At 37.4% G+C, this 62,641-nt stretch overlaps 8 protein-coding genes and 2 long non-coding RNA genes across 11 annotated transcripts in view; 8 read left to right on the forward strand and 2 right to left on the reverse strand.

Moving 5' to 3' along the window:
• LOC21392589 (ATP-citrate synthase beta chain protein 2) overlaps positions 1-2,371 on the forward strand; it is a 6,195-nt gene extending 3,824 nt beyond the window's left edge. The window contains exons 10-17 of the mRNA XM_010111663.2: positions 1-121; positions 287-419; positions 506-633; positions 763-868; positions 995-1,071; positions 1,177-1,247; positions 1,375-1,659; positions 2,041-2,371. The exon at positions 1-121 is cut by the window's left edge and continues 8 nt beyond it. Of these exons, the coding sequence (XP_010109965.1) occupies positions 1-121; positions 287-419; positions 506-633; positions 763-868; positions 995-1,071; positions 1,177-1,247; positions 1,375-1,659; positions 2,041-2,116 (997 nt within the window). The 3' untranslated portion in view covers positions 2,117-2,371. The remainder of the gene's footprint in view (positions 122-286; positions 420-505; positions 634-762; positions 869-994; positions 1,072-1,176; positions 1,248-1,374; positions 1,660-2,040) is intronic.
• A 2,427-nt stretch (positions 2,372-4,798) lies between these two features.
• On the forward strand, positions 4,799-11,573 carry LOC21392590 (ATP-citrate synthase beta chain protein 2). The gene is made up of 17 exons (XM_010111664.2): positions 4,799-4,851; positions 5,110-5,212; positions 5,350-5,452; positions 5,694-5,759; positions 6,727-6,850; positions 7,331-7,465; positions 7,589-7,649; positions 8,042-8,118; positions 8,478-8,633; positions 8,723-8,851; positions 9,261-9,393; positions 9,480-9,607; positions 9,749-9,854; positions 9,952-10,028; positions 10,122-10,192; positions 10,282-10,566; positions 11,289-11,573. Exons 2-17 carry the CDS (start codon positions 5,113-5,115, stop codon positions 11,362-11,364), a joined length of 1,827 nt encoding a protein of 608 aa, XP_010109966.2. The 5' UTR covers positions 4,799-4,851; positions 5,110-5,112; the 3' UTR covers positions 11,365-11,573.
• Positions 11,574-13,710: 2,137 nt separating this feature from the next.
• On the forward strand, positions 13,711-19,928 carry LOC21392591 (phytochrome B). Its single transcript, XM_024174472.1, has 5 exons — positions 13,711-15,200; positions 16,288-17,195; positions 17,521-18,328; positions 18,573-18,863; positions 19,079-19,928. Exons 1-5 carry the CDS (start codon positions 13,933-13,935, stop codon positions 19,305-19,307), a joined length of 3,504 nt encoding a protein of 1,167 aa, XP_024030240.1. The 5' UTR covers positions 13,711-13,932; the 3' UTR covers positions 19,308-19,928.
• A 5,109-nt stretch (positions 19,929-25,037) lies between these two features.
• LOC21392592 (RGS domain-containing serine/threonine-protein kinase A) lies at positions 25,038-31,520 on the forward strand. Its single transcript, XM_010111666.2, has 13 exons — positions 25,038-25,838; positions 26,447-26,852; positions 26,930-27,587; positions 27,870-27,910; positions 28,038-28,106; positions 28,706-28,806; positions 29,193-29,271; positions 29,881-29,979; positions 30,069-30,137; positions 30,258-30,307; positions 30,410-30,491; positions 30,720-30,814; positions 30,930-31,520. The coding sequence occupies exons 1-13, from the start codon at positions 25,432-25,434 to the stop codon at positions 31,054-31,056; spliced, it is 2,283 nt and encodes a 760-aa protein (XP_010109968.1). The 5' UTR covers positions 25,038-25,431; the 3' UTR covers positions 31,057-31,520.
• A 3,908-nt stretch (positions 31,521-35,428) lies between these two features.
• On the forward strand, positions 35,429-36,364 carry LOC112094184. Its single transcript, XR_002903404.1, has 3 exons — positions 35,429-35,907; positions 36,076-36,159; positions 36,325-36,364. It is a non-coding gene; the product is annotated as an uncharacterized LOC112094184 (long non-coding RNA).
• Positions 36,365-36,763: 399 nt separating this feature from the next.
• On the forward strand, positions 36,764-37,684 carry LOC112094183. The gene is made up of 3 exons (XR_002903403.1): positions 36,764-36,843; positions 37,022-37,115; positions 37,223-37,684. It is a non-coding gene; the product is annotated as an uncharacterized LOC112094183 (long non-coding RNA).
• Positions 37,685-38,235: 551 nt separating this feature from the next.
• On the reverse strand, positions 38,236-40,400 carry LOC112094181 (huntingtin-interacting protein K). Its single transcript, XM_024174483.1, has 4 exons — positions 40,124-40,400; positions 39,981-40,036; positions 38,718-38,784; positions 38,236-38,468 (listed from the first exon to the last, which is right to left on the reverse strand). Exons 1-4 carry the CDS (start codon positions 40,268-40,270, stop codon positions 38,388-38,390), a joined length of 351 nt encoding a protein of 116 aa, XP_024030251.1. The 5' UTR covers positions 40,271-40,400; the 3' UTR covers positions 38,236-38,387.
• A 1,795-nt stretch (positions 40,401-42,195) lies between these two features.
• LOC21410955 (glycine-rich cell wall structural protein) lies at positions 42,196-43,161 on the forward strand. Its single transcript, XM_024174466.1, has one exon. The coding sequence runs from the start codon at positions 42,196-42,198 to the stop codon at positions 43,159-43,161; it is 966 nt and encodes a 321-aa protein (XP_024030234.1).
• A 626-nt stretch (positions 43,162-43,787) lies between these two features.
• LOC112094182 (probable pectinesterase 67) lies at positions 43,788-46,650 on the reverse strand. The gene is made up of 5 exons (XM_024174485.1): positions 46,352-46,650; positions 46,079-46,241; positions 44,999-45,205; positions 44,258-44,505; positions 43,788-43,984 (listed from the first exon to the last, which is right to left on the reverse strand). The coding sequence occupies exons 1-5, from the start codon at positions 46,612-46,614 to the stop codon at positions 43,813-43,815; spliced, it is 1,053 nt and encodes a 350-aa protein (XP_024030253.1). The 5' UTR covers positions 46,615-46,650; the 3' UTR covers positions 43,788-43,812.
• Positions 46,651-52,953: 6,303 nt separating this feature from the next.
• LOC21392593 (GDSL esterase/lipase At4g16230) lies at positions 52,954-60,164 on the forward strand. Of its 2 annotated transcripts, XR_002903402.1 has the most exons (6): positions 52,954-53,264; positions 53,347-53,477; positions 53,593-53,838; positions 54,175-54,430; positions 54,574-55,055; positions 60,103-60,164. XR_002903402.1 is itself a non-coding variant. In XM_024174478.1 (5 exons), the coding sequence occupies exons 1-5, from the start codon at positions 53,018-53,020 to the stop codon at positions 54,795-54,797; spliced, it is 1,104 nt and encodes a 367-aa protein (XP_024030246.1). In that variant the 5' UTR covers positions 52,954-53,017; the 3' UTR covers positions 54,798-55,407. The 2 variants fall into 2 exon arrangements, 1 of the variants encoding a protein (XP_024030246.1); XM_024174478.1 differs by lacking the exon at positions 60,103-60,164 and having other exon boundaries at positions 54,574-55,407.
• The last annotated feature ends 2,477 nt before the right edge of the window (positions 60,165-62,641 follow it).

The following is a 62,641-nucleotide window of genomic DNA, read 5'->3' on the forward strand; positions in this document are numbered from 1 at the left end:
AAGTGGTGGTGAACTAGAGTCTGCACAAGCAAAGAATCAAGCACTAAGGGATGCAGGGGCTGTTGTTCCTACTTCTTATGAAGCCCTTGAAACCGCGATTAAGGAATCGTTTGAGAAACTGGTTAGTTCAGTCAGCATGCGTTGAGCTTTCAAATGCCTATATGTAAACCTGCTTCCCTTTCCCTAACCCCTGAAAAAATGATCAAGTAGAATGAGTAACTCTCCAATAAAGTTCCACCTATGCTCCTTGACTTCTGAAGGTTAAATTTTTGAATGACGTTCTTAGGTTGAAGAGGGAAAGATTGCACCAGTGAAGGAATTCACTCCTCCACAAATTCCTGAAGATTTAAACACTGCCATTAAGAGTGGAAAAGTTCGGGCTCCAACCCATATTATTTCCACCATCTCTGACGACAGAGGTATTAACTGAATCTTTTATGTTCTTGTCTTCTTGTTGGATGTATGTCAAAAGTCACCTTAAATTCTACTTTTAAACAATTTGCAGGTGAGGAGCCATGCTATGGTGGTGTACCTATGTCTTCCATTGTTGAGCAGGGTTATGGTGTCGGTGATGTTATCTCTTTGTTATGGTTCAAGCGCAGCCTTCCCCGTTACTGTACCCATTTTATTGAGGTGGACTGCTCAATTGTATAAAGCTTTTATATTTTATCTTTTGTTTCTCTGTCATGCAAAATTTTGTTACTGGTTCTCAAAGGGAAGCGTTTATTCTGGCTATTGACAAATACATTTATCACTGGCTAGATATGCATTATGTTGTGTGCCGATCATGGTCCCTGCGTTTCCGGTGCTCACAACACTATAGTAACAGCTAGGGCTGGAAAGGATCTTGTTTCGAGCCTTGTGTCAGGTATATTGTAGCCGCTGAATGGTTTTTTTGCCGCTGAATGGTTTATTTAGCTAACATTCCAAATCACTGGGGCATCCTCGGTGATATATGTGTAATGAAGCAATGAGAGATGATTTTCTGAAACAGGTTTGCTTACTATTGGTCCTCGATTTGGTGGTGCCATTGACGATGCTGCTCGATACTTCAAGGATGCATATGACAGGGTAAGAAGCAATGATGACCTCTATGGGTGACCAGTTAAAACTTGTGCCTTACTACTATAATGTTTTGTGCTCTAAAGCAAGCTAACTTTTAGTTGTCTTTTTCAGAATCTTACACCATATGAGTTCGTTGAAAGTATGAAGAAGAAGGGCATTCGTGTGCCAGGAATTGGGCACAGGTATTGAGCTTCACATGTATCGGTTCATGTTTAGAATATGGATGACTGGAGACTGGTTTGTTTTTCTTCACACTTTGAAATACCATAATGCAAATCTAAGTTCTTGAAATATTTTATTTGCCAAAAGGATCAAGAGAGCTGACAACAGAGACAAAAGAGTAGAGCTTCTCCAAAGTTTTGCGCGCACGCATTTCCCCTCTGTCAAGTACATGGAATATGCAGAGCAAGTCGAAACCTATACCCTTTCTAAGGCAAACAACCTGGTCCTTAACGTGGATGGTGCAATTGGGTCCCTCTTCTTGGATCTTCTTGCTGGCAGTGGAATGTTCACCAAACAAGAAATTGATGAGATTATCGAGATTGGCTATCTGAACGGGCTATTCGTCTTGGCACGTTCCATTGGTCTGATTGGGTGAGTTTCTTACTTCCAAAATTTTTTTATGCAGATCGTTTGGGCTGTTTATTTATGTTGCCCCTTCGTAAACACACAAATCCTTGACAAACAACAGTCAAGATTTTGACCTTAACTAATCTTTCTATCCCCAAGGGAGATGTGCTTAAATTTTTATGTGGTCGATATCTTTCTATCCCCAACGTATGACCTTGACTAATTTTTATGCATGTGTCAAAATTGCACAGTTCTGTAAATTAAAATTACTGTAATACTGTTTTGTCACAGCTTTATTACATCTAAAATGTTATATTTTGTTTTCATACGTTTCATTTTCTCCTTTCCATAATGGTTGTTATAGTTGGTTCCTTCTGACTAATTGTTCTCACTCGGCAAAATCAGGCACACCTTTGACCAGAAGAGATTGAAGCAGCCACTCTACCGCCACCCATGGGAGGACGTTCTTTACACCAAGTGAGAACTTCTGATCAGCAGCAATCGCAAATGCTACGCATACGACCACCTGCTTTACCCGAGCATCGTTTTTCAGTTTTTTCGAGTCTCCAATTCATTGAGATGATTGTTTCCCCTGTTAGATTAGTGTTTGTACTGCAATGGCAGAGCCAAGTACCGTTATCTGTAAACAAGGAAAGAAAGAAAAAAAAGTTCACTAGGACAAAATCCTCCCATTTTTATAGAACAAAGTCGTCTTCTTCTGCGGGAAGAGTTCTTAGATCTTTGCTTTCAAAAGAGGGAACAAACGTAAACGTTGACTGATGCAATTGTGTAAAATTGTAGCATCATGTTGCGTGTGATGTCCTTTTTTTTTAAATTTATATATATATATATTTTTGAGAAATAGTAGAAAATAGGTCAATATGAAAAGCTTAAGAAAGTATATAGGTCAATTTTTAGTTATAGAAATTAATAGGTAATAACTTGTTAAGTTATGGTTCATAACCAGATAAGTTATGGACAAACTTGTCAAGTTATGGTTTATAACCAGACAAGTTATAGACAAAAATCGTGAATAACTTGTCAAGTTATGGTTCATAACCAGACAAGTCATGGATGAAAACAGTAATTTAGCCTATTTATTAATTTATGTAAACTATTGACCTATTAATTTTAATTTATCTCAAGTTTTAGTCTATTTCTCTCTTTCTCCGTATATTTTTTTAAGTCTTATTCCACGGCTATAGTTACCGAAAACTTTAAAAATGTGCCACGATCAAAACGAAGGTCTTTAATTGAGCTTAACCCCTTGAGGCTAGAATGTTGGAAGTTCAATCTTCGGTAAATTCTCATTTTTCGAGCTTTGGTAAACCACCAGAATACGAACCTGGGATCACACGCTCACGTTACTTATGCATCTATTTAAAGTGGCCATTTGTCAATAATTGGGCCTCAAAGAAAAGTGAAAAAATTCTGATGCTATTTCCTTTGTCAATAATAAATTATGATAAAGAGATGCTTTTCTTTTGTCTTTTTTCCCCCCTCTTTTATTTATTTATATTGCAGGTGTACCTAAAGCAAAATAATAGAGTAAAGCTAGACAGTAGTCAAAGCAAGAGTGGTCTGACCAACATCTCTCCTTTATGTTTTGAAATAAATAAATAATTGATAAGATCGACAACGGTATTGTTCAATATCGTTTTTTATTAGATAGTGCAATCCACATGTTACGTGATATTAACATCGATATTATGCTCTTCTAAATAAAAAAATAAATAAACATAAATATGCTTAACTACTTGTCGATACAATCTATTTGGAATCGTATTGGTTCATAACACACATCTTAAAAGAGAGCTAAAAATTCCTATTGCAACGTGGGGAATAATAATAATTATAATAATTATTTTCTTTTGGTGAATAACTTGGGGAATAATTATTAAAAATTGATTGGATACGTCTTCTAAGCTTTTCTTTGCAATCATTGAAAATAAGAGTGTTTGGTAGAAGAAAACCTGTGATATTGGTTCTCATCGTCAGGGTTATTTACTGAAATTAAAAAGAAGAGAAAATAGGGTAATATAGCTTTTTTGGCCACTTTTCCTTTTTAAGGTCGAACTTTTATTATTATTTTTTTTTTTGAGAAAATGCTCGTTTTTTCTACAATAGGTAATCAGTAATAAGTCATGACAACCAATGATAAACGAGTAAATCAGCAAAAATAAAGTAAACAAAAAATGTTAATTTTCTTAACTATCGAAAACTTCGGCCGTTTACTACAAAACACCTTAAAAAACAGCCATTTACTCCCAAATCCCATAGAAGAAACGCAAAAGAAACGGGCTGATTCAATTCCTATATAACTCACACATAAATGAAATAAAATGAAATCTTTTCACAACAAAAAAAAGAAATGAAATATTAATGTTTTGAACTAATAGACAAATTTAGAATTTTTTTTTTCTCTTTTCTAACTGAAGAGAGATGACCATTGGCATTAAAACAGACTAGTATTTATACGTGTGTTCGAAATAATATTTAAGCCATTGTTTGTGCTACTTTTTTTTTTTTTTTTTAAAACGTGTATTAATGCAACATTTTCCTCCGCATATTGCTATTATAATTTTCTAATAGATAACGCTAAGATAGCTTCCACAACACTATTAAGGTTCACAAAAATCACCTCATTCCTAAAATTTTTTTCTTTTCTAATTGAACAATATTATAGGACACCAGACAATAATGGAAACATAAGTCACGTAAAATGGGGCCATAGATAAGATCCAATGTTCACCTCGTTCATCTTATGATAATCTTAATAAATACCTTTTTAAAATGTACGAGTAAGAATTTTTACTCTTTACTATTGATTTATAATTTTTTTAGTCAAATAATTACACTAGTAAAAGAGCATTTATCAAGAGTAAGAAGTAAATATATACTCATACACTCTTAATGTTAAATTTTTCATTTTTTTCTTCAGCCTAAGTGCCCCTGAGACCTTTTTTTTTTTTTTTTTTTTTTGAATGGCTAGATCATCAGTACTCACATGCGCTAATTAAGTCAATCAAATAAAGTGTTGTGGTTACTGGTTCCCCCCCTTTTTTATTGATAAATAATGTGAGGTAATTAGTAATTGACCTAACTCTCTCCATATAAATGTATCCCCTTGGCTTCTCTTCCTCCATTCCAGCATTCACTTCTCATTCCCTCTCTCTCTCTCTCTCTAGTTCGGCTGATTACATTTCCATTGCTCAGGTAATTAGTCAATCAAATAGTTGTAACTAGAAACTGTAGAATTATGTCTTATATATACATCGAAAATAGGTTTGGTTCTGTTGAATGGTCGCGGTCTTATGAAATTTGACATCAAGTATAGCTTATGTTATATTTAATATAAAAAAATAGCATTGCGGTGGAGAGTAATTTTTTTTTTTTTTTTTTTTTTTTTTACTTAAATGCTAAAATTTAATATTGGCACGCTAACTTGGCTATGCAAGTTCTGTTCGGTCGTAGGCTATGGCCACCGGGCAGCTATTCTCGCGCACTACGCAGGCATTGTTCTACAACTGCAAGCAGCTGCCCATCCAACGGATGCTTGACTTTGATTTCCTTTGTGGTATGTATAAGATTAGTTTCCACCACAAACCCGTCTTTACATTTGTTTTCTTAGATAGTCCCTGATTAGTTTATTGGCTTTGTTGGATTCTTTCAGCAGAAAATGTAACACAAATGTTAACGTTGATGTGACTGCAGGGAGGGAAACACCTTCAGTTGCTGGGATCATTGACCCGGGTTCGGAAGGATTTCAGAAGCTGTTTTTCGGGCAAGAGGAGATCGCCATCCCGGTGCATTCGACGTATGTCATGAGTCTCCTATTCTGTTCCTGTAATCCATTCATACTTGCACAACTTTGTTTGGTGAATAGAATTTCAGGAGACAAACTAAAATGCTGTACATAATAACAATCACACAAACAGAAGAAGTGTCTTTTTTCCTTCCTTCCATGTTGAAGATTCTATAGATTTTGTAGATGTTGGGGAAACAATGTTTCTGATTTTAAGATTGCCTAATCTTTCATATTGATTAACTTTTTGCAGCATTGAAGCAGCTTGTACTGCACATCCCACGGCTGATGTCTTTATCAACTTCGCTTCATTTAGAAGGTAACTACCTAAATGGGACGGACATGTATAGGATTCAGTAGGGGTACGTGCCCCCACTGAAAAAGTCATCGTTGTTTTTGTGTCTCTCGTTATTACGAAAACCCTAAAAAAAAAAAAAAATTATTTATGTACAAGGACGAATTTATATAAGCATGTACACCCGCTGAAAATCCATCTATATCACTCAAATTATTTATGATAAACCGTCAAGAATCTCAATGCTCCTTCGCTTAAGTCTTTATATTTTTCCTTAGATAGTCTAAAGTTGGTTAATTATTCTTTCTTTTATTTGTTTCCTTTTTAAAAAAACTTTTAGGAGTATTAAAAGGCGTCGTAAAATTTTTAGTGTTTTTCTTTCCTTTTTTTCTTTGACTTTTTAATCCTTTTATAAATCTAGCAATTATAATAGCTTTTGCAGTCTTCTGTTTTTTCTTTTTTTCTGTTTTCTTTTCTGTTTTTTTTTTTCCTTTATGATAAAGTCTAATACTTACTGTTTTTATTATCTGAATCAAGCATTATTTTTGAAATTAAAAAGGAAAAAAAAAAAACCCTGCAATCCATTAGATTGCTTCCTTCTTTCTCACCTTAACGCCTCACTCTTTTGCTTCTCCACATAATTTTTGCAAACTATTTACTTCCTTCACCAACTTAAAATTTGAACGTTAATCTTATATTATTCGATGAAATGTAACAGAAAATTGTAATCATGTATAATTTTGGGGAAACGTTATTATTATGTAATAATCGATCATTTATATATTTATTTTTCTTTGAAAATTAGTTTTGATGTTTATTTGTATTTTAGCCTAAGTTCATATCTTGGTTTTAGTTTATAATTATTTATGCCTCCACTGAAATAAAATCTGGATCCGTCACTGACCTAATGCTGATAGTATTAGGCTTCTAATTTTTTTTTTTTTTTTCCCCACAAGTTCCTTTTCAACCAATATATGTTGCGTCTTTCCAGTGCTGCTGCTTCTTCCATGGCTGCACTGAAGCAACCAACCATTCGAGTTGTGGCTATCATTGCCGAAGGTGTACCGGAGTCGAACACTAAGAAATTGATAGGTTATGCACAATCAAACAATAAGGTGAGGATTGATGCAGATGTTATCCTCAATGCACAAACAGTGACGGAGCCACCTTAAGCGTAGTTGGGGCCTACCCCAACTCTTGTGTACTATCTGACGTGATATGTGAGTTGTCATTTTTATATTAGTAGGTGTTTAAAACATTGCTACATCAGTTAATGATAAGAGATTGCATCTACTAATAAAAAGATGACAACACATATGACGCATCAGTTGGTACACAGGAGTTAAAATTGGAATTGATACCTCTAGCATTATTCATAAATCAATAATTAATGCGGCAATACTATATAAGTTCACATGCAAATCTTGAAAAGTGAATTAAACTCAATGACAAGATTGATTCGTTTATATTACATAAGTATAAAAATAGTAAAATCACAATAATTGTACTATTATTTGAACACGCCCCAGCGAAAAAATTTCCTAACTAAGCAAAATGACCCAAGCAGTACTAATCTGATGCTGATGGCGTTTCAGGTTGTCATTGGCCCAGCTACTGTTGGTGGCATTCAAGCTGGTGCCTTTAAGATTGGTGACACGGCTGGAACTATTGATAACATAATTCACTGCAAGTTGTACAGACCTGGATCTGTTGGTTTTGTCTCTAAATCTGTTAAGTAGAAATTCCAATTCAACACTTTAGTTAATTTTTATGATGCTCGAGTGTTGTCTACTATATTTAGGAAGTCATGTTTGAATATTGTTCTGGAAGATAATGATTCGTGGCCATTGCAGGGTGGGATGTCTAATGAACTGTACAATACAATAGCCCGTGTGACAGATGGAATCTATGAAGGTATTTACCATGTTCTTGGTTTTGTTCGATACTAAAAGTCGCACGTGAAAATAAGTCCCCGTTCATTTTACCGATTCGAGTTTAAAATTCGAGTTTTGCTACAGTAAAAAGCTTTCAGAAATAGTCACATCTAACTTTTTTACTACAGTAAAAAGCTCTCACCTAAAATCATATCTCAACTCGAATCAGCGAACTAAACAGGCCCTAAATGCAAGATAATTAGCTAGTGGGTTTATAAGCTCTTGGGTCCCCTCCTCTTGCAAGCCAGTTTTGTAAGGGTGAATTATGCCTAATGAGTTTGTAACAGGTTTGCTTTATGATTTTACGTTCGTTTTGCGTACCGCGTGCAGACTTGGGATGTAACAAACTATGGCCATGTTGGATCTTTGTAGGTATTGCTATCGGAGGAGATGTGTTTCCAGGATCCACCCTTTCTGATCATGTTTTGCGGTTTAACAATATTCCACAAGTATGTTATTTCTCACGTGCCTCGGATTTTCCTTTCTGTTTGTTTCGTTTTCGAAGTACTTAGAGCCCAGAGAGGGCCATCCAAACCACATATGTACTAATGTTGCATGATAATTATGAATAAATGTGTGCATACATATATAAATTTTATAGAAAGATATGTAGACATATGTTTCTGCTTATCTGGTGCAAAGTGATGTTTCTCAGTTGACGACAATGCTAGTATTTTCATTTCTGGTGAAAATAATCCTAGTTCTGACTTTGAATTGCATGATTAAAGAAGATTGTCTCATGCTGGACCTTGTTCTTCTGTTTTGTTCATTGTCCATTCTCTAATCCGATTTTCAAAATCTGGCTCAGGTTAAGATGATGGTTGTACTCGGGGAGCTTGGCGGACGAGATGAGTATTCCCTGGTTGAAGCTCTCAAACAAGGGAAGGTGAACAAACCTGTGGTTGCTTGGGTTAGTGGAACTTGTGCACGGCTTTTCAAATCCGAAGTGCAATTCGGTCATGCTGTAAGTTCCAACTCTACTTCCCTTGCGCAATCTTTCGTTGACGGTTGAAAGTTTACCGTGCTTGATCTTTGTCATGTTATGCAATCCAGGGTGCTAAAAGTGGTGGTGAAATGGAGTCCGCACAAGCAAAGAATCAAGCACTAAGGGATGCAGGAGCCGTTGTTCCTACTTCTTATGAAGCCCTTGAAACCGCAATCAAGGAAACGTTTGAGAAATTGGTTAGTTCAGTGTGCATTGAGCTTTCACATGCCTGTATGTGTTGTTGCAGTTTCTCTAACCTGCAAAAGGATTGAGCCTCCGTTAGTTTCACCAGTTCAACTTACTCCGAATGGTGAGCAAAGCTTGAACTGGCATTTGGCCAGTTCAAACTGAGTTGAACTGCCTAATTTAGAGTTGACTTCTCTCCCTAACACAAATTTAGAGTTGATTCCTTGTTCAGACTTACACTTTCATAGCACATCCAAACACCAACTTGGATTGCAATTCAAAGCACACAGTTCAAATCAACATTAATTTGAACCAGCTAACTAAACACGGTGAATGTAGACAACTCAGTAAATTTTCAAACTAGAGTTGCACGTACACTCCTACACTTCTAAAGTATACACATTTGAATGAATTTCTTAGGTTGAAGAGGGAAAGATTACACCTGTGAAGGAAGTGAAGCCTCCACAAATTCCTGAAGATCTAAGCACTGCTATTAAGAGTGGAAAAGTTCGCGCTCCAACCCACATTGTTTGCACAATCTCCGACGTCAGAGGTATTAAGTAAATCTGTTATGTTCTTCCCTTCTTGTAGGATGTTTGTCAAACATAACATTGTGTTCTACTTCTGAACAATTTGCAGGTGAGGAGCCTTGCTATGCTGGTGTACCTATGTCTTCCATTGTTGAGCAGGGCTACGGCGTCGGTGATGTTATCTCTCTATTATGGTTCAAGCGCAGCCTTCCTCGTTACTGTACTCATTTTATTGAGGTAGACTGCTTAATTGTATGAAGGCTTTATTTACATTTTTTCCCTCATGCAAAATTTTGTTCATTTAATGTTTAGCTTCTGGTTCTCAAAGGGAAGTTGTTTATTCTAGCTATTGAACTAATACATCATATGACTGCATAGATATGCATTGTGTTATGCGCCGACCATGGTCCCTGCATCTCGGGTGCTCACAACACTATAGTAACAGCTAGGGCTGGAAAGGATCTTGTTTCGAGCCTTGTGTCAGGTACATTTAAGCCGTTGAAACGGTTCATTGACCCGGAATTCTAAAACACTGGTGATGTTAGTGTAATGGAGCAATGAAAGATGATTTTCTGAAACAGGTTTGCTCACTATTGGTCCTCGATTCGGTGGTGCCATTGACGATTCTGCTAGATACTTCAAGGATGCATGTGACAAGGTAAGAAGCTATGATGAACTCTATGATTACCCTCAGTTTAAACTTGTGCCTTACCACTTTAATAGTGTGTTTACGCTCACTGTCTTTTTCCAGAATCTTACGCCATATGAATTCGCTGAAAGTATGAAGAAGAAGGGTATTCGCGTGCCAGGAATCGGGAACAGGTAACAGGTCGTGTTAAGAATATGAATAACTAAAAATTTATTTGTCACACTACAAATTTGAGTTTTTGGAATATTTTGTTTGGCAAAAGGACCAAGAAAGGTGGCAACAAAGACAAGAGAGTAGAGCTTCTCCAAAGGTTCGCGCGCACGCATTTCCCCTCCGTCAAGTACATGGAATACGCAATGCAAGTTGAAGCCTACACCCTCTCAAAGGCAAACAACCTGGTCCTTAACGTGGATGGTGCAATCGGGACCCTCTTCTTGGATCTCCTTGCTGGCAGTGGAATGTTCACCAAACAAGAAATCGATGAGATCGTCGAGATTGGCTATCTGAACGGGCTATTCGTCTTGGCACGTTCCATTGGTCTTATTGGGTGAGTTTCTTACTTCTAAAAAAAAAATTCTTATCCAGATTGTTTGCATTGTTCCTTATGTTGTATCAACAGACAAGATTACGACCTTAACTCGCCTTTTTTATCCCCAAAGGAATACGTGCTTAAATTTTTTTTTTTTTTTTTTTGTGGTCCATAACAGATTAGATGGTCCTATTTCATTGAAACATGACTTGATAGTGACAAAAGAAGTCAGTTTCAACTTTTGGGGATTTTTACCGTTTTAGATACCTGGCTGTGGCATTTCTTTATCGTTTTTAAGGGGGAAGGGGATGTATGGGGAAAAGAAAACAGACAAGCATTGGCCCATTACTGGGCCAGATTGCTAAGCATAGAACAAACAATCTTCTGTTTAATTTCTCATTCATTTTCTGTAAGTGCTATGATATCTATGATGAAAAATCACATATGCATATATGTCAAATTTCTGCAGTTCAGTAAAATTGAAGTTACCGTTACAAAACTTTTTTTTTTAACCTCTAATAACACTTTAGTTTCATGTTTCATAGTTGTATAATGAAATATTCATGTATGCATATGTGTCAAATTCCGCAATTATGTGAAACCGAAATTACTAATTTGTCACAGTTTTTATTTTTACCACTAATAAGTTATATTTTAATTTCATGTGTACCATTTTCCTTTTCATAACGGTTCCTATACTTGGTTCCTTGTTACTAATTGCTCTCACTTGGCAAAATCAGGCACACCTTTGACCAGAAGAGATTGAAGCAGCTGCTCTACCACCACCCGTGGGAGGACGTTCTCTACGCCAAGTGAGAACTTCCGGTCATCGTCAATCGCGCGTGCTACGCATACGCCCTCCTACTTTACCCGAGCATTGTTTTTTCGGATTTTTTGAGTCTCCAATTCATTGAGGTGATTACTTCTCTTGTTAGGTTAGTGTTTGTGCTGCTAATGGCAGAGCCTAGTAATGTTATCTGTAAGTTTACAACAAAATAAATAAATAAACGAACAAATAAGTTCACAAGGACAAAATCCTCTCAAAGCAAACCCATTTGCCCATGTTTCTTTCTTTCTCTCTCCTTTAAAATAAACTAATATTAAGAAAATATATTTTGGCAGATCAAAAATATATTTTGGCTTAAAGTTGTCCCAAAGGGACTTAGCATGGTGCCTAAAAATTGAAATCTAGCAAACCTTAAAAAAAAAAAAAGTTGCTACATTCTGGCTTAAAAAGTATTGTAGGAATATATATTTTGTTATACACATTAAGCCCACATTACCACTGTTTGTATCAAGTACTTGGGAAGTAGGAATATTCAATTTTCATTTTAAAAGAATATTTCACGTTTTTTTTTTTATTAAATATTTCACAAAATGGGTGAGGAGATCTCAATTAAAAAAATCTCCCCCTTGAATAAGAAAATACACGAATTTCTAATGTGCTACAGAGAAAAATTCGCGACACAAATATTAGAAAGTAAAAATACATAATCTTAAATGTAAATGTAAAAGTGATGATAAAATATGTGGAGTCTATTGACGTGAATCGAAGAGAAAAACATAAAGTCTCATTTATTTCACCGATTCGAGTTTTCAGTTTTATATTTTACAGTAAAAAGCTCTCAGAAAATATCACATTTAACTTTTTCTGCTACAGTGTAAAGCTCTCAGAAAATGTCACATCTCAGCTCGAAGTACTTGGGAAGTAGGAATATTCAATTTTCATTTTAAAAGAATATTTCACGTTTTTTTTTTTAAATATTTCACAAAATGGGTGAGGAGATCTCAATTAAAAAAAATCTCCCCCTTGAATAAGAAAATACAAGAATTTCTAATGTGCTACGAGAAAAATTCGCGACACAAATATTAGAAAGTAAAAATACATAATCTTAGATGTAAATGTAAAAGTGACGATAAAATATGTGGAGTCTACTGACGTGAATTGAAGAGAAAAACATAAAGTCTCGTTCATTTCACCGATTTGAGTTTTCAGTTTTATATTTCTACAGTAAAAAATTTTCAGAAAATATCACATTTAACTTTTTCTGCTACAGTGAAAAGCTCTCAAAAAATGTCACATTTCAGCTCGAATTAAAAACTCAAATCCGCGAAGTGACCGAGGTTAACATAAGAAAATGATCCTAAAATAGTACTAAAAATCATATTACGAGACATTAGAGTTTCTTCCTTCCCCTTTTGCTAAAACACAAAAGAATTTGAATGTGACTCTTTTGGTCAAAAGCTGAAGAAGGGAATGACCCTTTTATTTATTATATTATATTATCATTTTGTTTGTTTGTTTTTTTGTTTTTTGGGTTATATTATGCTTACTAGTTACTAAAAATCGAAAACCAAATGCGGCGCCAGATAGACTAGTAGTTCTATAAATAGAAAACAGGAAAGACCCAATTACAATACCTTTTTTGGGGGTCTGCTCAGAAGTATGATATCATATTGTTGAACATGTTTTTGCCCTTTTTGAAATCACTATTATATAAGACACATGATCAGCTAAATCCTATAATAATCTTAAGATATGTACTAATATTTTACTTAATTTACTTTTAACTACTTTGGCATCTGAAGAAACTGAAACTCACTTATAGAAGTTAGTGAGATTTAAATGTTGGGAAGGCAAAAATGGCAATTTGACAAAGAAGATAAAATAAAAATAAAATAAAATAAAATAAAGAGAAAAAAAAAATCTGTAGTGTCAATATGTATTTGTCCTTGCATGGCCCAAGACTATGCAGGACCACCAATCAAAATGTCCTTCCTTGATATTCCCTTCACCATTGCTCTGTTTTTGCCCACAAGTAAATTCCTCTTTTCTTTCTTTTTTTTTTCATTTTTTATCCCAAAAAAAAAAAAAACACAAAAGAGGAGAGATCAAAAACAAAGAAAGAAAATATCTTTTAAAAAAAAAAAAAAGGGGCTGAAAAAAAAAAGTGTCACTTCATTCACCTCCTAGTTCCCTCTTCTCAGTTAAAGAGAGAAAAAGGAGAAAGAAGGCGAAACCAAATTAACTTTTCTTGTTCATATGCTCCATCCTACTCCACAAAAAGCCATTAAATTCAAAAAACAAATAAAAAATAAAAAATAAATAAAAAATAAAAAATAAAAAATAAAAAACCTCCCCCCAAAGAACAACAACAACCCTCCAATCAAAGACACGCTCTCTTCTTCTTCTTCTTCTTTTTCTGATCTAGTACAGAAAGAATCTGAAGAAAATAAACCCAAGAAAAAATTAATAAAACTAATAAAACCCCAAAACTATGCTGTCAAAAACCAAACATCCTAAGATCCAACCCCATTAAATTCAAAACCCAAAAAAAAAAAAAAAATCCAACAAAAAAAAAAAAACTCAAAAAACAAACAACAATGGCATCAGGAAGCAGAGCAGCTCATTCCCAGTCCTCCTCACCTCCCAACACCCGAATTTCTTCCCATCATCATCAACATCATCAACACCATCAACACCATCATCATCAGCAGCAGCAGCAGCAGCAGCCGACCGAGTCCGTGAACATGTCGAAAGCAGTAGCCCAGTACACTCTGGACGCCCGACTGCACGCAGTTTTCGAGCAGTCGGGCGAGTCCGGTCGGTCGTTCAACTACTCGCAGTCAATAATAAAGACCTCCACGACCACCCCTGACGAGCAAGAGATCACCGGTTACCTCTCCAAAATCCAGCGCGGCGGCCACATCCAGCCCTTCGGCTGCACCCTCGCCGTCCACGAGCCCACTTTCCGCCTCATCGCCTTCTCCGAAAACACAGCCGACATGCTCGGCCTCAACCACAACAGCAACTCCCCTTCGTACTCCATAACTGTCCCCAACTTATCAGAAAAACCGACCGAAACCGACCGTTTATTAACCATTGGCACTGACGTACGGACACTCTTCACGCCTTCCAGTTCCATCCTCCTCGAAAAGGCCTTCGCCGCCCGCGAAATCACTCTCCTCAACCCGGTTTGGATTCACTCCAAGAGTTCAGGAAAGCCTTTTTACGCAATTCTCCATAGAGTGGACGTTGGTGTGGTTATAGATTTGGAGCCCGCGAGGACGGAGGATCCCGCTCTATCCATCGCCGGGGCGGTCCAGTCGCAGAAGCTCGCCGTGCGGGCGATATCCAATTTGCAGTCTCTCCCCGGCGGGGACATCAAATTGTTGTGCGACACTGTTGTGGAGAGTGTTAGGGAGCTTACCGGGTATGATAGAGTGATGGTGTACAAGTTTCATGAGGATGAGCACGGTGAGGTTGTGGCTGAGAGCAAACGAGCTGATTTACAGCCCTACATTGGGCTTCACTATCCCTCGACCGATATCCCGCAGGCGTCACGGTTCTTGTTCAAGCAGAACAGGGTGAGGATGATTGTGGATTGCCATGCTTCTTTGGTCAGGGTTGTGCAAGATGAGGGGCTAATGCAACCTCTTTGTCTTGTGGGGTCTACACTTAGAGCTCCTCATGGTTGTCACACTCAGTATATGGCTAATATGGGGTCTATTGCTTCTTTGGTTTTGGCGGTTATTATGAATGGGAGTGAAGAGGAAGCTGCTTCATCCATTGGTGGGAGGAATTCCATGAAGTTGTGGGGGTTGGTCGTTTGTCATCATACTTCAGCTAGGTGTATTCCTTTCCCTTTGAGGTAATGGTTAGGAATTTAGGATTGTTGAGGTTTGGTTAAGTTTATTGTCTTGTTATTATGTTAAGATGGATGAGTGGCCATACGAGAATGGATTGTATAAGGAATGAAGTTATTCGTAATAAAGTAGGTGTAGCACCAATAGAAGATAAGGTGCGCGAAGGCCGCTTGAGGTGGTTCGGGCATGTCCAACGTAGACCGCTAGAAGCACCAGTTCGTGCTTGGGAGGACATTCTTATACCTAATACTAGGAGAGTGAGGGGTAGGCCAAGAATTACGTGGACCGAAGTCGTTAGGAAAGACATTCTAGATCTAGGCCTTCAGGAAAGTATAATTTCGAACAGAGCCGTGTGGAAAAGTGAAATCCATATAGCCGACTCCAATTAAGTTGGGATTAAGGTTTGTTTGTTTGTTGTTGTTGTTGTATTATTAGGTTTGATTGATGAATGAATGATTCATTCATCAATGGATTTTTAGATTCCCTCCTTTTGAATTCTGACTTTTATAGTATTATTAGGTTGGATTGATGAATGATTGAATTATTGGATTTTTAGATTCCCTCCTTTTGAATTTTTTCCCTGAGTGTAGATTGAGGTTGCCATTGGTGGAAGGAACAATATGAATTTCTGGGGTTTGGTTGTTTGCCACCATATTTCTGCTTAAGTGTATTCGTTTCCCTTTGAGGTAATGACGCTTTATAAAATATTTTTGATAAAATACACGAAAACAGAACAAATAAAACTCATGCACAGATCGATCACAAGAGTCTTCAGGAGGAGGTAACAACCACGTTTAATAAGTGGACCTCACTAAGTGAAACTATCCAGACACTCTATAAGGTATAAATAATAAGGAATTCAACATTATGTTTATTCGTCCGAATTATTTAGGTTTGGTCAAGTTTATGTCATTATTTATATAGGCTTAGTAATTGTACTTTGAATCCGGACTTGGTTGGTGAATGAATGTTATCAATATTTTCAGATTCCCTCCTCTTTGAGTTCTTATTCTCCGTATAATTGCTATCTGATCTCTGTTGATTCTGTTTATCTATCTCCATTATGTATCTTTTCTCTTAATTCTGCATCAGGTATGCTTGTGAGTTTTTGATGCAGGCTTTTGGGCTGCAACTGAACATGGAGTTGCAATTGGCATCCCAAATGTCCGAAAAACATGTTTTGAGGACTCAAACTTTGTTGTGTGATATGCTTCTAAGGGATTCTCCAACTGGGATTGTTACTCAGAGTCCTAGTATTATGGACTTGGTGAAGTGTGATGGGGCTGCGCTTTACTACCAAGGGAAGTACTACCCTCTTGGGGTGACCCCGACGGAGGCGCAGATTAAGGACATTGTGGAGTGGCTGCTGGCTTTTCATGGGGATTCGACGGGACTGAGCACAGACAGCTTGGCCGATGCTGGATATCCCGGTGCAGCCACGCTAGGAGATGCGGTTTGTGGCATGGCTGTGGCTTACATCACCAAGAAGGATTTTCTGTTCTGGTTTCGGTCCCACACTGCAAAGGAGATCAAATGGGGTGGTGCAAAGCATCACCCCCAGGACAAGGATGATGGCCAGAGGATGCACCCTCGATCCTCATTCAAGGCCTTCCTGGAGGTGGTGAAGAGCCGAAGCCTACCATGGGAGAACGCAGAGATGGACGCAATACATTCTTTGCAACTCATTCTGCGTGACTCATTTAGGGATGCTAAGGAGAGTAATTCGAAGGCTGTTGTTAATGCTCAGCTCGGGGACCTGGAGCTGCAAGGGATGGATGAGCTGAGCTCAGTTGCGAGGGAAATGGTGAGGTTGATAGAGACAGCGACTGTGCCGATATTTGCTGTGGATGTCGAGGGGCGCATAAACGGTTGGAATGCAAAGGTTGCAGAGTTGACGGGGCTCTCTATTGAGGAAGCAATGGGGAAGTCCTTGGTCTATGATCTTGTTTATAAAGAATCTAGCGAAACTGTTGAAGAACTCCTTTACCGGGCTTTAAGGGGTATTTCTTATATACCGATCATCTTTTCTTTTTTTTTTTTCCCTCAATTCCAGAACTTTATCTATAAACCATCCATGAGAGTTGGGCCATTTGGAAGAAAAAAATGAAGTATTTTCTTTTTATTATTTTTTTTGGAAAAAAATTGCAATATTTACAATGATCCTTCTTCAGAGGAAGTCATGTTTAATGGACAAATTCATTAAACTTGGAGGTGAAGTGACTGAAATTTGACAGAAATTTTGTTAGTAAATTTGAAAATAGCTGGTTTAAGAGCTTATTAAGTAACACGGTGAACAATTCGTCACTTTAAAGTTTTATAATGCAGGGGAAGAGGATAAGAACATAGAGATAAAGATGAGGAGATTTGGCGCGGAACACCATAACAAACCTGTTTTTGTTGTGGTCAATGCTTGTTCTAGCCGGGATTACACAGACAATATAGTTGGAGTTTGCTTTGTTGGGCAGGATGTGACTGGCCAAAAAGTGGTAATGGACAAATTCATTAACATACAAGGCGATTACAAGGCCATTGTTCATAGCCCCAATCCTCTTATACCTCCCATATTTGCATCAGATGACAACACATGTTGTTCAGAGTGGAACACTGCGATGGAGAAACTCACCGGATGGTCTAAAGAGGAGATCATCGGGAAGATGTTGGTCGGAGAGATTTTCGGTAGTTGTTGCCGGCTAAAGGGTCCAGATGCTTTGACAAAATTCATGATTGTTTTGCACAATGCCATTGAAGGGCAGGACACAGACAAGTTTCCCTTCTCGTTCTTTGACCAGGATGGGAAATACGTGCAGGTTCTCTTGACGGCGAACAAGAGGGTTAACATGGAGGGACAGGTCATTGGGGCCTTCTGCTTCTTGCAAATCGCGAGTGCTGAGCTACAGCAGGCCATCAAAGTTCAGAGGCAACAAGAGAAGAGAAGTTTCTCTAGGATGAAAGAGTTGGCCTACATTTGCCAGGAAATAAAGAACCCTCTGAATGGTATAAGGTTTACTAACTCACTCTTGGAGGCAACTGAATTAACAGAAGATCAGAAGCAGTTTCTTGAGACGAGCGCCGCTTGTGAGAAGCAAATGTTGAAGATCATAAGGGATGTTGATTTGGATAGTATTGAAGATGGGTAAGTTTCTATTCAAAACTAACCTTTTATTTTTGGATTATTGGAGGGAATAAAATCATTAAATAAATCAATGGTGTTGTGAACTAGTCTTTTTATTTCCAATTTCGCTGGTGACGCCACACTATTTCCCGACAAAAGAGGAAAAACTCTTTGCTAAATTTGTTAATTTATTTTTACAAAGCTTCCACAATGAATGAAGACATTAAGTTAAACTCTTTATTTTTTTCCCCTCATTTTGAATTAGTTCGTTGGAGCTTGAGAAGGCAGAGTTCCTGCTTGGTAGTGTTATAAACGCTGTTGTTAGCCAAGTAACGACATTGCTGAGGGAAAGGAATCTGCAGCTGATTCGGGACATCCCCGAAGAGATTAAAACATTGGCAGTTTATGGTGATCAAGTAAGAATTCAACAGGTTCTGGCTGAATTCCTCTTGAATATGGTGCGTTACGCTCCGTCTCCTGAAGGTTGGGTTGAGATTCTCGTTCGTCCAAGCTTAAAAGTTCATGATGGTCACACTCTGCTTCACACTGAATTCAGGCAAGTTTGTGGGGGGTTAGACTTATTCAAAAGGAAATATAATCAATAACAACCACTTATACGCTTTATGTTGAACTCTTTGTCTTCTTATCTGCATATGGTATTCTTGTTCATGCTAGTTTATGTAGTAATCAATTGTGATTTCTACATCAAGTAAACAATAAGATTTTATTGTTTTCAATGAATTTTAAGCTGGCATGTTGTTTGTGGTGAAGGATGGTATGCCCCGGCGAAGGCCTTCCTCCCGAGTTGGTTCAAGATATGTTCCACAGCAGCCGATGGATGACTCAGGAAGGTCTCGGGCTGAGCATGTGCAGGAAGATCTTGAAGCTCATGGATGGCGATGTTCAGTATATCAGAGAGTCAGAAAGATGTTACTTCTTGATTATTCTTGAACTTCCCATTCGACGAAGAGGCTCAAAGAGTATTATTACTCATGACTAAGTTGATTGACACCCAAAATTCACCTAAGCTTCTCTCCTAATATCAGCCCTAAAAGAATATATGCTTCTTCTAATGTCTACTCTACCATGAGCATGGTTTGAATTTTGATAACTAGTTATAGATCAAACCTGAACCGAGGCAAAAGCGATTCGGTTCAAGGGGCTTTCAATAAAAATCACTCCCACCCCATTTTGGCCCTGCTATTTTCCCTCACGCTATGACCAAATCACCAACCTTTCTACTCAATGTAACATAGTAAAAAAAAAAAAAATTTCTAGGCCAAGTTAAGTCTTGAGAGACTATATGTTCATAAATGATATACAGTATGCTAATTTGGAGGTGTAATGCCATTTGTTTTTCCTTTCCATCATTAAGGATCAAGTGGTGGTCATCTGAGATTGTTGTTGAAGCTTCGAAGATCAAAAGCATGTCGCGATTTTGGACGCGAGATTCTCATAATCCTTTTTGTACAAAAATTGTACTCTCTATCTAAATAAATTGTGCTTCACTTCCTCAAGAGTGCTCATAACAGTTGGTGTACTGTAGCCTGCTCCTGAGTTGGTCCCTCCTTTCCCTCTTTTTGTACATTTCATCTTACTGTGGAATAATAAAACATCAATATTCTGTGCATTATTATATGTGACATAAATGACTGACAACTGATATTAACATATGCTTCTCTAGTTATAGGAGGCGAAACTTCTACGGTGGAGATTAGTAATAGGAATTTCAAGTGCCCTGAAAGGAGTGAGTCTCCGCAGGTCATTTCTACTATGAGGCTACTATGCATTTTCAACCCCCGGATCATATCAGACTTATAAAGAATATATAAATTTAATAGTTAAATTTGAATTTTTACGAGAGAAAACATAGTAATAAAAACTTGAGTTGTGATTTAAACTAACGAAACAAACGGAGTTTTAGATATTCTTGTCAGTGTGTTTATGTCTATTCCTGAATTTGAATTTTCACGAGAGAAAACATAGTAATAAAAACTTGAGTTGTGATTTAAACTAACAAACAAACGGAGTTTTAGATATTCTTGTCAGTGTGTTTATGTCTATTCCTTTTAAGCAGCTCAGGCTTGTTTGATCCTGTGGCAAGAGAGGGATTACTTCATACTGCCATGTTTTGTATTTGGATTTTTGATATTGGTGGCTTCTTTAGGCAGGTGGGTAGCCAATGAAATTTGCCATTCAACTTTTTTTTTCTAATAACTTTAATGTTCACTTTCTCTGGGAAACGTGCATTAGAATTCATAGTATTGAGCAGTTGACTGATGATGGGGAAAGGATGGATGTGGATAACGGTTACTTTTACACTCCTTGCTTTTTTTTCTTCAGATAAAACAAAATACTCCATGCTTTTTTAATTGCCTTACAAAATTTTTTTTAAAAAAAAAGAGGCAATGGATATTCTTGAAGCAAAAAAAAAAAAGAATTTTTTAAAAAAAAAAAAAAAAAAAAAAAAAAAAAAAGAGGTAATGGATATTCAAGAATTTGACTGTTGAATACTTCAATTAAACGAATTCGTCAATATCTGTTCTTGGAAATGCCTATATTAGTCTCCAAATGTTTTTCAAGAGTGTTGGTTAATAAGAGTTTTTGTTTTTGTGTCTGTTTTGTTTTTGTTTTTTTGTGTTTTTGGATAAGGTTAATGAGAGAGGGTTTTCAACTTCCTTGGGATTCATGGGCATGGCCATAAAATAAAATAAAATAAGATAAAGAAGGCAAAGGGGAAGGATACAAAACCAGTAGATGATAAAAAATATTTTCAATTACAATTTTGATGAAGTAAGCATTGCATATTTAAATCCAAAACGAGTAGATATTGATAGATGACTTAATGATAAAGAAATCACATATATTGTATATTTAAATTGAGGAGGCATAGTTTATGAAGTAGATATTATTTGCATATGTGACTTAATTAAATCAGAGGAAACCAATGAACTTAGATGGGCAATGAGTTTTGGAGGTCAACTTTTGCCAGTTCAGAATGAGCTTTAAAAGTGGTGGGTGCATGGAATGGAAAAGAGGATAAAAGATTGGTTCTAATTCAGAACATGAAACCTTCTAATTAAAAAAAAAAAAAAAAAGTCTTCTAATTGGGTCTCCTACCAGTAGTATATTTTTTAATGTTAAATATGGTCAAAATCAAATTAAGCTGAAAATATATGTAAAATAAATAATTTTTAATCAAGATATGACGGATAAAAATAGTGTACTACCGACAATTTTTTTTAACTGTTTAATACGATCAAAATCACATAAAATTGAAAAATATGCAGAATGAGTAATTTTTAATCAAGACATGACGGTTAAAAATAGAGTACTACAAATACTTTATTTTCTCAAGTTTTACCGTAGAAATCTCTAAAACTAAAAAAAAAAAAAAAAAAAAAAAAAAAAAAAGAAAAGAGAGAGCATTAGGGCTCTTATATATTTTATGGTAAAGTTTTAGCGGTAATGGCCCTAATGGAAGTGTCACTTGTTTCCCTTATTAAGTGATGATAATATTATCCCTTGATTGTGGAAAGAGGACAATGAGTTTTTTGTTTTGTTTCTCTTGTCTCTTTCACGTCTCAAACATTTGTGTATTTGTGTGCTTGCGCGTTTATCATGCTGTGCACGCAAACGAAAAAGTTATAGTGAGAGAAACAAAAAAGTTTTGTGGTTAGAGAGAGAAAGGGGGGGAGTTTACAAATTGTTGTTGCTTCCAAATGAGAAACTATATTATTGGAAAATGGAAAATTAATTGGCAATTAAGAGTATGAACATAGAAGAAAGAAAGAAGAGTAAAAAAGAAGGCCAAGGGATACATACAAAGACCAAAGAAGAAAAACAAAAAGTCAAACACTCAAATGAGTTACCTAAATTTGTGATTAAGATTTTAGCCAAGGGAGAGTAGTAACATTTATGGGTAATAACTCCTCCTTAGATTTACTTGGCACCAAAAAAAAAGAGAAAAAAAAGGTAAATCCAACTATGATGAATTAGACAGCTTTTAGAGCACACAATTTGCATTTTTTTTGCACTTATTTTCTTTTGTGAACCTTAATTAGCCCACATAACTTGACCCTAATTGGACATCCACTAAAAGGGATTTTCCACAAAATGAGATCTTTTTTTGTACCAAAAATCCATGAGAGAGAGTTGGGGGCAAAAAAGGAAAACTCATTCTAGGTCATGCACGTGGCCCATATATTCATCCAAATGAAATTGCATAATTGCAAATTAAGTAATCTAAGCCTGAAGTTAACACAATACATAATTAAACACTAATAAATACATTGAAATTCATATTAAAGTCCCTATTAAAAAGGACATTTTTCTTCCATCTTTAAATGCCAAACTAAAATTAGGTCAAGTTCGGAAATCAGAACAAAATTTATGAGCATTTAGGGTTCGTTCATTTGTACTCAAACTCAAAAAAATTTTAAACTCAAGTTACAACTTTATTCAAATTTATATTTTTTTTTATAAAGTTTAAGTTTGAACTTGAGTTTAAACTTGAGTTTTATCTTGAGTTTGAGGCTAAAATCTGAGTTTAATTTTTCCTTCCAACCCAAGTTCATAAACTCAAACTCAAGTTAATGAACAATATTTTTTATATTCTTAAAAACGTCATAATTTTTTTGTTTTAATTTCGATTGAGATGATTTTTTTTCTATGCGTTCACAACGAAGAGACAAATAAAACTTTACCCATATACCCTATTAAAATTTTCCATCACCATTGAGTTTTTATTAAAATACTATATAAATACAAATTCAAGTTTTGACCCACCCAAACACAAACTCAAATAGATTCTCAATTCAAACTATAACTTAAAATGTGCACATCCAAACACAAACTTAAATTAAAGTCTCAACAAAAATTATATTCAAATACACTCTAACCGGGCTTGTTCTTTTGAAGTAAAACTCAAAAAAAGTTTGAACTCAAGTTATAACTTTATTCAAGTTCATGTTCGTTTGTAAAATTTGAGTTTGAACTTGAGTTCGGGGCTAAAATTTGAGTTCAAGTTTCCCCTTCAACTTAAGTTCTTAAACTCAAATTCAAGTTAATAAACAATATTTTTTCTATTCTTAAAAACGTCATAACTTTTTCATTTTAATTCCGATTGAGATGATTTTTTCTATGCGTTCACAACGAAAAGATGAATAAAACCACACCATATACCCTATTAAAATTTTCATCACCATTGAGTTTTTATTAAAATAATATGTAAATACAAATTCAAATTTTGACCCACTCAAACACAAACTCAAATAGATTCTCAATTTAAATCATAACTCAAATGTGCACATCCAAACACAAACTCGAGTTACAACTTCAACTTAAATTCAATTTAAGATCTACACTCAAGTCACTATTGTAAGTTGACGTTTGGTTCATGGATTCAGAACTATTCTCGTTTTACGTGTATTTTTTTTTGTGAGAGAGCACTACTGTAAAGAACCATGGGCGCGTTTGAAACTCGTTCCAAAATGATTTTATTTTTTATATGAAAATGAAAATGAAAACGTTTTCAATCTCAGACATAAATTATTTTTAAAAATGCATTTGATAATTTTATCAAGAGATTATTTTTAATATAAAAAAACCTATTAACGTCTCTCTCTTTCTCCTTGCTCGAGAGAGTAAAAAATGAAAAAAAAAGGACTAAAAGTCATTTTTTATTTCTTTCATTTTACACTAAATTAAAAAATCACTTTCATTTATGTTTTTTATCTTTATTGCGTCAAACGCCGTTTTAGAAATATTTTTTTATTTTTTATTTTTTAAAAAATATAAAAAATAAAAATAGGATCAATTCTAAACACGGCTCATGAATTATGCTTTAGAATCAGAGAAGAAAACAAACATCATCTCACTTATTTTAAAGATAAAAACTATTTTTGCATGGACAATTCCAAAAGGCGCAACAAGTCGCGTACAATAAACGCGCTCTTCTACTGGATTGCTCGGCGGTCAATGCCCAACAACGACAGGCTATAAAAGACCACGCTCAAGTTTATTGCGTGGAAAAGGCTTTAATATCATAATAATAATATATAATAATAATTTTCTGGTCAGAATGGTTAGATTTGAGATGAGGACGATGCATTTTTGGGGGATTGAGAGAAAACCAAATTCCCAAAAATAAGAGAGAGAAGGAATAGCCTAACAAAAACCTTTATCAATTAGTTGATGAAGAAAACAAAAACCTTAGTTAGCCGACAAAGAAAAAAACAGCTAAAAATAATAATAATAACAAAAAGAATTAGTATATGAAAAATATCCCGTATGTATTTATTTTATTTTAAACCATGGGATCGTCTTATACTTCTGTTATAATTAAAAATAAAAACTCTATACTATCTTATGAATATTGCATGTTTTCAACATAAACATAATTAAAATCACATTTAGATGAAAAATTATGCAAAACTCATAGACTAATGGTTTATAGATTTAACGGTTTAGGTTTAGAATTGTCCATTTTTATGAAATTTTTTTTTTTTTTTTGCGATTAACATTAACATTTAGAACTATGTATTTTTTAAATTTATTTTATACGTCTTTATTTTATAGATAGAGGAAAGAAAAATAGAGAAAAAAAAGAGTTTTATTTCTTTACGTATTGACCTCTCAAAACAAAAAAAATAATAAATAATAATAATAAGTTAATAAACAAATAGATAAAGAAATAAATAAATCCATCTATATTCAATCGGATTCAGCAATTGACTGCACACACTTTTAGTTAAAAACTCTTATAAGCAAACTTCTTCCTTCCTTCCAATTTAAAGATAGATAGAGATAGAAACTGAAAAAAAAAAAAAAAAGAAAGAAAGAAGAGGAGAGAGAAAGCGAAGAATAACATCAACAACACCGCCACCAAGTCAGAACTCAGATAGACCAAATAGAAAGATAAACAGATTCAATCGATTTCAGAATATTATCAACTCTCTCTCTCCTCCTTCTATCTTCTCATTTCTAGAGAGAGAAACTCCCCTTCTTCTTCTTCTTCTTCTTCTTCTTGTTCTTCTTCTTCTTGTGCTTCATGTTTGTTCGTAATTTCGAGAAGTTGTTCCCAATCGGCGATTCTGGTTCGAGAGCTAACGATAGGAGCAACAATGGAGACGCCGCCGGCGGAGGAGCTTCTGAAGAAGATCCAGGAGCTGGAGGCAGGCCACGCGCACCTCAAGAATGAGATGTCCAAGCTATTGCAATCCACCGATGCCGCCGCCAGGTCCGATCACCACCGCCGCCCGCACCAGAGGTCCCACTCCATCTCGCCGCAGCGCTCCAGGCTCGGCTCCCCCCCCCCCCCCCGAGCCGGACTCGAAGGCTCCGCGTCGTTCCGGCATTCGTCTCCGCTGCAGAGGGAGAGCCGGAGCCGCGATCCTTGCGATGGTGGAGGTGGAGGAGGGGGTGTGGGACCCTCGGCTGTCAATTTCACCGATAGGCAGTATCTGAATATCTTGCAGTCCATGGGGCAATCTGTTCATATATTTGATCTCACTGGTCGTATAATTTACTGGTAAGCCACTTCCATTCAGTAAAGTTTCTTTATATTTGATCTCACTGGTCGTATAATTTACTGGTAAGCCACTTCCATTCAGTAAAGTTTCTTTCTTTCTTATTATTATTGTAAATTTGTTTAGGTTAGTAAGTTTTTTGTTGGGCTTCTTTTCCCCTTTTTTTTTTTTTTTTTTTTTGGTTCATTGCATACTGGATTTGGTGGTGTTTTCGGAGTTGATAATTTCACTCTACGGATTATGGGTCTAGTAAATTCTCTAACTTGAAGTTATTATTTCATGCATTAAATCACCTTTTTGGTGAAAGATGTTACTTTTGCTTAAAGGTCTTTGCTTTTAGGTTGTGATGGATATATGGTTGGTTTGGTTTTTTTTTTCACTGTTCATTGGAAACTGTAGATTAATTGGTGTTGTTGGGATTGACAATTGAATATGGGGGATTGACAATTGAATATGGGGGATTGTGATTCTAATGAACTCCTAAAAGTTCGAATAGTGAGGCATTTAATTTGTTAGTTGTAAAAGATGCTAGTTTGTCTTGCTCGTGATTGTTGTTCTTCTCATGGTTTTTTTTTGCACTTGATCCATTTGGGAATTTTCAATATTTCAGGAACAGGACTGCTGAGAAACTATATGGTTACTCTGCGGCAGAGGCCTTAGGTCGAGATGCCATTGAGCTTTTGGTGGATTCCCATGACTTTGTTGTGGCAAATAATATAGTCGAACGTGTTTCCTTGGGACAGAGCTGGACCGGACAGTTCCCCATCAAGAATAAGATGGGGGACAGGTTTGTGATTGTAGCGACCAATACTCCATTCTATGACGATGATGGCTCTTTGATTGGGATCATCTGCGTATCAAGTGATTCCAGGCCCTTCAGAGATATGGGGATTGTGCAGGCTGATGCAGGGCAATGCGAGAGCTCGCGTCGGCCCCGAAATGTTGTATCGACTAAACTTGGACTTGATCCTGAGCAACCTTTGCAAGCTGCTATTGCATCAAAGATAACAAATTTGGTTAGTTTTGGATTTTTCATCTTGCTCTAAATTATTGTAGTGTTGGCATGTCTTGATTGTTAGAACCAACGAAACAGGCATCCAAGGTGAGCAACAAAGTCAAATCAAAAATTCGGGTGCCGGAGAACAACATGGATCGTGAAGGTGGGAGCGGAGATAGTCATTATTCTGATCATGGACATTCTGATGCTGTTAACTCTGACCACCGGGAGGATGCTGCTTCAAGTGGAGCTAGCACACCCAGAGGAGAGGTTTCTGCAACCATTGGTGTATCTTCCCATATTGATGAGAAGTCCCCAGGAAAGCCCTCCAGGGATTCTGGTGATGAGAGTGAAGGAAAAAATGCAATCCACAAGATTATAACCTCAAAGGCAGAAGCATGGATGAATAAAAAAGGATTATCTTGGCCATGGAAAGGCAATGAGCGAGAAGCATCAGAAGCTAGGGCTTCCCGCTTTGTTTGGCCTTGGTTACATAATGATCAAGAGAATGATTCGGCTCATCAGAGGAATCATAGTGGTAAACTAGAAAGCCATGGAAATGAAAGCAACCGGCCTGCAAATAACGAGGCTTCAGGCTCCTGGTCATCCTCATTTAATGTCAACAGCACAAGCAGTGTCAGCAGCTGTGGAAGTACCAGCAGTAGCGCTATGAATAAGGTGGACATGGATACTGACTGCCTGGATTACGAAATATTATGGGAGGACTTGACAATTGGAGAGCAGATCGGACAAGGTAGGCATTTTTCCATGCAGCGGTGTACTTATAAATTACTTAACACTGTTCATTTTGGTTCAATTACTAATCTAGTGTAACTGGATCCTAGAGGATCTGATGGTATCCTGAACATTCCTCTAATATCCTTTGTAAGAAGCTTCCAAATGGTCATTGCTTGTCAACCCTCATTCTCTACGTCGTATGTTGTTAATACTTATCTGCCGTGAAACATGCTTGATGCTTTGCATAGTTCACATAACGTTTCATTCGTACATAATTGCTGTTTTCTTTCCCCTGCAGGTTCATGTGGAACTGTATATCATGGCCTGTGGTACGGATCAGTATGTTCTTTTTCCCTATCCCTGTTTTAATTCTCCAGTTTAGATGGAAGTGGCAACAAGGTCAAAAGATATTGTCTTTGTGATCTTTAGGTTTGGTTGAATAATAGTCTTCCATAATCTTTGGCAGGATGTCGCGGTCAAGGTGTTCTCCAAGCAAGAATATTCGGAGGATGTGATACTTTCCTTCAGACAAGAGGTATGCTTCCTGGTTCATTATTCTCAGTTGCTCATGTAAATCCAAATTCAGTTGCAAACCTGGAATCTTGAAACTCTTGTTAGACCTGTATGTATGTGGAAAAAGAGTTCCTCTCACTAACTTCCGGTTAACTTAGTCCATTAATTTCTAATTTGACTTAGTTGTAACTTTGAGAGGGTTGGGATTTGTTAGCCTAAGAGATTATAATGCACATGTAGAAGATGACTAGCAAAACAAGGAAAGAAATTGTTAGGTGCAATAAATTATTGCATAGTCATATGTAGTAAACAAAGAAAAAAGAATATAGAAATTTCAAAGACATGGGCTGCTAGCCCTTTTCTTTTACTCGCTTTGAAAAGTATGCTTCAAATGTACGAGTACTTTGAACCTTTTTTATTTATTTTTTTTTATTTTAAATCTGAACTCACTCTTTGGCCAGTTTTGACTTGCAAATTACTGTCTCCGGTGTTTATTGTGTATAATTATCTTATTTCTGTATGGTTTCTCTCTCTCGTGCTGTTTTTATGCCATTTCCCCCCTTAATTTCCCCCCTCTTATACGTGTTTCATGTTAAATTTCATATTTTCTTTGTTATGAAGGTATCTCTTATGAAAAGACTTCGACATCCAAATGTGCTGCTCTTTATGGGAGCTGTGACTTCACCTCAGCGTCTTTGCATTGTGACAGAGTTCCTTCCACGGTGCGTCTAAACCTCCACTCTTATACTATGATACATTCTTTATTTTAGCCATTCTTCATGTATCTCAGAAAAATTCAAGTATTTGAATTGGAAATAAACAACAACGAAGGTCGAAACTGACAGAAAAAAAGGACGTTGAACTTTTTAGAACCAAGTTGCCTCTGATACTAATACTAATATTGAACAATCAGAACATACAACATTATATACAGGAGATTAGTGGTTAATGCACCTACCAACAACTACTTTACAAGCTAGAAATAGGATACACCAAATAATACAGCTATATATAGTAATGAAGTTATTATGAAGGTAAAGACTCTAGATTCTTCCAACAACTTGTTTAAGAGTGTCATTTACTTACTCGTAATCTGTTCTTAATGCAGTGGAAGTTTGTTTCGCTTGCTTCAGAGGAACATGGCAAAATTGGATTGGAGAAGGCGGGTTCATATGGCCCTGGATATTGTGAGTGTTACGAATGTCTCTCGTGTCTCTTAAGCATTTCAACTTGTTGCTATTTTTATTCATTCAGCTTTGTTAGAAGCAACTTGTCATGCAGTCACAAAATGTATGTTAGGAACCTGATAATTTCCTCAACCAAACAGCCAAACACTCACACACACAAGCAGCCAACACCAGATTTGATGCAAACAGAGGAGTTTTATTGAATTTTACTTCAACACCAGCTCATACAAACCAAAACCAGCTGGAGAAAATTAAAGAAAGCAAAATGGATGGAAAGGAGAATTCGAGTACTCCGGGGACTCCTAATTTGGTGGTATTCGAGAGACCACCACTCTCCCTAATCTCAGTTTCCTAAAACTCTCAAAATCACAGCATAACAAACTCTGCCCCTTCCCACTATTTTTATACCTTTCCTCTAATCCTAGCCAAAACCAAGACAAATCAGCACTAACATAATTTCTGAGAAATTGTGTCCAAACCCAACTAATACCTTTCTCCTCACTTATCCCCTCTTAGCCATTAACTTCCTAAGAACTAGTGTCTAACAATGTATTATCACATCCCTTGGAATATGTGTCCACACTTTAATCACTATTACTATTTCCACAGGCACGGGGTGTCAATTATCTTCATCATTTCAACCCACCTATCATCCATCGAGACTTGAAGTCTTCAAATCTTCTTGTTGATAAGAATTGGACTGTCAAAGTATGCTTCCCACTTTCTTGATAAATAATTTTTTCCTTGTTTTTAGGGTCTTTTGGGTAGTCAAAATTCATTAATTTTTGCCTGAACAGGTCGGTGATTTTGGTCTTTCACGTCTTAAGCATGAAACCTATCTCACAACTAAGACTGGGAAGGGAACGGTACTTTAACTAGCACACATGATGTCCTCTTCCTTTTTCATTTTATCTTATGCTGCTTCTCAGAAGTTGAGTTCTCACGTTATAATATTTATCTCTACCATTTTTTTCCCTTTTTTCTAGCCTCAATGGATGGCACCAGAAGTTCTTCGCAATGAACCATCAGATGAGAAGTATGTTATTGTCTTAGTCAAGGATAGCATTAATTATCTTGTATTTCCCTTGTTAACCGGGGGTAAACTTCTTATGTTTTTGTTTCTCCTGGAAACATTTAGGTCTGATGTATACAGCTTTGGAGTGATACTATGGGAGCTCGCTACAGAGAAGATTCCTTGGGATAATCTCAACTCAATGCAGGTGCTTTTCTGTCAAACTACGTCGTGATATTATATTCAAGAAAGAATATGAGATTTAATAGTTTGTATTTATCAAATGATGAGTTGCTTTGTTTTCATTTAGTAGTAGATACACACATTGCTGGAAACAAGTCAAATAAGTGTAGAATACTCCTCGTGGATGATATATTTCTACTACACGGCGTGAATTTTGACTTCATACATGAATATCAATCTGTTTTGAATGCAGGTAATCGGTGCCGTGGGGTTCATGAACCAAAGACTGGAGATTCCAAAAGACGTGGATCCTCAGTGGGCTTCTATAATTGAGAGCTGTTGGCATAGGTATTAACCTCTTTTCCTCTTATGTTTCGAGTCCACGATGAACTTGTACAAATGTATTTTTCTTTAAACACCACACTGTCTTATGTTTTCAATTGGTAAAATGGCATTAAACCAGTGATCCAGCACTCCGCCCAACATTCCAAGAGCTGCTCGAAAGGTTCAGGGAGTTGCAGAGACATTATACCCTTCAGTTACAGGCAGCACGCTCTACTGCTGGCGATAACACCGCCAAGGAAATGTAGACCTGCCTCGGCATTTATTGCGATTTGGGGTTTACTCTTTTTGCTTCATTCGCATCATTGCTAGCCGAAGCATCCATTTTTGGTAGATATCCAAGCCGACCGAACCAACACCATTTCTGGTAAGGACATAGTAGACACCACAAAATGGCTTGTGGTTGGTATTTGGAACCAAGTTGGAACTCAGATTTTGGCCGACTGTTTGGCAGACAAGAAAAAGGGAAAAGAAAAGCGGAAAAGGGGAAAGTGGTTGTCATTCATGTGAGCTGCCTAACTATGACGGTGATTGGGGTTGGGTTGGGGGTTAGTTGGTCTGTGTGATGGTTTGTGTTTTTTTGCACTGACATCATCAAGAATTCTTTCAAAGTTGGTCACTGGTGTTCTGCGGTTGAGAACCATGTTGGTTGGATCACATGTCACCTTTTCTGTGATTTTGTATTGGTGAGGAATTGTCAGGACCACTTTAAGGGAAAAAAACAAAAAGGTTGCACAGAGAAAGAAAAGAAAAGGTAGTAGACGATCTTAAGATTATTAGGCTTATGAAGTGGAGAATTCCTTGATGAATTCGTCAGGAGTAATTTTGATTGAAATTGTCAATCTAGATGGAATATTCTCCTTCTCTTTCTTTGGATTGGTGCTTGGTCCATTTCCACCACTCAAAAAAGGCAATTTGCATGTGTATGTATGTCAGCCAATGGCTTTTGCTAATATCAATTTGTTGCACTCAATCTTATAAAATATGAAGTCTTTGAGTGCGTTCATCATCTTAATACTTAGTGGCCAGTTGATATAAATAGTCGTTTATGTTTTGATTGTCGTTTCTTCTAGCTTTCTAATTTAATTTAATTTTGCTATTAGTTTGTCGTTTGTTTTAGTGGTTATTTTGTTATCGTTTTGATGTGTGAGCCATTAATAGCTACATTACCTATTATAATAGGAGATTTGAATATTTTTTAGGATTAAATACAAAGTTGTGTTTTCTCTCAAATTAGAGATTTTCCCCTCATGCGGTTTATTTAGGTAGACTTAAGACTATTGAGTCGTGTCTTCTATCTAAATTAGGCCGGTAAAATCTTATTACGCTATCCATTTTGCTGCATACTAGTGGTTCTTGGTTCTTGTATTAGCATTAACAAAGGGTATAAGTAACAATTTGATGTGTTTGCATGCAGAAACAAACAATGCCTATTTGGAGAATTTTGGTAATATATAATAATACTCATCGCAACGAGAAGATACCAGTACAAAAACTTTTGAGAGTGAACTTGGGGTAAACGTAAACCAAGTTTTTCTTTTTTTAATGAAACAAAGCTCCACTAATCGACACATAATTTCTAGTGACGGTGAAATCATTTGTATGCCTTCTAACATTGGAGAGAGGAAAGGCTTTCTTGTTAGTGAAGCAAGTGTCTAATAGCAGCCACAGCATCCCGTTTCTGTTCCCCTAGTTCTCTCAACCTTCTTGTCCAACTGTTGATACCAATTACAAAAAAGATAAAGATGTTTAGAAGAGGATCACAGATCATAATACAAAGAAGAAAAACGTTAATAGTATTCGATATGACACCACCGACTCACATAAAGTGAAATCTCATATGATCTCACATGCACGTCACGTTGTGGTGTCAAGCACTATTGATGCCCTTGATTATTTTTCACGATGAAATACCTTTTTAGACATGGACGGATAGGAGGAAGCTGACCTCTAGTTCATTTGCAATGATGTCCACATCAACTGATTGATCTTGACGGCAGCCAACTCTTTTTTCCTGAAATGTAATTATACAGAGCAGATTTATTTGTCCCGACGGAGATTTATTCTCATTAGACACAAAAGTGACTTCACTTGTGGAGTCCATTTGATTCCCACTAGGACCCATCTCTTTGTGTCTATAAAGGTAAATTGTTATCGTGACAAAAAGAGTTTTTCAATTATATATGGTTAGAGAAGGACCCAACTTTATCTATTGAAATAAGACTAATGACGCTAGTGATTCTGGATTATCTATTAAATCTTTTGTAATATGGTTAGTGAAGGAAACAACTTTGTCTATTGAAATAAGAGTAATGCTAGTGATTATCTATCAACTTTGTCTATTTAATTCATGCTCCCTTGAAACATGTTTTTGGTTCCCTCTGTCCACTTTAATACTTTGGACCACACATTTTGTATTAGTTGTGGTTTTCTATCAAGCTTTTTAGCCCTCTTACCGAAATATATCCTTAGCTTCTGGGTATCAGACTTCAAAGGTAGACATTAACAGCCAATTAGTGTTTATTATTATTGTTTTTATTTCTTTTTTTTTTTTAAGAAAAGGGATTAACTGTCTATTATATCATTGGTAACCCAACCATGATAAATACTTTCAACCAAAAAAAAAAATGTTAAATACTTTAGACAAAAAAAAAAAAAAAAACCAGGATAAATACTTTTTTGTGAAATGACACGTAAGTAATGACAAACCCGTTATTTAGGCTGGAAAGCTACTTTATGTTTCATTGAATTGCTGACTTTTTTATGTTTCATTTTTCAATTTTCATATCACAAAAAACAGTGATGAAATATCCTTGCTCCTTCCGATTAATCCGATCTTTTTCCGTTCACCTTCCATGGAAACTTTTAAGAAGTATGGTGTGGGAAAAACTTCAATCACTCGATGAAAACTAAACACACAAACACACGTATATATATATATATATATATATATTATATACACACAATTATAATTTATACATACATAATACACGACATCGAGTCTCGTCCAGGACTAATATCAACCTATAGTTAGAAGTTAGAACTATGTAGTTGATTAATCTGCAGAGAGCTTAGTCTCCGAATCAGGTCATCTTTTGCTCTAGTTATGGCTGCATCTTGTTGTGCTCCGATAAAGATATATGGTGTTTTTATAAGTTTCAGAGGGTCAGGACACTCGTAACAACTTCACCGGCCATTTGTATACTGCTTTCATCTTGAGAAAGGAGAAAGGAGATGAACTTTCATCTTCGCTTTCGAAAGCAATCGAGGAGTCAAAAGAATTCTGTGGTCATTTTCTCCCAGAATTATGCTTCTTCCTCATGGTGTTCAACTGAACTCGCTCATATTCTCCGGTGCAAAACGATGAACAAGCAGCTCGTTCTTCCTGTCTTTTACCATGTAGACCCGTCGGATATTCGATAAGAACGAAGCAGCTATGAGGTTGCATTTGCCAAACACGAAAAAAAAAAAAAGCGTTTTGAGGATGAAAAGGTTCAAATGTGGAGAAATGCTTTGAAGTTTGAATGAAGCGGGCAATATATGTGGATGGGATATACCTGTCACAAGGTATGCTGCAATCTCTCCCTTAGTCTCTACAATCTCTTATGGTTATATTATCATCTGCCTAAATTTTTTTCTCTCTCTTTTAGTTATGCGTCATAGAAACCATGCAAGAAGAAGCAACCACAAGCTTGGAGCCTTTTGGTTGCTTGATTTTTTTTTTTCTCTTTTGTTGGTCGAAAACATTCGTTGTTCTATGTTATCCATATTTGCGATTTATTATTGCGTTGTATTCTCCGCTATTTTGCTAGTTTAACGGATAAGCCATTTCCATAAAAGATATTTTATTTTGAAGTCTATTAGTTAGAAACCTGAAGCTGATCATTCAGTACCGAAACGAGTCGCGCCAAAAGGGCCCTTAGTGTTTAACATTTTTTTTTTTTTTTGCTCGCTAGATCCGAGTCGAAAGTAGTTGAGGAAATTGTGGAAGACATTCTAAAAAAGTTGGATAACACATCGTCTAAAGATGAATTTCAATCTTTTATGGACACGGACTGTCTGGATTACGAAATATTATGGGAGGACTTGACAATTGGAGAAGAGATTGGACAAGGCAAGGCATTTTTCGAAACATTGCTCAATTTGGTTAAATTACTGTATAAATTTTATATGCTGCTTCTTTGCATAGTTCATATAACATTTCATATGCACATAATTGCAGTTTTCTATCCCCTGCAGGTTCATGTGGAGCTGTGTATCACGGCGTGTGGTTCGACTCAGGACGTTCTTTTGCTCTAACCCTGTTAAAAGTTTTTTTTTTTTTTCCTTTCAACTGTCTCTAGCTTAGATGGAAGTGGCAAAAAGATCAAAAGATACTGTCTTTGTAATCTTAAGGTGGGGTTGAATAGTAGTGAAATGTGGCAGGATGTTGCTGTCAAGGCATTCTCCGAGCAAGAATAATCGGATGACGTGATACTTTCCTTCAGACTAGAGCTATGCGCTTCCTAGTTCTTTGCTTTTAATTGTGTAAAACCGATTTAAGTTGCAAAATTGAAAGTTGAGGCTCTTGTTAGACCTTCATTCATGTTGAACAAGAGTTCTTGTAACTACACAATGACTTCTAGTTTACTTTTAGTTGCAAACTTTGAGAGGGTATGATCATATGTAGCAGAGACCAAGAATTACCAAAAGCTTATGCTTCTATAGTACCAATACTGCCGTACCATTTTTGTTAGGATAAGTTTTATTTTTGCTCCCCAAACTTTAGTAACTATGTCATCTTGCCCCTTAAACTTTAAAACAACAAAAAAACCCACCCCTGAACTTTATCCTTACTAAATTTAGGTGCACATTGGCATCAGTTGACAGTGTTTAACAGAAGGAGCAAAAGTAATAATAGTTTAAAGTTTGAAGGGCGTCTAGGCCAGTTTTTTAAAGTTCAGGAAGCAAATTATAGAACAACTAAAGTTCTGTGGTAAAAGTAAAATTTATCCTTTTTGTCATCTGAACCCACTTCGGCATCCAAATGTACTGCTCTTTATGGGAGCTGTGACTTCACCTCAACGTCTTTGCAATATTGTGACAGAGTACCATCCACGGTGCGTCTAAACTTCCATTTTGTTTACTCTTAACACTATCATTCTTTACTTTAGCCATTTTTCCTGTATCTCAGACAAATTCAAAGAGCTTTTTTTTTTTTTCCTGCTAAAGAAGACAAATTCATAAATGTTTAATAGTGTTCTTTGCTTATATTAATACGTTTATAGTGCAGTGGAAGTTTGTTTCGCTTGCTACATAACAGCACAATAAAATTAGATTGGAGAAGGCGGGTTTATATGGCCCGGGATATTGTGAGTGTCATGAATGTCTCTTGTGTCAATTAAGCATTTCAACTTGTTGCTATTTTCGTTCATTCAGCTTTGCTTTAAGCAACTTATTTATGCAGTCACAAACTGTATTATCACATCCCTTAGAATATGTGTCCACGCATTAATCGCGATTTCTAATCTCCGCAGGCACGGGGTGTCGATTATCTTCATCATTGTAACCCACCCGTCATCCATCTTGTTGATAAGAATTGGACTGTCAAAGTATGCTTCCCTCTTTTCTTTACGTAAACATCTAGTTATTTGATTTATACTTTCTTTAGGGAACTCAAAGCTCATTAATTTTTCATCTGAACTGGTCGGCAATTTTAGTCTTTCACGTCTTAAGCACGAAACTTGATGTCCCCTTCCTATTCCTCCGATGCGGCCTCTCAGAAGTTAAAGTTCTCACGTCGTGATCTTTACGTCACCATTTTTCTTTTTTCCTAAATGTAGAGTACTCACCCCCAGATGAAAAGTATGTTCTTATCGTGGTCAAGGATAACGCGAATCTCTACTTCAGCTTGTATTTCCCTTGTTAACCTGGGGGTAAACTTAATATTTTTGTTTCTGCTGGAAACATTTAGGTCTGACGTATACAGCTTCGGAGTGATACTGTGAGAGGTCGCTACGGAGAAGATTCCTTGGGATAATCTCGACGCGATACAGGTACTTTTCTGTCGAACTAAATTGTATAAGATTCAGTAGCTTGTTAGCTATCACATGAGTTGCTTCATTTTCGTTCAAAAGTAGATACTACCCGCGTTGCCGGGAAAAAGTAGAATAAGTGTCAACCACTCCGAGTGGACTTCAGGCTTGAACATCAATCTGTTTCGGATACTTGCAGGTAATTGGTGCTGTGGGGTCATGAACCAAAAACTGGAGATTCCAAAAGATGTGGATCCTCAGTTGGCTTCTATAATTGAGAGCTGTTGGCATAGGTATTAACCTCTCTTCCTCTCTTATCTTTCAAGTCCAGGATGAACTTGTACAATAGTAGTAAATGTATTTTTCTTTAAACACCACACTGTCTTATGAATTCCAATAGATAAAATGGCATTAAACCAGTGATTCAGCACGCCACCCGACCCGACGTTCCAAGAGCTACTGACAAGGCTCAGGGCGCTCTAGAGGGGATTTTAGAGACAAGCAGCGAGCTCCGCTGCCTGTGAATGCAGATTCACCTCAGCATTTTGTTTTTGTGATTTTGGGGTTCTCTCTGCTTCATTGCGCATCACTGCCCGCTGAAGTATCCGTTTTTGGGAGATATCCAGCTGAAGCACCATTGTCCCAAAAATTCTTTCAAAGTTGGTCATTGATGTTCTGCGATTGGGAATTTATGTCTCTTGGATCGCGTCACATTTGATGTTGTATTGGTGAGTATTTGTCGGGACCACTTGGTTAAAAAAAAAAAAAGTTGTACAGAGAAAGAAAAGAAAATGTAGCAGACGATCTTAATATAAGGTTATGAAGTGGTGAAGTCCTGAGGGTGAGAACAGCCTAGTTAGTTGTAAACTCTAAGCGGTAACATTCTCCCCTCCCTTGTATCAAAAATGAAGTGGTGATTGTGAAGTCCTTGATGGAATTAATTGGAGTATTTCTTTTATTCAATTTGTTGCACTAAATCTTATCAAGTATCAAATCTTTGAATAATTGTCCCGAGATTTGAACTTAGAACTCAATTGAAAGCATATCACACACTCATTAAACACCAATTGAGTAGGTCTCAATTGGCAATATCAAGTCTTTAGTCCCGTTTATCCAATAGTTCAAATCATGACTCAAATTTTTACTACACTGTTTTCTCTCACAAAAACTCAAATTTAACTTTTTCTGCTAGTGTTTTCTCTCACATGAATTCACATTTTAACGCAAGTTTTCACATCGAACAAGCGAAACAAACAAGGCCTTTGAATGTGTTAATTATCGTCCTAATACAGTCGCGGTTCTTGATTCTTATATTAGCATTAATGCTTAACTTGCAAGTAAATAAACAATGCATATTCGAAGAATTTTGATAATATACACTCATCAGAAACAACCAAAAAAAAACAAATACTGTTACAAAAACTTAATTGAGTCAACTGGCATAAATGCAAACTAAGTTTTTTAATGAAACAAAGAGCCACTAATCCACAGATAATTTCTAGTGAACAATTAGGTGTGATCATTTGTAATGCCTGGTAACAAAAGAGAAAGCAAAGGCGTTCTTGCTAGTGAAGCAAGTGTCTAATAGCAGCGACAGCATCCCCTTTGTGTTCCCGTAGCGTTCTCTCAGCAACTTTTTTGTCCAACTGTTATACCAATTACGAAAAAAAAGAGTTTAGAAGAGGCATCACGGTACAACTACACGAGCAGCAGCGCAATTGGACACCAATAGTACCCAGCACTAGTCCACAACTCACATAAGGTAAATCTCATACAGTCCCACATGCGCATGTCGCGAGTGTTGTAGTAGTGCCAAGCTCTATTGACACCCTTTATTATTCTTCATAGACGATAGAATGCCTATGTACGACATGGAAGGATAGAAAGAAACTAACCTCTAGTTCATTTGCAATGATGTCCACATCAGCTGCATTGATCTTGACAGCAGCCAACTCCTTTTCCCTGAAAGGCAACTCTATGGTTAGAGAACCAAACAACTTTGTCTATAAAAATAGGAGTCATGCTAGTGATCCCAGATTATCTATCAACCTTTTTGTACTAAATGACCAGGGAAATGAGTTAAGGATTTTTTATAGGTAAATTACAACCCTCTGCGAATAGATTTGTTAATTGGAAACTCTTTCACTTGCCACATTATTTGGTTAAAAACTTCCTCAAAACAATACAATACAAAAATAAACCAAGTGTAAGAAGGAATCTCGTTTAGAAAAAGAAAAACCAAAATTAACTTATAAAGAATAGTATTATCAAGTAGTCACCACAAGATGGAAATTGTTAGAACTAAGCCTAATGGTTGGTCATTACTAGGCCTAGAGAATTCATGCCGTAATGACAAACCCCATAAGAGAGAGAACAAAAAAGATGGGGGAAACTAGAGACGGAGTGAGAGACTAGAAATAAAGACAAAAATTACCCACTTTCAGATGTGAAGAAAACAAATATTCAATTTTGATACGGAAAGGCAATTATAGATCAGAGTGCTAGACAGACGGTAATATCTCAGGAAGAACAAATCCAAGCGTTTCAATTATGCATGGGAATGCTAGAAATTTAAGGATAACTTCATGACATTCTAAAGCATCCACGTGACATCATAAATGTGAGTCTAAAACTCTTAATAAGTAATTCATGAAAACCCACTAAATAAAATAAAGATAATAATCTGTCTTCTATAATTTGTGTTCATTAAAACTAAAAGTCAAAATCTTGATAGAAAATACAGTAGATTTGCCTAGTACTGCTAGGTAAATTTGGATTCTCTTATTAGTTTTCATAAGGAAAACAAACTATAAACATTCCCAAGAAAGGTATTATCCACATGATAAACCCAAAACATGAATCACAGTATGGACTTCCGTAGATAAGAAATCCTAATTCTGATTACCTAACTTAACGAATAAAGTTACAAACTTTTTTTTTTCCTTGGAGAAAAAAAAAAAAAAAAACAGAACGAAAAAAAACACAAATTTCATCTTAATTTCGTCTCTAAGATAGTAATAATCAAATTAGCAGCCAAAAAAAAAAAAAGGAATCGATTTCAAAGAAGAAATGTAATCATCAAGAAATTCGGGAAAAAATCCATGGCGAAACACTAAAAGAAATTGAGCTGAACAAAAAACAGTTAAAAAAGATCGAACCTGAGCCTCATGGCATTCCAGTCACCTTCAGCAGAAGCAGCAATGGACGCCATGGCCTGACCACAAGAGAAAAACCAAAAAAAAAAAAAATCAAAATCAAAATCCGATTAATTCGAAATAGAAAAAGAGTGTTGTTGATAAACCTCTTGGACGCGAGTGGAATCGAGCTGACGATCCTCGACGCGGTCGGTGAGCTTGTCGAAGGCTTTGCTCTGCTGCTGAAGGTCCTTCGAGTCCACCACTCTCTCAATCCCTCCTTCTTCTCCTGCTCCACTTCCTCCTCCTTCCATTTTCGAATCTCGATCTGCTTTTCTCTCTCTTTTTGTTTGTTTCTCTCGCAGAGTTCTGAGGTTGAAGAAGACAATGATCAACTCTAGAGTGAGGAAGCCCTAGACTCTACTGGAGCAGGGAATGAAAAAAAGGGAAAAATTTTATATAAAAAGGTTACGAATCAATGGTAAACGCTTGAACTATTTGTCAAGATTACTCGAGAATTGATCTGCGCTGAGTTTGAAGGCCCATATATGGGCCCGACTGCATGTGATGAGCCCAATAGAATTACACAGTAAGCCCCGGTTTGCTGATTGGGCTGATTTCATACGGCCTAAATTTAAGTAAATTATTTTAAAAAATAAAGAGAATTAGAGTTCATTTTGGTTAGAACTATGAGATTATAATTATTTTTGATTTACGTGTATTTTTTATGAGAAAATATACTGTAACAAACCATGAACTATGATTCGAATCAGAGAACGAATCTTCTAACCAAACGGGCTCTTAAAGGTGCATGCGTCTGGATTTCACGCTCCTCATTTTTAACTAATATCTTTTTACCAGTATAATTATTTAACTAAAAATATTATTAAGTAAGAATAAGGGACATAAATCCTAATTCATGCACTTTTAAAAGTATCTGTCTTTTTTCTCCTTTAAAATAATAATAATAATAAAAGACACTACACTACATTTTTACAAGAGTGGTATTAAAATATAGCATTTAAAAAAATATTTTATGAATGATAAGAAGGTCAATTATCACTGCGTTGCACAAGACAGTGCCGTCTCACATTGAATTCCTTCCTTCGTATTCAAATCGGATGATACGCTTGGGCGATGTTAGTTACGCAATGATTATAGTGTGATTATCACGTTTTATTCTACACACGGTAATTAATTATCATAATGAGTTTAAATTTTGCTATGTGTAAATTATTAGTATTAGTTTTTTGCCCTACTCGATAAGTAAGATTATGTTATATGTAAAAAATTTGCCCTCCCCGGCGAAATAAAATTAAGGAACTCGTTTCTGTGAAGGGAAAACAGCAAAGAAACATGCTTAGTAAATATATGGGGGCAATTGTTTTTTGAGTGGTCGATAATATTTTCACCCATAACATAGCTTGTGGCCTTCAGAGTTTTCCAAAAACTTCCAAGGAAACGATATTTAGCGCCCGTTTTGGACACACACATATCGAAAATTGAGTAAAGTTGTAATTTACTTGAGTCATGAATATGTAATATATAGTTAGTTTTGTACGATCATAAACCGACAAAACCGAAAAATAAACACAAATCAAGAGAAAACAAAATTACGACATGTTCTCAAAATTGTCTAAGATTGTAGCCATTTATGCAAATACCTCATAAATCTACATCAGAACGAGCCGTATCCATCTGGACATATAACTATTTTTCAAGACAAAATCTTTGTGAATTATAATATTTAGCCACTTTCCATACACGCAAATGATCAGCTGCGAATCCGGATTGGATCACAGTAGTAATTGTGACGGTGGAAGACTAATTATGGGATTAGCCAAGGGGCAAGGTCATGTTACTAATAATGTCGATCGTGGATTGTACTTTCGGAGTGGTTGAGCAGCTGGGAAGGCCACATTTATGATATCATGATCATTAATTACTTCCAATTTGGCGTTCCATTTTCAAAACGAGTTGAATTTTGTGCCCATGTCATGACTAATTAGTCCCTGGTTTTGCCCTTAGAAAAAAAAAGTTATATCATGCACGTACCCCTATTGCAATGCATTCTCAACTGCATGCATTTATGTGTCCCCTTTTACGTGTACTATAAATATAATGTGGTTTTGGCCATGGCTCTCTCAACCTCATATTGAAGTTAATACACAATACTGCACTTGTTTTCTTTTTTTCTTGTTTTTTTTGTTTGTTTGTTTCGAGTGTGAAGGGGAAAGACATGGGGAGGCTGTCTTTTTCTAGAAATGCGGGGGTGTTGCTTGCTTTTATGTTGTTTGTGACGTTGGTGATTGGGGTGGCCCAATGTCGGAGGCTTGAGAAGGAAACGTTTTCTGATGGTGGGCTTGGAGGCGGGTTTGGTGGTGGCGCCGGAGGGGGTGGCGGCGTTGGTGGTGGAGCCGGCGGCGGTAGCGGTCTTGGTGGTGGCTTTGGAGGGGGTCATGGTGGCGGTGTAGGACTTGGAGGAGGTGGTGGCGCTGGGGGCGGTCTTGGAGGTGGCGGTGGTGCTGGTGGTGGTCTCGGAGGTGGCGCAGGGGGCGGTGGCGGTGTAGGAGGTGGAGTTGGTGGTGGCGGCGGTGCTGGAGGTGGAGCAGGTGGCGGTGCTGGCGGTGGCTTTGGAGGTGGAAAAGGTGGCGGTGTAGGAGGTGGAGTTGGTGGTGGCGGCGGTGCTGGTGGTGGAGCAGGTGGCGGTGCTGGCGGTGGCTTTGGAGGTGGAAAAGGTGGCGGTGTAGGAGGTGGAGTAGGTGGTGGTGGTGGAGCAGGTGGTGGTGCTGGCGGTGGGTTTGGAGGCGGTAAAGGTGGTGGAATTGGTGGCGGCGCAGGCGGCGGTGCTGGTGGTGGAGCAGGCGGCGGTGCTGGTGGTGGAGCAGGTGGCGGCTTCGGAGGCGGCAAAGGCGGAGGTTTTGGCGGAGGAGTTGGTGGTGGAGGTGGTGCTGGTGGTGGAGCAGGTGGAGGCTTTGGAGGCGGCAAAGGCGGTGGTTTTGGAGGAGGAGTTGGTGGTGGTGGTGGTGCCGGCGGCGGTGCCGGAGGAGGTTTTGGCGGCGGTGCAGGGGGAGGAAGCGGTGGCGGTGTTGGTGGAGGCTTTGGAGGCGGGAAAGGTGGCGGTGGAGGCATCGGAGGAGGAGCTGGCGGTGGTGCTGGTGGAGGGGGTGGTTTTGGTGGAGGTGCCGGTGGTGGAGGATTCTAATTCCAAAAGTTTAGCCGGCTATTATAGAAAGTAATATATATACCATATGTTATGTAATGCAGCTGAAAAAATGCAATGTCATGAATTCCCTATTTACCCTCTTGTCCATGCACTTCACTTACTAAAATAAACGATGAGCCATTTTTTCCCCTGAATTAAACGAAGATCTTTTCAATTTCTTCTTCCATGCATAAAAAAACAAAATGAAAATACTAATCAATTATCATCAGTGGTGACTATACTTTGATCCTCTCATAAGAGATGGACTTGTGTCATAATAATGAATCGTGAAGTCAACATTTACATATGAACTTATAATTGGTTAAAAAAAAAAAAAGATAATTATCAGTATTTTATAAGCTCGCGGAAACCAAATATTCTAGTCACTTTATAGTTTATGAAAATATATATTACGCTCATACTAACAATTGAATGAACACGAGTTTGGTAACTCAAATCCGCCATCCAATTTAAACTTTTCACTTAACCTAATTAAGCATATTTAAGTAAATATATCATACATATAGTGCACAAATTAGCAAACAACCGAAAACTTGGTAAATAACAACCCATAATGGAAATGCACGTCAGAACTATAAATGTTTTACGTAAAGTACAGTCCTCTGCTTTTTTGCCCTATGACTTTTTCCTTTATGAATCAAGAGCGTCTTCAAGCCAAACTGGAAGCCATTGCTTGCCATCAATGAAATCAATGGAGACGAATGGGGCAACCTCTTCCTTCGTCAGCTGCTTCGACCACGACGCACGCTTGTCGGACTTCGACCCCGGCCCGTGCGTCTTGTACTCTGCCTGGAACAAATTTCTGTTTTTCCCACAAAAATAACATGACCTTTTAGCCACTTGAACATACAATACAAACGAGGATTATGCTACTCGATTCAATTCCTACATTTTATTACGTGCGATAATGTTGAAGAGCCTATTGATGAGGCCCACCTTCTAAACACTTTACTGACAATTATATAGTACATTATTTGGATATATAAACACTATATGCAAAAGGGTATATAATTTGTTAAATATTTTGTCATGTGATTGTGCTAACGCGCTAAATTGAATAAGAAGTGTGTCTTACTCTGTGCTGCCCTCACAGCTCCAGTTGGTCCAGCCATGTGGGACAATAGTCTTGGAGAGATACGTCTTGGCAAAAACAGTCCTTGAATAGGGACCTTTGGCTCTTCCCAAGTAGACATCATCAGTTCCATAAACCTTGCCTTTGACAAAAACAAACCCACCCTCATCTGCTGAGCTCTCCCTATTATGGGCTGTGATGGACCCACTAATTGATAACCTCTTGTCTGATACCACAAATATCTCACAGCTCTGCCATCCCAAAGATTTGTAATCACAAAGTTAATAATTTGATTTGAATATGACAATCACCTATAACTAAGATCATCTTTGATGATATCAAAATCTATATTTAAATACATAAAGGTGTGAAAATGATATATTTGACATATTATTCTATGCTTATGTGCTTCAATAATAGACATAATGCTATTTTATGAAAGACAATTTTTAAGCACGACAATACTGTAATTTGTAATTATTAACCGAAAAAATCAATAGACTGACTAATAATTAAGTAACCAAATATTTAGTATATATTATACTCGTTGCAAAAATGCATACCAAGTATGGCGTTGCGGCGGAGTTGAAGAGTGATTTTTTTTTTCCTTTTAACTTGAATATCAAATTTTGGTATTATTAGTTATTAAAAAAACAAAATCAAGATTGCATCAGAGACATTCTTAGATAGAACAAGATTAGGCAAAGGAAAAAAAAAAAGAAAAAAAGAAGTGGAGTAAGTTACATGGAAGATAGATCTAGCACGACCAAAGATGAAGTCAACAGAGCCTTGGATGTAGCAATTGTCGTAGTAATGCCTTCCTTTGTAATCAAAGAGAGTGTTGTGAGTGCTGTAGAATGCACAATGGTAAAATGCAACGCCGTCCGCTGCCACAAATGCTGCCACTGACTGATTTTGAGATGTATATGCCACCCCAGTTGGCGCTTCATTCTGCACATATATACACATTGAAGATGATAATCATGAGCTTTTAGGAAATTTCCAAACGAACAATTTCAACAAAATCTTTCAATTTCTTATTTTACTATGTTCAACTTTATGTATTCCTCTATCCGTAGAGTGCATTGAATGTACATAAATGACTATAACAGAGTTTCTGTTATTCGTATTAACAGCTACTCTAGGAGGAATATTTTTATGCGGTGTTAACGATTTATTAACTATTTTTGTAGCTCCAGAATGTTTCAGTTTATGCTCCTACCTATTATCTGGATATACCAAGGAAGATGTACGGTCTAATGAGGCTACTACGAAATATTTACTCACTTTTATTTGAGGCTTCGAATTTTGAGTAATTGCGTACGTAGGTATTGATTTGTAAATAGATGATCGACTGTTCCTCGTACCACTCGTAAAGAGGTAAGTCTTATACGTGTACTATTCATGTAAGACGTACCTATTATTAGTTTGTGGTGTTTGACACCCCTGATCATGCCAAATAGTATTGCTCACCGATCACTTGTTTGTCAAATTCTCACAAATACTCAATATGACAGTTGAATTATTAATTTTCAGTCATATACGTTATTTAAACGTCATTTACCAATTATTGTATGACAAATCAATTGTCACGTGCATTTCAAATAAATCCATTGTTGCATTTTCATGCCAATTATTAGTATATTATTCTTAAACTCTCTGAAAAATAAACATAGCCAAGGCATATAAAGATTCTTGATTTCTAACCTTAATCAACCTAAATATGGTTATTTTCTATGTTTTTTTGTGGGAATTATGAAACAATTTAGAATGTTCTAGTATGAGAAAAAAAAAAAGAAAAAAAAAAGAGAAGAATGAACAAACCTTGAAGCTAACTCCAAAGGCAATGAAGTTGGGAGATTCCACCTTGAACGTTGCAGATCCCACATTGTCACTTGAGCTTTGTGACCACACAATGTAAGTCCTTCCTTTGCCATTCCCTCTCAAAAATATATATGGTTTGTTCTCTGGGATATGCACCTTCTCTCTACCACCACCAAAAAAAAAAAAATGTACTTCTTGTCATTTCTATATTAGGTTTTTTTTTAAATAATGGATTATATCATTATAAAAAAGAGAAAAAGAGAAATTATATACCTGTATATGCCTTTCCTAACATGGATGACGATCCACTGAGAATTTTCTTCATGAACAGAATCTATTGCAGCTTGGATGGATTTGAATTCCCCGTTACCATTGATATCGACCTTAATTGTCCGGTTGGTGCCGATTTTTTCGGTCAATAGAGGAGAGTCAATCACAGCTTTGGCTTCCAAGCCATGGACAATATTTGGCAAGGAGATTGAGATGGCAAAACTTATTGCCAATGACAAATGAATTGCCTTGATCAAGGAACACATGCTTTTTATTTTTATTTTTGAGGGCTAGAATCTGGGAGAAAGTTTTAAGTTTTAACGTGATTAAATTATGGTAAAGCCATTTTGATAGTTCTTAATTGAAAAGGGTCTGTCTTAGTTTTTTTTTTTCTTTTTTTTTTTGTGGTTGTTTGGAAGGTAAAATTTAGTGTTGCTGAATTGAAGGCATGAAAGTTGGTTAGGAAGATCATCTCTATTTTTGGAGGGCCTCCAACAAATCCTTGTGTGGTTTATATATGCTGGTTGATTTTTAGCTTATTTTTGTTAAGATTCAATAATGAGACCTTGAAATAAAAACATAGTTTTAGGAACCCCATTTTGCTTTTGCTATTTATGATCTTGCTATTGGTTTTTTTTTTTTTTTTATACCATTTTACTTTTTTTTTTTTTTTACCTAAATGAAAAATTTATCACAATTCATTTTGATATTAATGAAAAACTAATTAAATTGAGGCACACATATAATGTTTTTGCTGAGCGGGGACACAAGTATTTTCATTAATAAATCCGGTTAAAATTATTCAAAAATTTACATTCCGAAAATGAAACTTCAAGATCTCAAGTGGGGCCACGAACTACTTATCTTAGATAGTGGTCGATCGGTTTGCATAGAATCAATAGGTCCTCGGATCTACTCTTTGAAAACAATTTGGTTGGTTCTGCCACGGTTTTCAAATATAAACCTTTTTAATTTAGCACCTATATATATATATATATATATATATGAAGCACCTATGAAGTTTGAAAATATCAAAAAAAAAAAAAAGAAGAAGAGGAGAAAATTACTAATGTTTAATTTTACATAAAAATGTTCATCGACTTGTTGGAAATACCGTCTTAAAAGCCAAAATTGCTTTTATTAAGGGGATGTTTGGTACTTAGAGACGTTTGGTTCATGAATTAGAATCATGTGATTAAAATTATTTTTGATTTACGTGTATTTTTTGTGAGAGAAAATACTGTAACGAATTATAAACCATGATTCAAATCATGGTTTAAATCCTCCAACCAAACATCCCCAGATTCGTTTCCTTATTCGAATCATGATTTATAGTTCGTCATATGATTCTAATTCATGAAGTAAACGTCTATTCATGAGAATATAGTTGTGAAGCACTCAAACTTAAAGAGAACATGGAAATGCTGAGTTGGAAGTTTGAACGATTCTTTGTAATGGTATTTTCGATATTAATGAAGGGTACAGATAAACATGTGAAGGGTGTTATAATTCAATATTACTATTTGGGTTGTTGCAAGTCACAATCAAAATTAAAACACACTGATAACACTATTTGGGTTTTGTTTTCTTTTGGGTGCCACTTTTTATGTAAAGAAATTTCCAGGGTCAGGGAACAATGAAATCAAAATCCAGTTATAAATATGCAATTAAATGAGATCAAGCGTAAAATTTCAAATTTGAACATAAGAAGAGAATCATTCGCTTTTTAGTAACAATTTTTGAATTCGGGCACTATATTTTCATGTAAAATCTTCTGGCCTAGCTAGGGAAGAAAATCATTGCACATTATGACAACACAAAATATTTGGAGGGTAATAAATTCGTCAGCATATATATGCCATCATGTCATGCATGTAAAATCTTATGACATGTATAACTCTCTCATATATAATCATAAACATAGACATTTTGGGTTCTAATATAAAGATCAAATATTTTTTTAAATTAATAAAATTTATGAGCTGTCTAACGAGAAAAATGACAATATGCTTTACAGAACTTCATATCTTTTAGCTTGAGGTATGACAAGCCCTAGAATTATTCTTTCTGATATGCATATACGGCAAAGAATTAGCAGCCTAGCTAGATAATTCCTTATTCCTCTTACTGTAAACGATCATGATTAATAAAAGTATTAAAGACTTAGGCAAAAGTCATATCAGTTTGATAATTGTATTAAGATTGTGGAGCCAATTGCCAATGTATAATTCGAGCAGCTTTTTTCATTTGTGCTTCTGTTTTTTCAACTCCTACTAGTACTACTGCATTTAATTAGTTCTCAATAGGATAATTAAAAAACTTTGAAGACAAAATTATGGATCATCTGGGAAGTGTTGTAGTAACTGTATGGATATGTCTAAATAATATTGCTCATGTTTTCAAGTATGGGGTTGAAGGAAAAGGACTTTCTTATGATTCCTATGAGAAATCATGCCCACAACTTGAGAATATCATTAGAGCTGGCCTTCAACCAATTTTCTCCACTGATTTCACTTCACCTGCTGCTCTCTTGAGGCTCATGTTCCATGATTGCCAAGTTCAGGTCTCTCTCTCTCTCTCTCTCTCTCTCTCTCTCTCTCTCTCTCTCTCTCTCTCTCTCTCTCTCTCTCTCTCTCTCTCTCTCTCTCTCTCTCTCATAATCCTCTCTCTCTCTCTCTCTCTCTCTCTCTCTCTCTCTCTCTCTCTCTCTCTCTCATAATCTTCTGAGTTTAGGACATGATTATGCATGGCATAATATACTCAATGATATAGAGAGATTTAGTCCTAAGTGGTCGTTTTTATGTCTTCAGTATCATTTGTTTTAGTTTGTTAATTTGACTTTATTTTATTATTAATCTGTCGTTTGTCTTAATACGTATTCTATTATCGTTTTGTCTGTGTTATGAATAGCTACATTACTTATACATGTACTATAGGTCATCTCTAACCATACCAAAGAATAACTGATCAAATATTTAAGCTTATCTATTGTTCTTCGCAAATGCAGGGTTGTGATGCGTCAATCCTTGTTGATCCGAGCGATGACAATGTGTCATCGAAGATTATTAGTTTACCAATTCATCTAAAAAACTTAAGCTGTTAGGAGGTGGGCCAATAATAGTTTTATACTTTAACAAAGACAGGGTCAACAAGGAATTTTGCGATTCGAAATCAATGGTTGAAGTAGTTTGTCGTATGTATTAGAGTGATATTGGTGTTTGTAATAATGTCATGGTGACTTTGTAGTACTTTGTCTTGTAAGCTTAGGATTGAATTTATTGTAGTCTATAGATGAATTATCCACGTCCGAGTCAAATTCCAAAATCCAAATGATGACAGTTGTGTTAATATATATTAATGCGGTTTGACTATTTATATCATTTGTTTCTATACTTATTTAGACTCTGGGGCTAGAAACTAGTGATTAAGCAATGGGCATGTCCATATTCTTGGGTTTCTGCATCATGATGAATATATGAGTTTTGGTGGCCTTCTAAGTTGGGCCTAGAACTGGGCCTTAAGAAAGTTTAGGAAGAGGGCACATAGGTTTATGAGGTGGATATACAAAATTTACCATGAGTCTGTTTATTTTGATAAATACTCTTTTATTAATATAATTATTTAACTAAAAATGTTATTAATCAAGAATAAAATAATAAAAATTTTGACCCATATATTTTAAGAAGTATTTATTAAGATTACCGTTTGGTTAAACTTTGCTAACACAAGTTGGCCAAGCCCACTTCTCAGTCAAAAAAATTCAAACATCAATAGTCAAAAAAATTCAAACATCAATAGTATATTACTTTTTACTCTTCTTCTTCTTCTTCTTCTTTCTTTTCTTTTTTTTTTTTTTTTTTTTAATAAAATGAGGTAGGGATAGTTGAATTTAGGCCTCAAGTTTTATAATGTTTTTTTTTCAATTTTTTATTTTTATTTTTTTACTAAACTATTGTTTCAGTGACTTGGGAACAACTGAATATTTCTGAACAGCTAAGGAAGAAAAGCTACAAATTTATTGCTGCAGCAACAAATATAAATAATGGACCGACAGAGTTTGACTTGGCTTATATGTCCATGTTGAATCTTGGACAAGTCCTGCATGCAATCTTTTAATCTGTCCCTTTGATTTTTTGTAACAAATTTGTAATTACGGATCATTTTTATCTCACGGATATTGTATATGAACCACATAAAGGTTAAAAATGAAAAGTTGAGAATATAAAAGTTTGAACTTCTTTGAGTTGGAATGTCAGGCTTCTCAACTGAGATTTCCCAAAAATAAAAAAATAAAATTTCCTTTGATTTATATAAAAACTAAAGGAATTTTCAAAAAAAAAAAAAAACATTTAGACAAATCAAAGAATTGAATACAAAGGCTGAACAAATCTGATTATATGAATCAGACTAGGATATCTCTTAGGCCCAGCTAGCTAGAGCTGTAACTAAACTAGCTATTCACAATTCTCTTATGATGATCAAATGGCAAAATAATCAACCTTAAATATGAAAAATAAAAAAATATAAAAAAATAACTCAAGCTATTTGTCCATCTGTTTTGATCAGTCTTCTGTACTTGGCATCAACCATCCAGAAAAGCAACCAACTTTTCATTACTCTTATTCTATCAACCAGTCTCCATCCTATCAGCCTACTCTAATTTTTTCTTACACATGTCACAACAACAACAACAAGTTTTAATCCCAACTAATTAAGGTTGGTTATATAGATTTCATTTTTTTACACAATTCTGTTTGAAATTAAACTTTCCTGAAAGTCGAGATTTAGAATGTATTTCCTAACGACTTCGATCTACGTAATTCTTAGTCTACCCCTTTCTCTCCTAATATTAAGTATAAGAATGTCCTCTTAAAAATGTACATATACTCCAAAAACAAAATCACCCCATTTTTTTATATATATGTAAATTAGGATACCATAATGAATGTGAAATGCTCGCAGCTCACTTGCTACAATTGCAAGAATTGCACAAATAACCATTTTTGGATATGTAAAAGCTGAGACTACAATGTGTTACACGCATATATACACATATTGGTGATATACACATATTGGTGTATTATATATATATATATATATATCAACCTCATGATGAATCAAGTCAACCAAGTACAATAAAGATCAAGATATGGGCTGCCACAACTAGGTGCAACAAAATTCAACAGGGACAAAATCTATTTACATTTAGGCCGAGGCCAAGCAACTTGCAGTAACTACTCTGTTTAGGCACAGCTGTGAATGCCCATCTGTCTAGTTCTCATTATCCTGTTATTTTCCTGACCTGCACGCCAACAATGAGTAAATATTATTACCTCCAAGGCGGTTTTTTTAATATATATATATATATATATATATATAGAAGACGGGGTTATAAAAATAGAGTAACATTATTATATGTATGATTTTGAGAGGCAAAGCGTCCCCACACAATATATGATTTTACTTATAAAGTGGACTGCCTATATATTCCACTCATAGTGACAATTAATTGATTTGATCTCAAGACCTTATCGACGAGAACAGAAATACTTTAAAAAGTTTTTAGAAACAGTCACATCTGACTTTTTTATTACAGTAAAAAGTTCTCACATAAAATTACGTCTCAACTTAAATTAAAAACTCAAATCAATGAACTAAACGGGCCCTGTAATATCCTACCAACTAACGGTAAGACTGATTCAAACATTAAACTTGATCGAGGAGAATCATGAATAGCCTTACTATCTCATTAGATAACCAATGGTTATAAATGCAAACTTTTTATTTTTATTTTTTATGTTATCTTTCTTTTTCTTTTTCCCTAACGAGCTTGGGACTGTTTTATTGGCAAAAGTTTGCTATTTTGAGAAAAGACTAGGAAACAGTAGTGGCTGATGGTGTTTCTTCTTTTAGCGGCTGCAATAAATTCCCCACATGGTGGTTTTTGCAAATTGTTCTTTGAAAACGTTGAAACAAAAGGCTTAATTGGTTAGGGCTTTCTCTGTTATTGCAAGGCATTAATAATCTGCCCCCACTGCTCAAACAACTCACACGGATCTCCATAGTTGGCATATAATAACATACACACAAGTTTTAGCATATTTCTACATGTTTTGTTTTTCTTCAGTTTTTTATTTTTTTTATTTACTTTTCTTATTCCACAATATTGATCGTACTCTAACAGCTTAAAATTCAACTCTCTAATGGGTTTCGTGTGCTTGATTTTGCAGGGCAATTAATGTAGCCCTTTGGAGGTTTATAAAATGTGTTGTGTTTTTTGGCTTTAGTCTCCATCTTCATATGGTGAAACTGAAGAGTTTTGGAACACTTTTATTGGTCTTTTCTACTTTCTAATGTTTACTTCTGTGGGACAATATTGATGGTTGATTTTAGCTTTCCACAAAAGACACTCGACTTTGTCTATACTTTATTCGTCTCATATAGCTTTTAGCTTGCGTGTAGAATTCATCTTCTGTCATAGCTCAATATTAACTTTTATATCGCATTTTGAACTTTCTTAGAAACTTACAGAACCACCAATATTTGGTCTCCATTTTTGGTTAAGTTTCTTCTTTTCCATTACTCCTTCTGGGGTTCCATAGAAACATCAAAAAGGTGTTGAAGATTCTACATTACTAAATCATTAGGCTTGTCTTTTAACTACTTTCAATGGGTAGAGAAGAGATTTTTTTTAGATTGGCCTTCCAAGTAGTGATCTTAAGTTTTTTCGCATTGTCTGGAATCTGCTTGGGACAAAGTGTTCCTGCTAACTTTGTCTTTGGTGATTCTTTGGTTGATGCTGGTAACAACAACTACATAGTATCCCTCTCCAAGGCTAATTACGTCCCGAATGGAATCGATTTCGGAGGGCCAACGGGACGATACACAAATGGAAGAACCATAGTTGACATCATAGGCGAGTTCTTTCTCTTTTGCTAAGTTTCATATTCTTTAGAACTTCTTACAACTTTCGGCTAATATTTGACTTTGTTAAACAGGCCAAGACTTGGGTTTTGAGGACTTCACACCTCCTTATTTGGCCCCAACAACTTCTGGATCAGTTGTTTTGAAAGGTGTCAATTATGCTTCTGGTGGAGGTGGAATTCTTAATCACACTGGAAAAATATTTGTGAGACTTGTCCTGAGTTCAATTTTAGACAAATTAGTTGCTTCATTTTTTTTTTTCAAGTAATAATACTATCATTTAATGGGGTTTTTACAAGATTCTTTTGTGTGATTTATAGGGAGGTAGAATAAACTTTGATGCCCAGATAGATAATTTTGCAAACACAAGGCAAGACATAATCTCAAGCATTGGTCTCTCATCAGCTTTGGAACTGTTTAGCAAGTCTCTCTTCTCAGTAACAATGGGCTCTAATGACTTCATCAATAACTACTTGACACCAGTTCTCTCTGCTCCTGTGCAAAAGTTGGTCTCTCCAGAACAGTTTGTGGCAACCATGATCTCAAGATACCGGCTCCAACTCACCGTAAAAAACCCGCCCCGCAAACAATTCTTTAATAAAGCACAAAAGGAAAAAAAAAAATCCTTATAAGCATTTTGATTCTATTGACGATCTTAAAATTTATTTTGATATGATTTTAATATGATGTATAATACCGATAAGATGCTGGCCATCTCTAATACGGTATAAAAAAGAATCTCATCGGTATTGTGGTCATGTTATCGACTTAATCAAGCTCTATTAATTATATATATAAATATACATTTTATTACCATATGATTTTGATGTGATCTGTTAATACAGTACGATACTGATATTATGTGGTCTATGTTATCGGTTTTATATTCTGTTGTACTGCAGAGGCTTTACAACCTGGGGGCTAGGAAGGTTGTTGTGGTGAATGTGGGACCCATTGGATGTATACCATATCAGAGAGATACAAATCCTGCGGCTGGGGACAGCTGTGTGGAACTCCCAAATCAGCTAGCAAAGTCATTCAACACCCAATTGAAGAGCCTTGTTGCAGAACTCAGCACCACTCTCGAGGGATCAAAGTTTGTTTATGCAGATGTTTATAACATTGTCCAAGATATCCTTGACAGCTACACAACATACGGTGTGAATACTCGTCGATACTCGCCACATCACATCTGAATCATATTAAAATTAGAAAAATGCAAATTTAATAGAACTTGATGAAAATCCAACGGTATACTGTACATATAGTATTGATAAGAGTCTTAAACCATTTTGTGACAGGTTTTGAAAATCAAAATTCCGCATGCTGCTACAGTGCTGGGAGATTTGGAGGTTTGATTCCATGTGGGCCCCCATCAAAGGTGTGTTTGGACAGATCAAAATATGTGTTTTGGGACGCATACCATCCGTCTGATGCAGCTAATGTTATAATTGCAAAGTGTCTATTGGATGGAGACTCTTATGGCATTTCACCAGTGAACGTTCGCCAACTTTGCCAATCTTGAATCTTGATCCACTAACTCCAATCCGAAATTAAGCCATGGATTGCAAGGAGAATCATTTTTACTTTTATTTTCATTGGTTCATTTCGATTATTTCTACAGAGTTATTATTAGATTTTTATATTGACAAATATTGCAACAGAAAGGGGGAACAAAAATAATGAAAATGGAAAATTTGGATTCATTGGTTCATAATGAGCAGTGCATTATTATTTGTATTTTCTTTTCCTGTGCTATTATGTCAGGCCTCCGGTGAAGAAGGTCTACACCAGGAGGACCAAGGGTGGTCTGGTGGGAGACTCCGGCCCAATTGGAATGGAAGGTAAAGAGTTGGGGCCCAAGACAGGCCCATCTGGGGAATCGGTTCTAGCTGGGGAGAGGGAAGCTGACGTGGGAAGTTAGTTAGAGAATCCGTGGGGTATTAGTAGGCAGAGGGAAAACGGGGAAGAGGGTGTTGTATTGTCTGTCTTAGTGTGGCCGTTAGGAGGTTGTGGGATTCCTCGAAAATCCCTCCCTATCCTTCATTCTTCTGTATTTCCTTTTCTGACTGTTTCAGTGAGCTCCGACGAGCTCACCTTTGTTTCCGGCAACTCCTTCCATTAATAATAATAATTCAGTGCATTTTTCCTACTATATGTTCATTTACATTAGGCTAAGGGCGGGATCCTAACAATTTGGTATCAGAGCCGCGATCCATGGCACAGCACACTTCCACAGCGAACACGACCGAGCGAGTCTCCAGCCTGGAGGGAGGTCTCAAGTCTGTCAGAGAGACGGTTCAGATACTGGGAGCTATGGTGGACCACGTTCCTCAGTTGCAGGAGGATGTTCACGTTCTGGGAACCCAGCTAGGAGACGTACAGGGGGCCCTCCACCGCTTGGAAACACTGTTGGGATGCCACCTTGAGGCTCAGGTGCCTGCTCCGCCACGTCGAGAGATGGGACGCGACAGGGAACCACGGAGGCAGAACGCGTCGCCGGACCCAGGCCGTGCACGGCAGGAGCATCGAGGAAGACGCCTGGAGCTGCCAATCTTCCAAGGGGACGATCCCTATGGGTGGGTGTTCCGGGCGGAGCGCTATTTCACCATTAACGGGGTCGATGGGGAGGAAAGGGTGATGGCGGCGGCCGTGTGCATGGAAGGAAGAGCCCTCGGGTGGTTCCAGTGGCTGGACTCGCAGCACCCCTTCACCGACTGGCGCGATCTGAAGACGGTGATCCTCCACCGTTTCAGCCGCGCAAAGGACGGTGACCCGACGGAGCGCTTGATGGCTCTGCGGCAAGAAGGGACCGTAACGGAGTTTCGAGACCGGTTCGAGGCCCTGGCTGCGTCGATGAGAGGAATACCGGAACCGATCTTTCGGGGAGCCTTCCTCAATGGCCTGCGAGAGGACGTGCGGGCTGAGGTAAAATTACTGCGGCCCATTAACTTACAGGAGGTCATGGATTTGGCCCAACAGATTGAAGAAAGGAATGAGGCAGTCGATCGGTTGAGGAGGGGTAAACCGGCCCGGGGATGGCGAAATGAAGGCGTTGGAAAGGAAATGGGCCCAGGCGAGCGGCCCAATAGGCAGCCCAGTTATTCCGGAAGCTCCCTTCAGTCCATTCCAGGTAAGGAGTCTACACCCTCTCCACGGACTCGATTTTGGTCCACGCCACAGTCGGGGCTGGCCGAGGGAGGGACTGGGTTCAAGCGGATGACGGACAAGGAATATCAACGTCGTCGAGCCAAGGGGCTCTGCTACCGGTGCGACGAGAAGTTCAACCCCGGTCACCGGTGTAAGAACCGTTAGCTACAGGTGTTGTTGGTATCGGAGGGCGACACGGAGGAATAAGAGAACACGAAAGGGGCCGAGGAAGTGCCAGCCGAGGAATTAGGGGAAATGGCTGGACTTTCCCTCAACACGATGATGGGAATTGCATCTTCTGACACCATGAAGTTGAAGGGGAACCTCGGCGATCGCGAGGTATTGATTTTAATTGACAGCGGAGCTTCGCACAATTTCCTCTCCTCAAGGGTCATGCAAGAGATGCGGATTCCTTTGTCCACCACCGGCAGTTATGGCATACAGGTAGGGAACGGAACTTGTTTCCGGCAGCAAGGGTTATGCAAGGAGGTAAAATTGGAAATCCAGGGCTACCGGCTGAAAGGGGATTTTGTACCCTTCGACTTAGGATGTGCCGAAGTGGTTTTGGGCATTTATTGGCTACGAACGTTGGGGGAAATCAGGGCAAATTGGTGGGAATTCACCCTGAAATTCCGGGCTGCGGAGGGCTGGATTTGTTTGAAGGGGGATCCCACCCTACGATGGGAACCGGTAAGTTTCCGTGCTCTCACACGAAAATTTCAGGGTGAGGTAACGGGAGCCTTCTTGGAAATTTGTGTCCTTGAGGGCGAGGAAGGGGGGAGCAAGCCATGCTGGAACCAGCCACCGTCCAAGGGGTTTTAGCCCAATTTTCTGACGTGTTTGTGACACCCGAAGGACTACCACCGACTCGTGCTCGAGACCACCAGATTGTCCTTAAGACCGGGGCTGAGCCGCCTAACGTTAGGCCTTAACGTTACCCCCAGGTGCAAAAGAATGAGATTGAGAGATTAGTGGCAGAAATGTTGGCTTCGGGGATCATTAGGCCAAGCAACAGCCCCTTCTCCAGCCCGGTTTTATTGGTCAAAAAGAAGGATGGAAGCTGGCGTTTTTGCATCGATTATCGCGCCCTCAATCAACTCACCGTGCCAGACAAATTTCTGATTCCGGTTATAGACGAATTGTTGGACGAGCTTCATGGGGCTGCGGTGTTTTCGAAGTTGGATTTGCGAGCAGGATACCATCAAATACGAATTAGGGAATTCGATGTGGAAAAGACGGCATTCCGAACGCACGAAGGACACTATGAATTCTTAGTCATGCCGTTCGGCTTGACCAATGCCCCCGCCACGTTTCAGGCGCTTATGAACAAGGTATTTCGACCCTATTTGCGCCAATTCGTTTTAGTGTTTTTCGATGATATTTTAATCTATAGTAGAACATGGGAGGAACATGAAAAGCACCTGGCCGTAGTCCTGGGCATTCTTCGGAGGGAGCGGCTCTTTGCAAACCGAAAAAAATGTGTTTTTGGGCAGCCACAGTTGGAGTATTTGGGGCATATTATCTCGGCTTCCGGGGTGGCAACTGATCCGGCTAAGGTGGAGTCCATACTCTCTTGGCCCACGCCCAAGAACGTAAGGGGAGTAAGGGGATTCTTAGGACTGGCTGGTTATTACCGGCGTTTCGTTCAAAATTTTGGATGGTTGGCAAAACCCATGACCGATGTGCTTAAGAAGGGCGACTTCTAATGGACCCCAGAGGCGGGGGTTGCCTTCGACGCACTAAAGCGGGCCATGACCTCTCTTACCTCTCTTCCCGTTTTGGCTATACCAGATTTCTCCAAGCAATTTGTGGTAGAAACAGATGCTTCCGGGTCGGGAATTGGGGCAGTGTTAATGCAGGGGGGGAGGCCAATAGCCTTTTTCAGCAAGGCTCTCTCCGCCACTTCCAGGCTCTGGTCCGTCTACAAATAGGAACTCATGGCAGTTGTCTTGGCCGTCCAGAAGTGGCGCCATTACCTCCTCGGTGGGCACTTCGTGGTCCGCACGGACCAACAGAGCCTCCGATTCCTCATGGACTAGCGGCTGCTACATCCGGAACACCTCCGTTGGGTAATCAAGCTGTTCGGGTATGATTTTGCGTTGGAATACAAACAAGGGGCGTCAAATCGTGTGGCGGACGCACTCTCTAGACGTGGGGCTGACGCCGGGGTTGAGTTGTCAGCTATCTCCATTCCGCAGTTGGTTAATTAGGCGGATATCAGGCGGGAGCGGCGGCAAGATGGCGACTGCGCTGCCTTGTTACAGAAACTCGCTCAGGGGGAGGAGTTGGCTGCGGGGTGGTCCTTGCAGTGGGACTTGTTGTGTTTTCAGGGTAGGATAGTCCTTCCTAGGCAGTCGCCATGGATACAATGCATGTTGCACGAATTTCATGACTCGGCTCTAGGGGGTCATTCTGGGTTTCTGCGCACTTATAAGCGAGTGGCGCATAACCTATTTTGGAGGGGGATGAAGGAAGACATACGCCAATATGTTGCTCAATATCCCATTTGTCAGCATTCGAAGTATGAGGCAATGACTCCTGCGGGATTGCTCCAACCATTGCCAATTCTGGAGAGGGTGTGGGAAGACATTTCCATGGATTTCATAGGAGGGCTGCCAAGGTCGCAGGGCATCGATACAATTTTGGTGGTCGTGGACCGGTTATCAAAGTACGCCCACTTGATACCACTCTCTCACCCTTTCACGGCCAAGAAGGTCGCTGAAGTGTTTGTGCGGGAGATAGTCCGGCTGCACGGCATTCCGGCCTCCATCGTCACCGACCGGGACCCTCTCTTCATGAGTTTCTTTTGGCGGGAGCTCTTCCGCATGCAGGGGACCAAGTTGCGACGTAGTTCAGCCTACCATCCTGAGTCTGACGGTCAGACTGAGGTTGTGAACAGGTGTCTGGAGGTATATCTCCGATGTTTCGCAAGTGATCAGCCTCGCTTGTGGCTCCAATTCTTACCGTGGGCTGAATTTTGGTTCAACACCAACTATAATGCATCCACGCAGCATTGTCCCTTTCAGGTGTTGTATGGCCGCGAACCTCCGACTGTTCATCGCTTCCAGGATTCTCCCTCGGCCGTGGAAGATGTCAACCTCCAGCTGCGACAAAGGAACGACCTCCTTGATGTGCTCAAGGGTAACCTCGTGCTTGCACAACAACGCATGAAGAAGTACGCGGATGCGCACCGTCGGGAGCTTTCCTTTTTGGCAGGTGACCGTGTCCTGCTCAAACTCCGCCCTTATTGTCTCAAGTCATTAGCCCGCCAGCCCAATGAAAAGCTCGCTCCTCGATTTTATGGGCATTTTGAAGTTTTGGAGAAGATCGGAGAAGTGGCCTATCGTCTCAAGCTGCCCGAAGATGCGAGAATCCACTCAGTTTTCCACGTCTCGCAGCTGAAACCCTTCAAGGGGGATGCACCCCGGCACCAACCACTTCCCCTGCAGCTCTCGGATGAGTTAGAGTTACTAGTTGAGCCTTCTGAGGTTCTTCGCGGCAGGTGGTCGTCCGTGGGAAGGAAATAAGTTGCCGAAGTGCTAGTTCAGTGGAAGGACCTGCCGGACTGGGAGGCCACCTGGGAGCTGCTAGAGGTGTTTCAGGCCCAATTTCCTCATTTCAACCTTGGGGACAAGGTTGTCTTCGAAGGGGGGAGTATTGTCAGGCCTCCGGGGAAGAAGGTCTACACCAGGAGGACCAAGGGTGGTCTGGTGGGAGACTCCGGCCCAATTGGAACGGAAGGTAAAGAGTTGGGGCCCAAGACAGGCCCATCTGGGGAATCGGTTCTGGCTGGGGAGAGGGAAGCTGATGTGGGAAGTTAGTTAGAGAATCCGTGGGGTATTAGTAGGCAGAGGGAAAACGGGGAAGAGGGTGTTGTATTGTCTGTCTTAGTGTGGCCGTTAGGAGGTTGTGGGATTCCTCGAAAATCCCTCCCTATTCTTGATTCTTCTGTATTTCCTTTTCTGACTGTTCCAGTGAGCTCCGACGAGCTCACCTTTGTTTCCGGCAACTCCTTCCATTAATAATAATAATTCAGTGCATTTTTCCTACTATCTGTTCATTTACGTTAGGCTAAGGGCGGGATCCTAACATATTACAAGGACTGATATCATTTATATCCTGTTGAAATATTGTAAGCGACAATAAAGTCTGTTACAATGAGATGAAAAAAGCACCTTATTGATCATAAAACACATGTTTGATCATATTAACTATACTTGTATTAGATTGAAAACCATATGACGATTAACTAAATTTAATGAACATCATTTTTATTCATTTATGAAAGTTCAGAGACTTTAAAAACACACGTAAATTAAGAATGATTCTGAATTTATGAACTAAACGTCCACTTGTGATACAAGCAGAAATTCAGAGACCAAAAAAATACTAAAAGTAAAGTCAAAGGGTACGAGTGAAATTGACCATAAAATTTGCACTAGGTGTGGGAGAAGCTACCCTTCCATAAATGTGTCACGCAATCCTATGAAGAATAATTTTATTAGATGAATAAAACCATAATTCATGGGTTTGTTGCGGTGCTCATAAAATGCCATATTTATTCCATGCCCAAATTTCCGTTTGTCCTAATCCCTGAATCTGCATACAACAGCCAATTGTGAGGATTGTGCAGAGTCACAAGTTCTATGCTCCAAAAAACTCACATAAGTGGTACTACTCTATTTGATGATGCTGTGGTATCCGTCATAGCCATGTTGTAAGCACTCTTCAATTATTCTGGTCGCAAGGCATCGTTTTTAGAACAACACTAACTATATATATATCAGTATAATTTTAATGATTAATTACTCTAATACTTACTAAATAAATGGGTATCATTATTTTAAGTGTTAAGTATTAATCCGACAATTACATTAAATTGAACAGTTGATAAAAAAATTTATGACAATTAATGAAATTAAATTTATATCGTGTTATATCATTACATTTCTATATTTAATAACCAACCACCATAGTATATATAACAAATATTGTTATGATTCATCCATATAAGATGTAAAAGTAAACAATATAAAAAAAAACAACGTAATATGACAGTATTGAACATAACGTTTGACGTAACATTATAATCATTCAATGTAAACACACGTTGTCTTTTTGGTGTATATACATTAAAAGCGCGCATTTTTTTTAAACACTTTATATGTCTTTTGGTATATTTGAGAACATAGATGACTTTGTATTTTATACGTCTCTTCTAATTAGACTTGCAATTTAAATGTGACTTATCAATTGTTCTTGAATGAGTTGCAAAACTAGTGACACTTAAAATTATAAAGAAATATCTAACTTAAATAGAACGATTCCGAGAGGAAACAATGGTTTTGGAGTTTTGGAGAGTAACAATTTTCTTTCACAGAATTAATTGTAACATTACAAACCAACAATGTCTGAGAAACAACATACTTAATAGCAAACATACGACAAACTATAAGTGTAAACGATAGCATATCTAAAAGGACAACGCATTTTGAAACCAACGTCTCGAACTACGTCGACATCCGAAAAAAGGACAACATAAAACAAACCACAAATAATCGAAGGATTGCCATTAGTGTCTACTTTATTTTCTTTTTATTTCCTTTGTTTTCTTTGAATAAGATGCTACGGTTATTTAAGGCCAGCTCAATTGATGTTTGGTGGATGTGAGTGTTTTTTTTTTTTTTTTTTTTTTTTTCCCGCCTATATTGAGTCTTGGGTTCAAGTTCCATCAGATGGTAAAAAAAAAAAAAGATATTGCAAGTAATAGCGGTCTAAGTCTTGATCCAATAAGATATTGAATAATTATTTGTATTCTTTTTTTTCTTGCTAATTAATTATTTATATGCTTAATTGAGACAATTGTGGGATTATTAATTGATACAATTGTATGATTATGTCCCGAGATGTTCTTGTATTCATTTATGTAAGGGTAATATAATATTCATAGAGAGGTCAATCAAGAACATCGCTTGTTTCGTTTGAGGACCGCAATTTAAATTTTATGAGAGAAAATACTGTAACAGAACTTTTAAATTTAAATTTCTCTTTAGAGAGAAAATACTGTTTGAACAAAAATTAAAGTGGCTTAAATCCTCAAACCAAACATGTAGGAATTTCATAACTCCCAACCAAAAGATAAAAAATAAAATAAATTTAAATGAGTATCTGGCAACAAAGCATCATTAGAGGTGCTATTATATATTAAGGAAAACTAAC

This window comes from Morus notabilis, unplaced genomic scaffold (genome assembly GCF_000414095.1).
Source record: "Morus notabilis unplaced genomic scaffold, ASM41409v2 Scaffold1296, whole genome shotgun sequence".
In the NCBI taxonomy this organism is placed as follows: domain Eukaryota; kingdom Viridiplantae; phylum Streptophyta; class Magnoliopsida; order Rosales; family Moraceae; genus Morus; species Morus notabilis.

Bases quoted from the DNA above. Each gene is read 5' to 3' on its own strand.
- LOC21392590 (XM_010111664.2), top strand. From the start codon at position 5,113: ATGGCCACCGGGCAGCTATTCTCGCGCACTACGCAGGCATTGTTCTAC. The intron at 5,760-6,726 runs GTAACTACCTAA...GCGTCTTTCCAG, and splicing joins AACTTCGCTTCATTTAGAAG to TGCTGCTGCTTCTTCCATGG. The intron at 8,119-8,477 runs GTATGTTATTTC...AATCTGGCTCAG, and splicing joins GGTTTAACAATATTCCACAA to GTTAAGATGATGGTTGTACT.
- LOC21392591 (XM_024174472.1), top strand. From the start codon at position 13,933: ATGGCATCAGGAAGCAGAGCAGCTCATTCCCAGTCCTCCTCACCTCCC. The intron at 15,201-16,287 runs GTAATGGTTAGG...ATTCTGCATCAG, and splicing joins TGTATTCCTTTCCCTTTGAG to GTATGCTTGTGAGTTTTTGA. The intron at 17,196-17,520 runs GTATTTCTTATA...TTTATAATGCAG, and splicing joins CCTTTACCGGGCTTTAAGGG to GGGAAGAGGATAAGAACATA.
- LOC21392592 (XM_010111666.2), top strand. From the start codon at position 25,432: ATGGAGACGCCGCCGGCGGAGGAGCTTCTGAAGAAGATCCAGGAGCTG. The intron at 27,588-27,869 runs GTAGGCATTTTT...TTTCCCCTGCAG, and splicing joins TGGAGAGCAGATCGGACAAG to GTTCATGTGGAACTGTATAT. The intron at 27,911-28,037 runs GTATGTTCTTTT...AATCTTTGGCAG, and splicing joins ATGGCCTGTGGTACGGATCA to GATGTCGCGGTCAAGGTGTT.
- LOC112094181 (XM_024174483.1), bottom strand. From the start codon at position 40,270: ATGGAAGGAGGAGGAAGTGGAGCAGGAGAAGAAGGAGGGATTGAGAGA. The intron at 40,037-40,123 runs GTTTATCAACAA...TCTTGTGGTCAG, and splicing joins ATTCCACTCGCGTCCAAGAG to GCCATGGCGTCCATTGCTGC. The intron at 38,469-38,717 runs GTTAGTTTCTTT...TTGGTATAACAG, and splicing joins TCATTGCAAATGAACTAGAG to TTGGACAAAAAAGTTGCTGA.
- LOC21410955 (XM_024174466.1), top strand. From the start codon at position 42,196: ATGGGGAGGCTGTCTTTTTCTAGAAATGCGGGGGTGTTGCTTGCTTTT.
- LOC112094182 (XM_024174485.1), bottom strand. From the start codon at position 46,614: ATGTGTTCCTTGATCAAGGCAATTCATTTGTCATTGGCAATAAGTTTT. The intron at 45,206-46,078 runs GTTTGTTCATTC...ATATATGTGCAG, and splicing joins CCTTTGGAGTTAGCTTCAAG to AATGAAGCGCCAACTGGGGT. The intron at 43,985-44,257 runs GTAAGACACACT...TGGGAAAAACAG, and splicing joins AGCTGTGAGGGCAGCACAGA to AAATTTGTTCCAGGCAGAGT.
- LOC21392593 (XM_024174478.1), top strand. From the start codon at position 53,018: ATGGGTAGAGAAGAGATTTTTTTTAGATTGGCCTTCCAAGTAGTGATC. The intron at 53,265-53,346 runs GCGAGTTCTTTC...TTTGTTAAACAG, and splicing joins AACCATAGTTGACATCATAG to GCCAAGACTTGGGTTTTGAG. The intron at 54,431-54,573 runs GTGTGAATACTC...ATTTTGTGACAG, and splicing joins TGACAGCTACACAACATACG to GTTTTGAAAATCAAAATTCC.